Consider the following 72,089-nt stretch of genomic DNA (forward strand, 5'->3'; position numbering starts at 1 on the left):
TTTTCTCTTTAAAAATTATCCACATGTTGATAAAATTAAAATTATAGAAATTTCCTTTATCAACCATGAAGAGATTTTTAAAGAGAAATTTTATTTTTAAAATTTCCGGAAACAAATTAGGAAGTTTTAATTTGTTGATTAAAACTTGTCTAATTTATTTCCTCTAGAAGTGGCCGGCCATTAGAGATTAAATTGGGAAATTTTATTTAATTTTTCTCAATTAAATCATGTCAAGGAAATTAAGGAAATTTTATTGTAATTAAATTTCCTAATTTGCCTAGGCCAAGGAATATAAAAGAAGGGGTGAGGGTGCCTTCATGGGATAACCTCTATTATTATTCTCCCTCCTTTTTTCCTTGGTATGGTGGCCGGCCCTTCTCTTTCTCTCCTCTCCTCTTGATGGCCGAAACCTATCTTCTTGGTGGAGCTTTTGTTGGTGGCCGGATCAAGGAAGGAGAAGAAGGAGAGAAAGCAAGTCTCGTCTCTAGCATCCCTTGGAGCACTGGTGGTGGCCGAAATTCTTCATGCTTGAAGAAAGTTATTTTGGCCGGCCATCTTCTTCTTTTCTTCCTCTTTGTGGTGGCCGAAACTTATATCTTGCTTGGAGCTCTTGTGGTGGCCAGATACTACTTGGAGAAGAAGAAGAAGAAGAAGGAGAGGAAGCTAGCATCTCTTGGAGCTTGGTTGGTGTTTTTGTTTTTCTTCCTTGGTGAAGCTTCCTTGTTGTGGCCGAACCTAGCTAGGAGGAGAAGAAGGTGGTTGGTGGTTTCTCATCTTGGTAGATCGTTGCCCACACAACGTCCGAGGTTAGAAGAGGAATACGGTAGAAGATCAAGAGGTCTTTCTAGAAGGTATAACTAGTAGTTTTTCCTTTTCCGCATCATACTAGTTATTTATGGAAATAATATCAAATACAAGAGGCTTACGTTCTAGAATTTTGAATATGTTTTTCGATGTTGTGTTCTTTTGTTTTTTCTTTTCCTTGTGATTTGATTGTTCTCTTTGGTTAACCTAAAGTTATTTTAGGAAATTAAATATTAGCTTTCTATAAAAGGTTTTGTCTAGTCGGTGGTGGTTGCTCCCATATCCAAGAAGGTCATGTGCCTCGCCACGTCAGTACTGGGAACCAATTATGGAAATTAATATTTAATGGAATTAATAACTTAAGGAGACTTGGGTCGAACGTGTTAAGTTCCGCAGGAGATCCAAGTCAAAAACCTAAAAGAACAAATAGATTAAGTTTTGGATCAAACGTGTTAAGTTCCGCAGGCGATCCAAAATATAATTTAAAAGAACACATGGTAGCTAGGAAAAGGTTCAGACCTTTGTACAAAATTTTTGTACAGTGGAACCTATAGGTTTTCCGAGTAGCAACCAACACAGCCCTCTGGCTCTCCTCCACGGACTCGTCGTCGCTTACGACGGTTGGGCGAAACTTCAACCATAGGGGAGTCCTCGGGCCAGGCGAGTGCGGCTGAAGAAGTACCGGCCGGCCACCCGACCATCAAGACTACCCTTCGATTCCCATCGGAGGAATATTTACTGTCTGCCGATCGGCCATCAAGCCCTGTTCATGAAATAACCTTGACGGGTCCGCTCGCCAAACTTTTCGAGGACGCCCAGATTCGGGTGGCTCTCATGACGCCCAAGCAGCTCGGCGATAATCATATGCAGCAAGCCACTCAGGTAGGTTCGTTTTTCTTCCTGTGTCATGCTACTGTTCAGTTCCTGATTTTGTTATTTCTCTTACAGCATTGGGCGGAGCAAATCGCCACTAGCCATCGGCTGGCCGAGCTGGAGGACCTCATGGAAAAACTCCAAGTCTCGGGGGGTCCATCGGCCGAGCGGGAGAGACAAGCCCGTGAGGCCGAACAGAAGAAGGTCGCCGACCTGGCTACAGAGGTGGCTCGACTTGAAGGCTTGGTGAAGAAGCGCGACGAAGACATGAAGCGTGCCAGTAGCCGGAAGAAGCGGGCAATCGCTGACATGGACAAGATGAAAGTCGAAGTCCGAGCCCTAGATCAGCAATCTAAGGAGCTGGCAGCCCAATTTACTGCCCAAGATACCTTAATTGCCTCCCGGGCGGCGCTCAGAAAATATAAGGAGGGAGAGCTGAGTCGCCTAGTAGCAGCGCGCCAGGAATACCTCCGCTCGGAGCGGTTCGACGCAAAATTTGGTGGCAACGTCTCCTCAACTTTCGCCGAGGCGGTCAAGGTCACCATGGCGTACCTGAAGAAGGGAAGGCACCTTCCTGCTGACCTGAGCATTCCCTCTTCCGATCTGGCAGCTATGATTGACGATATCCCGGACGCCTTTTTTAATTTTGAGGACCCGGAGTGAGGCGAGTTCTTCCATGTACTTTCTGTATTTCATCCGCTCTGCGGATGTAAAATTTTTGTACGCGCCGTTCGACATACTTTCCTTTAATGTAATTATGTCTTTGTTTGCGTCTTCCTGATCATTATCCATCATATTCTTTTGTTTGCTTAACGTTTATGCTTAGAGTTAGTCATGCTCCAAGTGTTCTCCGTCACACGGCCGATCAGCTTAACTCATTAAACAAAGTCCGAGCGAGCCTAAATGTTTTAATACTTTGTGATTTCCGTGGTTTCTTATTCTCTGATACTCGTTCGCCCGCCCGGGGTATTTATAGTCGCCGGACCGACTCTCGATTTTTAACGCTGGAGGCGGATATTTATAGCCGATCGGCGCGGCTCTCGATCTTTAACGACGGAGCTCGCCGGTATTGCCGTACCGACTCGATCTTTAACGACGGAGCTCGATGGTATTCCCGCGCGGCTCTCGATCTTTAACGACGGAGCTCGTCGGCGCGGATATTTATAGCCGGTCGGTGCGGCTCTCGATCTTTAACGACGAAGCTCGTCGACGCGGATATTTATAGACGCCGGACCGTCTCTCGATCTTTAATGACGGAGCTCGTCGGCGCGGATATTTATAGCCGGTCGGCGCGGAGCTCGCCGGCCGGACGGCGCGGCTCCCGATCTTTAGCGATGGAGCTGTCGGCGCGGCTCTCGATCTTTAACGACGGAGCTCGTCGGCGCGGATATTTATAGCTGGTCGGCGCGGCTCTCGATCTTTAACAACAGAGCTCGTCGGCGCGGATATTTATAGACACCGGACCGTCTCCCGGTTTCCCGGCCGGAGGGTTTATAGACGCCGGACCGTCTCCCGATTTCCCGGCCGGAGGGTTTATAGACGCCGGACCGTCTCCCGGTTTCCCGGCCGGAGGGTTTATAGACGCCGGACCGTCTCCTTTAACTAAGCTTGCATATATAAACCTCCTGGCTGAGCGGCTCGGGGGCCTTCAGATGACCAGCCGTTCGGCTATGAACACAGAATGCCTTGGGAATAATTTGTTTCCTGCGACAAAAGGAGTACAACTATTTTGAATTTACACAAAGTAGAGCAACAGCGCACCTCTCACCCAGCTCTATATGGCTGAAGGTGATTTGCACTCCATGGCCGGTCCAGCATCCGACCTTCCGCATCCTTGAGGTAATAAGCACCCGAACGGAGCTTCTCGACCACTTCAAAGGGTCCTGCCCAGGGAGCTTCCAACTTGCCGACATCTCCGACCGGCTTAACTTTCTTCCACACTAGGTCGCCTACTTGAAAGGCTCTGGGGATCACGCGCTGGTTGTAGTTCTGTTTCATACGTTGCCGGTACGCCATCAGCCGTACGGACGCTTTAGCTCTTTCCTCTTCGACCAAGTCTAGCTCCATGCTCCTCCGTTCGGCGTTATCTTCATCATAGTTCTGCACCCGAACGGACTCCACCCCAACTTCAATCGGGATGACTGCTTCGCCTCCATATACCAAGTGAAATGGAGTGACGCCCGTTCCCTCTTTCGATGTCGTGCGGAGAGCCCATAGGACGCCCGGCAGCTCGTCTACCCAGCTGCCTCCTTCATGGTCGAGTCGAGTCCGTAAAATTCTGAGGATCTCTCGGTTGGTTACCTCGGCTTGACCGTTACTCTGGGGGTATGCCACCGATGTGAAGTGCTGCTCGATGCCATAACTTTCGCACCACTCCCCGAGCAACTTCCCCGTGAATTGACGTCCGTTGTCGGAGACGAGTCGTCTTGGGATGCCAAAGCGGCAGATGATATTTTGCCATATGAACTTTTTAACCATCTGCTCGGATATCTTTGCAAGTGGCTCAGCTTCTACCCATTTTGAGAAGTAGTCGACTGCCACCAATAAGAACTTCCGCTGCCCGGTAGCCATGGGGAAGGGTCCCACGATGTCCATCCCCCATTGGTCGAACGGGCAGGCCACGGTTGATGCTTTCATCTCATCTGCCGGTCGGTGGGACATGCTGTGATACTTCTGACAGGATAGACAATTTGCCACGGTCCGGGCAGCATCCTTTTGAAGTGTTGGCCAAAAATATCCGGCTAGCAAAATCTTCCTGGTTAATGACCGTCCGCCTGGATGCCCACCGCACGAACCTTGGTGCACTTCTCGAAGGATGTACTCGGCATCTTCCCAGCTGACGCATTTTAGGAGCGGACGGGAGAAGGCCTTCTTGTAGAGTTGATCCCCTACGAGGGTGAATCGACTAGCCCTTCTTTTCAGTAAATGAGCTTCTTCCCGGTCGGATGGGGTAGCTCCCGAGCGCAACCTCCAGTCGCTCGGGTATGTGATGCCCTCCATCCGATCGACATGTGCTACTAAAGATACTTGCTCGATCGGCTTCTGAGGGCCGACCGGGGATAACGCGCTTGCTAGCTTGGCCAATTCATCCGCGACTTGATTCTCCGCCCGGGGGATCTTCTGAATAATCACCTCCCTAAAGTTGAGCTTAAGTTTTTCAATAGCCTCCACGTAGAGCTTGAGCCTTGTACTATTTATCTCGAAAATCCCTGAGATTTGCTGAGCAGCTAACTAGGAATCTGAATAGAGGATGACCCGGACGGCTTCAACGTGCCGAGCGGCCTGCAATCCAGCAATAAGGGCTTCATATTCTGCTTCATTGTTGGTCGCTCGGTAATCTAGCCGGACGGAGAGCTGCATCCGCTCTCCTTGTGGGGACAGCAAGACTATGCCAATTCCGCTCCCGTGTCTAGTGGACGATCCATCCACGAACACTTTCCACACAGCTTCGGGTTCCGGGTCCTGCACCTCTGTCACGAAATCGGCTAAGGCTTGTGCTTTGATAGCCGAACGGGGTTGATATTGGATATCAAATTCGCTTAGCTCGGTTGTCCATTTAATGAGCCGTCCGGAAGCTTCTGGATTTAAAAGCACTCGTCCCAACGGGCTATTGGTCTTGACGATAATCGTGTGCGCCAGGAAATAAGGACGAAGCCTCCGAGCGGCAAGGATCAAAGCAAAGGCCAACTTCTCGAGTCCGGTGTAGCGGGTTTCAACATCTTTCAAGATATGACTAAGGAAATATACAGGTTGCTCCTCACCTCCCGACCGGACTAACGCCGATCCCACAGCATGCTCGGTTGAGGATAAATAAATGTGCAACGGTTCGCCGACAGTTGGCTTGGCCAGCACAGGTAGGGAATTTAAGTACGTCTTCAGTTCTTCAAAGGCCCGATCGCAGTCTTCATTCCATTGGAACTTTGTAGCTTTGTGGAGGCTCCGGTCGGCAGTCTTGGAGATGAAGCGTGATAACGCTGTAATCCGACCGGTCAGCCTCTGTACTTCCCTCATGTTTCTGGGCGGTGGCATGTCCTGAAGAGCCTTCACCTTGCTAGGATTAGCTTCAATACCCCGTTCGGTCACAATATAGCCCAAGAAACGTCCTCCTTTGGCGCCGAATAGACATTTATGAGGATTTAGCTTGACCCCATATTTTCTGAGTGTACGGAAGGTTTCTTCCATATCTTTGCATAAAGTGGCCGCTCGGAAGGATTTGATGAGGATGTCATCTACATAGACCTCCAGGTTGTGTCCGATTTGCTCGCGGAAGACCCTATTCATCAATCTTTGATATGTTGCTCCAGCATTCTTCAGTCCGAACGGCATCACCGTATAGCAATACGTCCCGTCCGGTGTAACGAATCTAACTTTTCCGAGCGGCACTTGATGATAGCCTTGGTAGGCGTCCAACATACATATAAGCTCGCATCCGACTGAGAATCCACGAGCTGGTCGATTCGGGGCAGAGGGTAGCAGTCCAAGTCGATGCATACCCTCCATTTGTTGCCCGGCTTGGAGACGAGCACCACATTGGCTAACCAGCTTGGGAATTGAATCTCCATATGTGGCCGGCCTCTAAGAGCCTTTCTACTTCCGCTCGAATATGCTCGGCGCTGAAATCTCTCCTCCTTTGTTTTATGGCCTCACGTCCGCCGGACGTGAAGCTTATGTCTAGGGGGAGACACCAGTACTCACGACGAGCGAAGACGCCATGATTCATCCGGAGGCATTTGATCACTTCTTCTTTCTGTTCGTCCTCCAGGTCGGCGACAATAAAGGTTGTAGCCTCCGATCGGCTCGGATGGATCTGAACCTCCTCCTTTTCATCATAAATTAAAGCAGGAGGTTTCTCGGTTATGGCGTGTACCTCGATCCGTGGAGCCTTTCGCGCGGCGCTGGATTCGGCTCGGACCATTTCCACATAGCATTTCCGAGCGGCTAACTGATCTCCTCGTACTTCACCGATTTTGTCCTCGACCGGGAATTTGATCTTCTGGTAGAACGTTGACACAACAGCTCGGAATTCGCTTAACACCGGTCGTCCCAATATCACGTTGTAGGATGAAGGGGAGTCGACCACCACAAAGTTTGTTGTCCTCGTTCTCCGGAGCGGTTCTTCCCCAAGGAGATAGCCAATCTTACCTGTCCGACCGGAAGAACCTCATTGCCCGTAAACCCGTAGAGGGGGGTTATCGATTTGTAGTTGATCAAAGGCCTTTCTGAAGATGATGTTGACCGAGCTGCCAGTGTCAATGAAGATACGGTGGATGGTGTAGTTGGCTATCACCGCTTTGATGATAAGGGCATCATCATGCGGCACTTCAACTCCCTCAAGATCCTTGGGCCCGAAACTGATCTCGGGTCCGCTCGCCTTTTCTCGGCTGCAACCCACCTCATGGATTCTGAGCTGCCGGGCGCTGGCCTTCCTCGCCCTGTGTGAATCTCCTCCGGTCGGCCCACCCGCAATAATATTGATTTCTCCCCGGGAGGTGTTGTTTTTGTTCTCCTCTTCCCGAGCGGACTGCCTAGGTCGCTCATTGGACCTTCGAGAGCGATTTTCATGCCTTGGAGGGAAACGCTGCTCGGGAGATCGTCTATATGCTCGCCGACCGAAATCTTGATGCTGCTGCCGGCGATCGGGTGAAGGCGATCGACAAGAGCCACCCCGTCGTACGGGATGGGTGATTGAAGGCAGGCCCCGACAGTCGCGGGTGTTGTGGGAGTCAGTGTTATGGAAAGAGCAAAACATTGGGGTCTATACCCTCTTTTTCTTCATTTTTGGTCGCTCGGTCGCTACCTCTTGGACCACCGGGGACTTCGCATGATGTGCCCGGGATGCCTCAACTCTCGGTCCTCTTGGTGGCTGATGGGCAGCGGGCTGCTTCCGTTCGGCTTGGGCCGGACGTTCGGTCTGAGTTCCCTTCCGTCGGGTAGCCTCCGCCTCTTCCACATTTATATACTCATTCGCCCGGTGTAGCATGTGGTCGTAGTCTCTGGGCGGTTTGCGAATGAGCGCGCGGAAGAAGTCCCCTTCCACGAGGCCTTGCGTGAATGCGTTCACCATTGTCTCCGATGTGGCTGTGGGGATGTCCATCGCTACCTGATTAAATCGCTGTATATACGCCCGGAGGGATTCTCTTGGTTCCTGTTTGATGGTAAACAGGCTGACGCTTGTCCTTTGATAACGTCGGCTTCTCGCAAAGTGATGAAGAAACGCCGTTTGGAACTCCTGGAAACTAGTGATAGAGCCGTCCGGCAATCTCCGAAACCACCTATGTGCGGATTCCGACAGAGTGGTGAGAAATACCCGGCACTTTACGCCATCGGAGTACTGATGCAAGGTGGCGATGCTGTCGAACTTCCCCAAATGATCGTCTGGGTCGGTCGTCCCATTGTAAGCTCCGATCGGCGGTGGTGTATAGTATTTTGGTAACGGATCCCGATGTATGGCTTCAGAGAATTGTCGGTGAACCTGCTCGGGTGGTACGTCCGCTCGGGGAGCTTTGCCCTTCCTATGATCCCGAATGGGAGGCTCATCGGATGAAGATCCTTGCTCCCCGTGGGCGGGCGCGATTTCTGGGGGAGTACGGAAGAGAGCCCGAGGGAACCCTCCTGTTGAAACATACTCCGGGCGGTCTGCCTGCGCCGCCCGGCCTGCTGAAGCCAAGGTTGTTTGCTGTTGCGCTCGCTCAGCTTGTGCTTTCTCCTTTTGCTGCGCCACTATCTTGGCTGCCCTTGCCTCGACTATAACGTCCAACTCTTCTTGTGAGAGTGCCACGGTATGTAGTCTTCCAGCCTCATCCATTGCTTCTCCTCGGATGCAGGTGCGTTCCCACATACGGCGCCAAATTGATCCTGTCCGAATCAGAAGTCAAAGGACGCTGGGGACGTGGCGCTCCCTGCTGGATCCTCGAGTGCTCCGGCGAACCTGCAACAAAACCGAGCCGGGAGGGGTGTCCCGGCGACGGCCCTCCGACGCTCAAGTCAGGCGAGGAATAACAACGAGGTGGCTTCCGAGATTCAAAACCAGCGTACCTCCGGTGAAGAAATGGAGGCCTTATATAGACCTCTCGAAGGAGCCTGGGCGCGCCAATCAAAGCAATCACCTGCTTTCGACCATGCCCAGGTATGAGTTTGTCAGAAGGACATCCATAAGGCCATACCGCTACAGTATCAACCTCTCCATGATGTGACGGCGAGATCCTCCATCGTGCAATCTTGTGTACGGCATAATCATCAGACATGCATTTGCTGACATCCCCTATCCCGAGCCGAACGAATAGGCCGCTCGGCTAATCTTTGTATCCTCACCCTTATCCTGGCCGAGCGGACCACCCGCTCGGCCCTTCGGTCCCAGCCGGGCAGACACCCGCTCGGCCATTCAGTCTTCCTGCCTTGGCGTCGGAAACCCAAGCTCATGGCTGGGTTATCTCTGGCTCCGCTCGGACCTGCTCAACTGCTCGGCGCGGCCATTACCAGCTTAGTCAGCCCTCCATCTGTCCTCAGGCTGGGACCCTTCAGGAAGTGGATCCCCCATTCTTACCGCCGGATCAATATATATAAACTTAAATGAGTAGGATGTTAATATATATATATATAGAGGAAGCTTCTCCTGCGGTGCGTTTTGTGTGGTTCTCCTGCGGCACAAAGCATCGGCGTCATCCAAGCTGGCAAAACGACCCATTCGACCCATTCGACCCATTCGACTTACACATCAGCAGCGTTGCGAGCAACTTTCTCCTCTCCAAAAACCGAAGCAGAGCCGCCTCTCCTCGTCGCAGCGAGACCCCTAGCTTCCTCTCCTCGTCGCGAAGCAGAGCCGCCTCCCTCTCGCCCACTTTCACTCGCAGCGAGACCCCTCTCTCGCCGAAGCTCGGACGCCAAAGATCTCTCGCAGCGAGACCCCTCCTCTCCTCGTCGCGTCCCTATCCTCCTGTGAAGGAACGCGATCCTCTCCGCAAAACCCTAGACGAAGCAGAGCCTCAGACGCGCATTTCTCTCGCAGCGAGACCCCTCTCTCGCCGAAGCTCGGGTACTGTTTGATTCTCTCGCAGCTGATCTCCCTCGACACTAGGGCATTTCTCTCCGCCGAACCAGGGTAAAATCCGTGTTCCCCTGTAAAATCCTGTTTTTACAAATCCTGTTTATGTTTCTGCCTAGTGATGTTTGATTCTTGACACTAGGTTTTTCGTTGTAAAATCTTGTTTATGTTTTTGCCTGTTATGAAGCAATTATCAAATTTGGAATATCGTATTATCTTTGGGGATGGGTGCAAATTTATGTTGTGAAAGTGGAGTCAAATATAGTAGACATGCAAATTTATGAAGAATGACACATCTATAATGGCATTCGAGTTCCGGTTATTGTTTATTGACAACTGCTTGTGACCATTTTTAGATAGATCTCTCATGACCTTATTTTTTGTTGTGATTTGCATTTTAATATCCTGGCTAATAATGTTTCATATATTGTATCTCAATTCTCTGGTCTGATGCTTTCAGATGGTAAAATAGCAACTTTAAATTCATTAATAAGAAGTTTACAGACTTACACTTAGGTTTTGGGGATGAGTGCAAATTTATGTTGTGATAGTGGAGTAGTTGTTTACCTTAGAAATTGCATGATTTGTTTAATCAAATTTAGAGTTTAGAAATTACATGTCTAGGTAATTAGAACAGTTGTTTACTTTGAAATAAGTTATAGTTTTTATTTATTTATCTATTTATCTTTTGTCAAATATAATACAAGGGCAGTTAGGAATGGAAGAAAATAGAGTTGATGATCAAGAATTCATTCCCCAAGTCGCAGATGATCGAAAGTCAAAAATTGGAATGGAATTCCCTTCTCTAGAGGATGCATATTCGTTCTATAACCAATATGCACGAGAAGCTGGATTTAGCTCAAGGAATAGCACGAGCAGAAAAAATAAGATGACAAATGAAGTGACGTGGAAACAAATTGTATGTTTTAAAGAAGGACATACAGATCGAATGAGGAACAATAAAAATCCAAATCATGATCAACTAGCAAGGGAAAGAACACGTGGCACAGTTAGAACAGGTTGTAAGTCAAACATTGCATTTGTCAAGAAACAAATTGGACTGGATTGGGTTGTCTGTAACTTTATAGAAGCCCATAATCATCCACTTTCGACTCCATCAAAGGTGCATTTGCTACGCTCACATCGTAGTGTTTCTGCAGCCAACAAAGTATTGACAAAACAATTTTCAGAGGCCAATGTACCAACTTGTCAACAAATGCGTTTATTAGAGATAGAGTATGGAGGCCCAGAACAAGTAGGTTGCATAGAATCTGATATTAGAAACTTTGAAAGAAATCTAAGGAATGAACAAAAGGGTATTGATGCTGAAACACTGATTGAGTTTTTTACATCTGAGCAAGAGAAGAATTCAGCTTTTTTCTTTGACTACGAGACTGATTCAGATAACAGATTTAGTAGGTGTTTTTGGGCTGATCATGTGTCAAGAAGGGCATACAGTGTATTTGGTGATGCATTTGTATTTGATACGACATATAACACCAATAAATATGGTTTAATTTTGGCACCATTTGTTGGAGTTAATCATCATCATCAAACAATTCTTTTTGGTTGCGGATTTCTTAGTGATGAGAAAACTGAGTCTTTTGTTTGGTTGCTTACAAAGTTCTTAGAAGCCATGCCTAAAGGTGCACCGAACATTATCATCACTGATCAGGATCCTGCTATGACAAAAGCTATTGCACAGGTTTTCCCTCAAACAGTGCATCGATATTGTTTGTGGCACATATTGAATAAATTTCCAGATAAATTAGACCATTTGACTTTTCGAAACCACTATCACAGTATAAAGGACGTCATTGTAAATTCTACAACACCTGATGATTTTGAGAAGACATGGGAAGAGACTATCAAGGATGCTAAATTAGAGAAAAATGATTGGTTGTCCTTGATGTATGAATTACGACACAGATGAGTCCCAGCATATTTTAGTCATGTATTTTCTGCAGGAATGTCAAGTAGCCAAAGATCTGAAGGTTCTCATGCATTTTTCAAGAAATATATCTCAAATAAGAACTCATTAATGGATTTTATCACACGTTTTAATAGAGCACTGAGACATCAAAGACACAATGAGTTAGTTGCGGACCATATTGATATGAATGAACATCCCAAGGTTAATACAACATGGCCAATGGAAACTCAAATGGTTAAGTTGTATACAAAAAAGAAATGGCTGGAGTTTCAAAGTGAAATGACTGAGAGTCATAGTTATTATGTGCAACAGACATTTACAGGAGATGTCTCAGCGGTTTACCACGTGATGAAATTTCAGAGTTCTTCTTCCTCAAAATCAAGAGTGCTCACGCATGACAAACAAAGAGATTACATATCGTGTAGCTGCATGAAATTTGAGTTTGAGGGCATTCCATGCAGACATATGTTAGCTTTTTTTCGTATCAACCAAGTATTCCATTTGCCTGATACGTATATACTAAAACGATGGACACAAGATGCAAAAGTTGGAGCAATATATGCTTTAGGGGAGCAAAATGTAATTGATGATCCAGATTCAGAAAAGTATTTGATATCGAGGCACTCAAGGTTATCATATAAAGCATCAGTATTAGTTGATGATGCATCTGTGAGTAATGAGAAGACAACCTTCTTGGATGAACAATTTGATTGTATCTACAACAAAATGAAAGAAATATCCATCAGTACAACATGCAATGATAGAAGTAAAAAAAAGAAATCCATTGATGAGGGCCTTGGTATTATTGATCCTTCTGTAGTAAGAACTAAGGGCTGTGGAAAGAGATTGAAATCATCAAAGGAAAAATCAACCTCAAATTCCAGGCTATGTCGTGGATGCGGACATCGAGGAGTGTTACATGACAAACGTAACTGTCCCAATTTGCAGCAAGGGTATATGTCAATTCTATTTTTGCATTTTTATTATATTTTTTCTTGCAAACACAAATTAATTTTATTATATTATATATATGACAACGTGTCAATTATCAGATCAATTGAAGATAATAATTATATCAGTCTTGATGATACATATGAACCTGATTTGGGATCTATAGCGGGTATGATCAAAGTTTTATTTTGTTAAATTATAGTTGTTTATTTTTTATTGCGAAAATGAAATTAATAAATTGTCTTTATTTTGCAGGTTCAAATAATATGAGATAGGATGTTCACTGAATTATCTATGGTTGGTATTCATCTATTTCCTTTCTAATAAATAGTCTTGTTCACTGAATTTCTAATCTTGTTTCTTGATGTACATATTTGTTGGAACTATTGTGCCAACAAGAGGGGCCCAATAGGAAATTGCAATTGCTGCCAATTTCTGCTCGTGTACTGTTTACTCTTCTTTTTCTTCTACCTTCATGAACTTCATTCGAACATTTGATGCAACATGCAACATTTGATTTTCATTATCAACTGATAGCCTAAAGCATCCACTGGCACTTGTAGTTTAGTCCTTAAACAATGATTGATTCGTTGCAGATTGTTTGGTGGCGTGGTTTTCTCATGATAATAGGAATATCCCTACAGAAATTAGTTGTTCTTCACATTTCAAGCGTCTTTGTGCAATCAAATCCTTGTTGTTGAGGTTGATAGGCTAAGCTCAACAGAATTCATTTTCTTGATAGGCTACAGAAATTAGTTGTTCTTCACAGTCAAAATTTCAGGAAAAGAAAAATCTAGAATAACTTGATAATTCGTTTTCTTATTTAACAGAAAGTTTTCTTATTCAACAGATTGTTTGGTAGTAAATTTTTCTTCATATTTGTTGTATAATATTAAGCTAAGCTCATGGTTTTTCTTGGTTGTCCCAGCATATGACCATGTTTCCTGATCTAGTCTTCAAACCTCCTGCATTATTTTTGCAGTAGGAAACAATGTTGTTTATTTTTTCACTTTCCAGTGTAGCTAGAGACAGCGTGCCAGTTTCAGATCCAATTTGCATATCAACGAATAACGATATAGTTAGAATTAAATTTCGCTGCACGTATAAATATAGCAATTAACGAAATTAGTTATGTTCTTATTTTTCATATGGTTGTCACTGTGGATCTGAGTTTTGAGTTTTGCCTGAATCAATGTGTTTGTAGGTTGGTGCAAAGCGACTGGACGCTGCTACAAACAAGAAAAGTGCTTACAGTTGGAATCTATTATTTGGTCAAAAGAAATCGATCTGATGCTCTCTTTAATCTAGGAGTTCATTCCTCCAAGAATCAGCTTTATCACATTACATTCCTGTTAGCTCTTCCAATTTTAATTTCCCTCATTTGCTACAAAATTCTGTATAAACAACCTTTACGATACAATATCTTTAGTTTTGTATCAACTGGATATATAAGCTTGCTTAATTCTTGCAAAATGTGAATATGAAACTTTCTAGAAGAAGTTTTGTATCTTCTTGAGCTTGAAAGAAGATGATGATTCTTCTGGCTCGGTAGGTGGGTATCTGGATCGGTCTGCAGACCGAGCCAGGTTGTCTGGATCGGTCAACAGATCGATCCAGTGACGCCAAGGTTATCTGATCGGTCTGGTGACCGATCAGTAACCACACAAAATGTTTTTGTGAGATATCTGATCGGTCTGGTGACCGATCAGTAATGAAACAGAAGGAAGCAAGGCGATCTGGGAGTTGGGGATCGGTCTGGGGACCAATCAGCCTAGGGCCTGATCGGTCCACAGACCGATCCGGAAGCAAGGCGATCTGGGAGTTGGGGATCGGTCTGGGGACCGATCAGCCTAGGGCCTGATCGGTCCACAGACCGATCCGGAAACGATCAGAAGTTCACTGATCGTAGCCTGATCGGTCCACAGACCGATCAGGAGATCCCCGGACCGATCAGGATGGAGCCTGATCGGTCCAGCCGTTGCGACACAACGCTCTTCGCAGGTTGGAGGGAGATACCAAAGGATATAAGGCACTCTACAGTGAGGACGAAAAAAATTTTCTTCGGCTAATTCTTCTTCTTCCTCTTGAGCTTTGCTGAGCTCTCGGTTTGCTGAAGCTGGAGCCGTGAAGCTGCTGCTTCATCAACGGACTCCGACGAGAAGGCATCATTGTTAGAAAAGAATTTATTCATGAGGATTTCAATTCTTATGTTGCTTCACAAACATTGTACTGCATCATTGTTAGAAAAGAATTTATTCATGAGGATTTCAATTCTTATCCTGAAATACAACTATCATTGTACTTCATCATGTGATTCAAATTGAAATTTAATAAAAAATTTGATTTTTTTAACACCTTCTGAAAACAAGTTTATTAATCGCTATCTGATAAACTAAATGATAACATCAGTGTCTTACAAAGCATGCAAAACACAAACATTGTACTGCATCATTGTTAGAAAAGAATTTATTCATGAGGATTTCAATTCTTATCCTGAAATACAACTATCATTGTACTGCATCATGTGATTCAAATTGAAATTCAACAATGTTTAACAATATAAACTAACAAATCAAATTTGCATTGAGAATTACAAACATTTAGCCCGTTACATTACAACACCAACATTACTTAACACTAACTGACCAAATGAACTAACAACCAAATCAGGATTATCGCTAAGAGAATCAAGTTCACCATCACTAATATCCAAATAAATTTTGGTACTTTGATTACTCCTGGATTATGTCCATGAGAAGCATTGTGTTCACTTTCAATTGTGAATGATGAACCAATATAAGTAGTGACCCACTTTTGCCATCCGTGTTGCCCACATCTATAATACTGTCTTCCAGGATTCTTGGTTGATCTAGAAATACATACAAATGTTCTTTGTCCGCAATCCCTACATGTTACAGGTTGAAATCTAGTATTGTCGATGCTGCTATAACTTGATGATGCCATGAAATAACAACCTAATAATCAAATTTTCATTAATTAGATAATATCTCAATAGCTAACATTTTGAAATGAAAGAGGAGCAAAGAAGGCACAAAACTTTGAAATCATATATTGCAACCATTCAAATTCAATGATCTAGGTTGCTATACAAATGATGACACGCTCATTAAATTTGCAAGAGAGAATAAGTAATATTCATCAAACAACTAGTTGATTAGAAGAAGCTAAGTTTCATGAAGATCTATTATATCTCAATAGCAAGGGTGAATCCCTTAGCTCAATCTCGATTATCATGGTACAAAACTGTAAATTTGTTGAGCTATCATTGCAAACTCAAATGATTATCAGTAAATTTGCTCCACTATCTTGGTACACAACTATAATTGACACTAATATAATTATAGCAGCTCAATCTCTAAATATTACTTAATATTACTTTGAGAAAATCTCCACGGTATTTCAACAATATATTAACTTTATAGCTAGCAAGGTGGTAACTTTGCCAAAAAAAAATTAAAATCTCAGACTAGCACTAGAGGATTCATCTTTTCTTCCCCCTTTCTACAATCAAATGATGTATATCGGAAGAACTTGGTGCACGACCATGAATCTGGCATCATATCCATGGGACCATTTTTCTCAAAAAAAAAATAAAATAAAATCATTCACTTTCCCAACAATGTATGTCTTCATTCATTTGTTAATGTGTAACAATGATTCAAGACAAACACATATCTTATTTCAAATTCAAAACTTGTGTGGTTACACTTGATCAAACGGTTGTAAATCGCACCACACCCTCAATCAGAATGAGCAAATAATTACACATAAAAGACATTGAAACATGCCTAAATCAGAAGCCACCTCAAATCAAGGAAACACGGATGGAACATAGGAACAAATCAAGGACGGTAGTCGAGCAAAAATCGATCAATCACCTGGAACGCCGCCGGAGGATTTTACAAGAGGCAACACGAGCTTCGGCGGAGAGAAATGCCCTAGTGTCGAGGGAGATCAGCTGCGAAAGAATCCCACGAACAGTTGCTTCGGCGAAAGAGGGGTGTCGCTGCGAGAGGATCGCGTTCTGAGCTTCGTCTAGGATTTTGTAGAGAGGATCGTGTTCCGAGCTTCGACGAGAGAGGGGTCTCGCTGCGAGAGAGGGGAGGAAGCTAGGGGTCTCGCTGTGAGAGAAAGTGGCCGAGAGGGAGGCAGCTCGGCTTCGGAGAGGGACGCGATGAGGAGAGGAGAGGAGTCGGCGCTGCTTCCGTTAGGGTTTTTGGAGAGGAGAAAGTTGCTCGCAACGCTGCTGATGTGTAAGTCGAATGGGTCGAATGGGTCGTTTTGCCAGCTTGGATGATGCCGATGCTTTGTGCCGCAGGAGAATCGCACAAAACGCACCGCAGGAGAAGCTTCCTCTATATATATATATATATATATATTTTTTTTTTGAACTTGTAATTCACATTATCATCCTTAGTTAGTAGGTCCTGTATTTTTAGTTTTATAGTTTTACTTATAAAATAGCTTATTGTTGTTGTAGTGAATGTATTCCAAGTTAATTGAGTCAATTTCTCAATCAAACCTCAAAGATAAGCCAGATAAGAAAATTAAAAGTTCCATTAGCTCGAAGATAAATTATAAATAGAAAAAACCAACATTTCAAAAGAAAATGAAATAATATCATTGATTGAATAGGAGAACACAAAAATGGTATAATGTCAGCGCATCTGGTGTAGTGGTATCATAGTACCCTCCCACGGTACTGACCGGGGTACGATTCCCCGGATGCGCATTTGATTATGTTTTTTGTTGTTAAATTTAAAGCGCACCAAAAACGGCCATGGCCATGGCCATATCGAGTCCAAGTGCGGTGCTAACAACCACCACTCTCTCGGCCGAGCTGGCTTTTTTCTCCCCGGCAGGGCCCGGCGCCGCTGCAGCGTCACTAGAAGCAGAGGTGGCAGTGTCGACACCGGCCTTGGGAGCCAAGGAGGTGGCGTTGCCGCCGGCGGATGTGGAGGCGTCGCTTCCACCGGCGACCGCCGGCGGGATGATGGCCTTGCTGACCTGGATGACCGACAGGTCATACGGCCGCGCGCCGATGACCTTAATGAGCTCGGAGTCAGGGGAGGCATCGGCCGCTGCGGAGCCGAAGTACATGCTCTCGTCGGCCTTCTCGACGTAGTTCAACAGGCCGTTGTCGTCGGCGCCGTGGCCGGAGTTCTGGAAGAGCGTGGCGATGACGGCGGACTTGTTCTTGAAGAGACGATGGAGGGTGTCGGGGTCATAGTAGTCGAGCAGGACGTGGACGGTGAGCACGTCCTTGAGCTGCGCTGCGGAGAGCCCGGCGAGGGGCGCGACGGCGGAGTTGTCGAGCGCGAGGACGGTGGCTGTCTTGCGGCCGTTGATGTCGTCGGCGACCTTGCTGTCGGTGAGGTACTTGGTGAAGGACGAGAAGTCAGGCTCGGGGGCGAGGATCTCCTTGACGTCGAAGGCGAGGACGGCGATGGCAGCGGAGGAGAGGAGGAGGCAGACCAGGACGGCGGCGGCAGAGGAGGAGGCCATTTCCAATTTGATCGCCTGGTAATTTATCTGACTTTAGATTTTTATTTTATAAAAAATATTAAAATGGAAAAAAAAAAAAAATTTGATTGCTGTGGATGATAAACGGAGGTGGAATTTATAGGTGAAGTGTGTGCTAAATTTCGAAGTTTTTGCTAATTTTGGGCTAAATTATTGGGAAGACGTGGGTTATTGGATGGTAAGAAAACGCTTCGTTGACCAGTTTATGGTGGTTTAAAAGAGTTTGCTAACTTTAATAATATTTTTTAAATTATTTTTAATATATATATATATATTTAAAAATTAATCAAGCGAACGATTTAATTTTTCTTATACGTGGGCTGAGGCTGAGCTTGACGCTGACTTAGCACAATCACGAGGTGATAAAAGCTTAGCCCCCGCGGGCTGGATCAACCGGTTAAGGCGTGACATCCTTGCACAATGAGTTGTAGGGTCGAAGGTCCATGGACGTGCACTGGATGAATAATCTGGGCCGACTGTGTTAAATTCCGGAGACACCACGCTTTACCCGGACCAGCATTCACCGCTGATTTACCTCCTCTTAGGATCCCTGTGAGACCAGGCCTAGGGAGCCGCTGGGCGGGGGGACCCGCCTTTTGCACAATGAGATGATAAAAGCTTAGCGAGCTGAGATGGTATGTCCGTATATGTTAGAAAAATATGAATGAAACATGACTTATAGATTATTAGTTTTACATTAGTTAAATCATATTATGACTAATTGATTGTGTAAAAGGATGTAAATCTAAGATTCAGATCGTACCAATCCAAGACTTTTTATGTAAATATTATTGTACAAAGTAGGCCGCGGTCAAGGCACAATGAATCTCCATCAACCCGTAATTCATATACCTCTCTTGAATTCTTAATGTCACATGCATATCATGTTGCGTGTCACACTGCATGCAAAGCAAACTTTGTTGTTGCTTTGCATGAACATAATGTGCACTTGGTGTGCATGACTGGTGGTTGCTCATTTGTTGAGCACTACTTCTTTATATCTTTATAAGAAGGCCTTGATCTCAAGATGAAGATAGCAAAAGAGAAGTATAGAGCAAGCAAGTGTGTCGAAAGAGAGAGAGGAAAGAGAATTAATCTTTCATTGTGAGAATCCCCTTAGTTCTTCCTTAATTTTTTCTGTCAAGTAATTTTTTATTTTTGTAGATATTCGTAATAGTATTCAAGTATACACTCAGTTTGACACATCAACTTGTGCCTAGTTATGTCGTGATCTTGTCATTTTATCCTGGTAAATAGATGTCCAAGCATAACCTCTTAACACCATCAAAGGGGACGAATTTATTTTAAGGAGACTATCTCACTGTAGAACTTGACGTCTTTATTCCTCGGCCAATGCTCCTCATGCAACTCAGACATAGGCTCCATGTTTGTTCCTCGACTTAGCATCCTGAGCACTCGATAACACAACAACTTAGCGATCGGCCTACTCAACCAGGCCGACAACTTAAGATTATCAGCTCAAGCCATTATAACAGATAAGTAAGTAATGTCCCTCTAGCAGATTGTAGATAAAGATCAAACATTCTTAAAACAGATTCGTTCTGTTGAGATGCAGCATACTCAACATGTGCCAACCTCCTCTGTCCCGATTGGAAACATACTAATCACACATGAAGAAAAGCTAAAAAAAGTTCATTGAGTTAAACTTCAAGCGGTGTCAGCAGAAAATACTCTTCTACCTGACCACTCTGAATCTGACTCGGATCTTGACCAAAAAATCTCCCAAATTTACTGAGGGTGTAAATGATGTAAAAATCATCACTGCAGTCGGCAAATGAAACAAGTCTGAGTTCTTATGTCGAAATTGCATCCTCAACAGTCTTGCCAACTCGTTGTACATTGTGTACTATAAGAAGAAAACAACAAATGAACTATGCGAGTCCCTGGATAAGAAATACAAATCAGAGGATGTTGGGGTCAAAAAGTTCATTATTGGCCGCTTCCTAGACTATAAAATGGTTGACTTCAAGTCAGTGATCAACCAAGTCCAGGAGCTTCAAGTGATCTTGCAAAAAATTCATTTAGAAGGCATGACACTGAGTGAAACCTTTTAGGTGATAGCGATCATTGAAAAATTGTTTTTGACTGGAAGGACTTTAAGAATTACCTAAAGCATAAATGGAATGAGATGAATATAGAAGAAACTCATTGTAAGTGATACGGTGATAAAGGGGGCCCCACCCGGTATGGGTCTACTACCTAGGTGGAGGTCAAAGTCAAAGTGGTCAACGCTAAGATGTCAACGGACTCGCCTATGGAGGCCAAGCGGAGGTCGACCACAAGGGTCGGTCGGGCAGATAATGTTCGATCGGCAACGGGCTTGGCCAAGCTGACCACCCGCCTAGCTCGAAATAGTATGGTAAGATCTCCATACGCTCAGTACGAAGTGGAAGAACAGTAGGAGATCGGAGCATTTATTTGATTAGGAGGCGGTAGTCTACTATACCCAATCGCCGTAAAGAAGAACAGCCGAGGCCGACCAAGCGAAGGAGTACTGGGCTGAGCGACTGTCTCGCTCAACCGATCAGCAGGATCGCCGACCTATCTCGGGATACCCTTTTGGGAGATAGGGTTGCCGACATGGGGCATGGTCAACAGGTGGATCGTACGACGACAAATCAGAGGGCGTGCCCATGACCAATTAGAGAACGTGTCCATGAACACGTGTCCGCGACCAATGGGAGAATGTGTCCAGAACCAATTCAGGAACGTGCCCGCAACCGATGGGAGAACACACCCATGCCTTGAAAGTGTTCACGTCGCCCACCAAGGTATTATATAAGAGGGTACGTACGATTTACTGTTTACGTTTATGCTACTATTGTCCCGTCTTCTTCTTCTTGCTGGTGATTGACTTAAGCGTCAGAGGGTCAACGCCGGGGACCCTTTCCTTGGCCCGACACTAACGTTTCTTGTGTTGCAGAGTGGAGCAGGGTCCACATCTAATCAATGCAGTAGCCACATCTTCAGTTTGTCATCTCCACGATTTTTGAACAGGATCATATTGGCGTCGTCTGTGGGAACGTAGCCTGAATCTGAAACGCCTGGACCACTCACCACGGTTACTTTAACAAAGGAGGAGCTGGATATGCTTATACAAACCTGAGTGGCAAAAATAGTGGAGCAACAACAGCAACGGGCGCTGACCGATCGCCATGTACAGGAGCCCGCGGCCTCAGCAGTGGGCCATCTAGCTGGATATGAAGACCGAGTGATCATGTATCCATTCGGGGGCAGAGTAAGAAGCTGACCGCCGTATATAGAGACACACCCCACACGTTGATCCCCTTCCATCGATCACTTTCCACACTCCAACAAAGGAGCTAGGCCGAGCGGATAAGGAACGAGGATCCTCCTCGGACGACATGCCCATTCTAGACACACATAAAAGGAAAGCACCAAGGAATGATGATTCACTCGAGTGGATCAATCAACAGTTTTCTCAGGAAATCTTGGATGGTCCTCAGCCAAAGCACTATACCCCCGTTGACGATCAGTGAATATAACGGAACGACCGATCTGGATGACCACCTGGCCCAATTTGATAACGCGGTCATACTTCATCAATACACCAACGGGGTGAAGTGTCAAGTCTTCCTCACTACACTTTCTGGGTCAGCAGGGCGCTGGTTCAGACAAATGCCGATCGACTCAATTCATAGCTTCAAAGACTTCCGAGTGACATTCTTACACTATTTCGCCAGCAGCCACCACTACCAAAAGATGAGTGTTAACCTATTTTCCTTAAAACAAGGGTCCAAGGAGGCACTGAGAGCCTACATTAAGCATTTCAACTAGGTGGCTATGGATATTCCATCGGTCTCCTCGAAAATATTGGTGAACACCTTCGACTAGAGGCTCACGGAAGGAGAGTTCTTCTGCTCACTCATTCGGAGGCCACCAAAGGACTTCGGCCACCTGGTCAGGATGGCCACAAAGTACATAAACGTGGAAGAGACCCAAGCAACAAGAAGAAAGGAGGTGCCGGCCGAGTCCGCAGGAGCGCCTGAGCGGCGACCACCAAGCAGCCATCAACCACCCAAGGGACCTAGAGCGGGAGGAGCACAACAACACCAGGAGCCTAGAATGCAGGCCGTACAACATGTGATAGCCAGTCGCCCAAAGGCAGCAAAGGGAAAGGTATGGACACTAATATTTTGCTCGTTCCATCAATCGACAACGCACAACACGCGTGATTGCTACGATTTGACACCAATTATGAGCCGATCAGCTCCTCGAGGATATCGCCGTCGATCACCATCACTCGATCGAAATAAGAGTCTCTGATTAGCAGGGTGGCGAGATAATGATCGAGTGTTATCTAAGCGACGTCATCATCAGCCTCAAAGGAGAAACAACACAAGTCCCGCCCCAAGCTTCTGCTGAGCAGACTAAGACCTCGGCTAGGGAGGAGGAGAACCAAAATAATGCCTCTCAGGGAGAGATTGGGATGATCGCTGGTGGGCCTACTGGCGGTGACTCAAACAGAGTGAGGAAGTCGCACGCCCAGCGCCTAGAAATACATGCTGTCGGATGCAGCAAGGAAAAAGTAGAGGGGGTCTGAGATTAGTTTCGGCCCCCAAGACCTAGAGGGAGTGGAGATCTCTCACGACGACGCCCTGATCATCCGAGTGGTAATAGCTAATTATACTATTCACCGAACCTTTGTTGATATAGGAAGCTCGGTGAATATTATATTCAAGAAGGCGTTCAACCAACTAAAAATTGACCGAAACGATTTGCAGCCAATGACGACTCCACTCTACGAGTTCACAGGCAATGAAGTATTGCTGATCGGCCAGATTCGGCTGTCCATTTCACTCGGAGAGGAGTCGCTCAAGAGGATAAGGACCATAAACTTCATTGTGATGGACGCATCGTCTGCTTGTAGTATTATATTGGGCCGACCTGCTCTTAACAAGTTCCAAGTGATGATGTTCACTTTCTGCTAAAAGATCAAGTTTTCTGTGGATAACAAGGTGGGCGAAGTAAAAGGTGATAAGCTGGCTTCTCGGTGATGCTACATCGAGATTGTCAAGTCTGAACCAAGAGTTGCGCGGAAGGTCCCTCGCTTGGAAGTGAATGCCATCAAGGAAGAACCTCTCATTTTGGTCTACGAGGAAAAGGAGGAAGCCCATGATCATCCCAGCCGATCAGAGCCCACCACCTTCATCGCTGCCAACCTAACAGAGGAGAAGAAGGCAGACCTGGTCACCTGCCTTAGGCCAAATCACGACGTGTTCGCTTGGTCGACCCACGAGCTCCCAGGCATCTCGTTAAGTGTAGCTCAGCACGAGCTTCACGTCTAACCAGATGCTCGGCCTGTGAAACAAAAGAAGAGGGACTTCAGTGCAAAGCAGAATTAGATCATCGGGTGGAGATAGAAAAACTGCTTGAAGCTGGTCACATCCGTGAGGTTCAGTTTCTAAGCTGGCTCGCCAACGTCGTGCTGGTCTCCAAGTCGGGCAAAAAATGGCGAGTCTGCATCAACTTTTGTGATCTGAACAAGGCTTGCCCGAAGGACTTCTATCCCCTGCCCAGGATAGACCAGATGGTGGACTCCATGGAAAATTGCAAACTGATCTACATACTCGATGTATATTAAGGTTACCACCAAGTGTCGCTCGCCTAGGAGGATCAAGAAAAGGTTAGCTTCATCACTACCGACAAAACTTATTGCTACAATGTCATGTCGTTCGGATTGAAGAATACCAATGCCAGCTACCAGAGACTGATGAACAAGGTGTTTCGGCGACAGGTCGGTCATAACACGGAGGTATATATCGATGACATATTAATAAAATCCTTTTAAGCTGCTAACCTTTGTGCAGACATCGAAGAAACTTGCCAAACCCTGAGAACGTATGGAATAAAGTTGAACCCAAACAAGTATCTGTTCGGAGTGAAGAGCGGCCGCTTCCTTGGATACATCGTCACCGAACGGGGGATCAAGACGAATTCGAGCAAGGTGAAGGTGCTACAGGACATGCCCTCACCCCGTAACTTTAAGGAGGTCCAATGGCTAACCGAACGGATCATCGCGCTATCAAGGTTCATATCCAAGTCATCTAACTAGAGTCACACATTCTTCAAGATACTACATCGAGCGACTAAGTTCCAGTGGGATGCAAAATGTGACAAGGTACTAGAAGAGCTCAAGGAGTACCTTACCTCCTTACATGTATTGGCCAAGCCCATCGCTGGCAAGCCACTAATGATTTACTTGTCACCCACCGAGTATGCAGTTGGCTCGACGTTGGTGCTCTAGAACGGCTCTGAGCAACATCTTCTATATTTTCTGAGTCATATATTAAAAGATGCAGAGTCCCGCTACACCTGTCTCAAAAAATTAGCTTACGCACTAGTACTCACCGTTCGGAGACTCTGTCCATATTTCCTAGCACATCCGATCGTTGTGATAACCAACAATGCCTTGGGAAGAGTACTTCTTAACCCAAAGGTATCCGGACGGCTGATCAAATGTGTAACCAAGCAGAGTGACTTCGACATACAATATTAGCCTAGGACCGCGATCAAGGCCCAGGCCTTAGCAGATTTTGTCACTGAAGTCCAGAACACTGAGCCAGACGTGACTTGGAAAATATACGTAGATGGATCATCCACTCGGTAAAGTAGCGGGATTGACATTCTCTTGATTTCACCTCGGGAGGACAGGATGCAATTGTCCATGTAGCTAGACTATCGGGCTACAAATAATGAAGTCGAGTATGAGACCTTAATAGCCGACTTGCAAGCGGCTCGGCATGTCGGAGCAGCAAAAGTCATCATCCACTCGGGTTCTCAGCTGACCACTCGGCAACTATTGGGGGCGTTTGAAATAAGCAGTTTCTGACTCAGGCTATATGCAGAAGCTTTCGAGAAGTTGAAGGCAAACTTCCAAAAGTTGTTATACAGAAGATCGCCCGCTCGAACAACCAGATCACGGATGAGTTGGCTAAGTTAGCCAGTTCTTTGTCACCGATCGCGATAGAGCAGCGGATCGAGCAAGTCTCACTGGCGGCGAACATTGATAGGATAAATGGAATAAATTTCTCGAGTGACTGGAGGAGCCTATTGATAGAGTTCCTTCGATCAGATAGCATTCCAGTCGATCAGGAAAAAGTTCATCTGTTGCAAAAGAGGGTCGAATGGTTCACTCTGATCGGAGATTAGATGTATAAAAGAGCTTTCTCAAGGTCATTGCTTAAGTGTGTTGGACCAGAGGACGTCGAGTACATCCTTCAAAAACTACATCAGGGCTCCTGTAGAAGTCACCCTAGCAGCAGATCGCTCGCCTGAAAGATCTTGTTGGCGAGATATTTTTGGCTCACACTACAAGATGATGCCACTCGAACAATAGTCATCTGCCTGTCATGTCAAAAATATCATAACATCCAACATCGACCGACCGAGAAGATGAAGGCATCTACGATGTCTTGTCCATTGGACCAATAGGGCATGGATATCATGAGACCATTTCCAATGACGATTGGTTAGCGCAGATTTCTACTTGTCGCAGTAGATTATTTCTCAAAGTGGGTGGAGGCCGAGCCGCTAGCCAAGATAACTGAACACATGGGCATCAAGTTTGTATGACAGAATATCCTATGTCGGTTCGGCATCCCTCGTCGGTTCATCTTGGATAACGGGAGCCAGTTCGCTGGACGGAGATTCAAGGAATGGTACGAGGGCTATGACATCATGCAGGCTTTCATCTTAGTGGCCTATCCTCATAGCAACGGCCAAGCGGAAATCACCAACCGAAAAATCCTTAGGGATTTATGAGCTCAGCTCGACCATGCTAGAGGTAGCTGGGTCGATAAGCTCCCAAGCGTCTTGTGGGCTCATCGTATCACACCAAGAGAGGCAACCGACATCACACCATTTCACCTGATGTATGGCAGTGAGGCGGTGGTGCCAGTGGAAGTCGGAGTAGAGTCTGATCGGGTGTAGCTCTACGATGATGGAAATGCCGAGCGAACGCTTATGGAGGTTGACCTGGTGAACGAAGCGCGGGACAAGGACGTCGTCCGAATGATGGTGTACAGACAACCCATAAATTAGAACTACAACAGAAGGGTGATTCCAAGGTCATTTCAGGTCGGCGACCTGGTTTGGAAAGGAGTGAAGCCGGTCGGTAACGTTACCAAATTGGAGGCTCCATGGAGAGGACCTTTTAAAGTCATTCAGAAGCTCCTCTCGGGAGTATACTACTTGCAGGACGGGGATGGGAGAAAGCTTAAGCAGCCTTAGAGCGTGAACCATCTCCAGCTATATAGGGTCGGGTGAGAGGTGCGTGGTTAAATCTGAATGTACTAGTGTAAGTGTATGTCTTGTGGATGCAAGAAGACAATGAATAAAAATCCTAAGTGTTCCAGACTCTTATGACATTCGGCCAAGTTAAAAGTAGAGCGACAACTATAAACCTTGGTCTTCGTTAACAGTCGAGCGGTGATTATAAACTCTGATCTTCGTCAACAGTCGAGCGACGACTATAAACCCTGGTTTTCGTCAACAGTCGAGCGGCGACTATAAACCCTAGTCTTCACCAATAGTTGAGCGACAACCATAAACCCTAGTCTTCACCAACAGTCAAGCGGTGACTATAAACCCCTGTCTACTCTTTCAACAGTCGAACGATGACTATAAACTCATGTCTACACCTTCAACAGTCGAGCGGCGACTATAAACTCCTATCTACGTCAAAAGTCGAGCGGCGACTATAAACCCTAGTCTTTGTCAATAGTCAAGCGGCGGCTATAAACCTGAGTCTACAATGAATACCAGCTAAGCGACGGCTATAACCTGAGTCTACAACGAATACCAGCTGAGCGACAGCTATAAACCCGAGTCTACGCCTTTAATAGCTGAGCAGTAGTTCTAAAACCGAGTTTATGATAAATGAAATCGATTGACAAATATATAAGTCAAGAATAAAGCTGGCAAGGAAACATGTTGCTCCTAGAAGCAACAATTTTCTGCTAAAATAAGGTCATTCGGTTGATATGAAATAATTACTCTGACAGTGTATCGGCTAGTTACATTGACGATCGGGAGTACATGGAACCATACTTAGAGATTTTTCTCAAAGTGATAAGTGGTTCATAGTCCAACTCAAACCGAGTGGTGATGCATCCATTAACAAATATAAAAGCCAACAAAGAGACGCCGAATGACGATGCATGATTGAACGCTGTGAAAACCAACTAAACAAAGATTCACCGAACGGGTGATCATGCATTAACACTTGGAAAATTTTTACAAAGTAGCCAGAGGCAGTATAAAAGGAGGCGAGCTTCCAAGTGGGCAGGGGTCACTCAAGATAATCCAACACGTCATCAAGTGGTGATTCGGTCAACTTGTCCCAACTGATGACCTTATTGGTCAATGCGGTTGGGATATAGCCACCACCCTTCAGCTAGTTGAGCATCCCATCAATGGCGAGGTTGAAGAGGCGGAACACCTAGTTGGTGACTCGATCATTGAAGGAGTCCGATCGGAGGTAATCCCGCTTTAGAATCTCAAATCGGCTAGACTTTATGCCTTGATAAACTTCCAAAGATGTTCGGGAGGCCTCCAGTTTAATCTTCATAGAAGCCAGCTCGGCATCCTTAGTGGCCAGTTGTTCTTGAGCTGCTACTGGCTCAGCTAATCGACTCTCCTGCTCGACATTCAGAACTACTTCTGCCTCCTTCAAGTTTTGAGTCAGGATCTGAGCCTCTTTTTTCTTGATCTCCAAGTCATCAATGGCTCGGAGCTTCCTAGCATTGGCCAAATTAGCCTTCGCCTCAAAGGAGATGGCCTACTTATTAAGCCTCGCTAGTTGCGAAGTCTGCTTGACGCTCTTGCTCCTCTCCGCTTGTAGCAACTCAAAGCACTTATTCAGATTGACCTTCAATTGGGCCGCCTCAGTAGTCAGCTGCTCAATGCGTGCCTGAGCGGCTTCTAATTGGCTACTTGGGGGATGCAGCTATTAGACTTCATTCTCCAAAAAGTCCAACCTTTGACGCATAACCAAACTCTCAACCCAATACTATAGCAACAATAATATTGTAAGTACCGAATGGATGAAATTAAGTAAATATGAAGACAACATACGTACCCCAATGGCCATTTGGGTATGACTTTTTGCGAGCTCCCCCGGTGAGATGACCACCGTGTGGGCCCAAGCATCGACCCATACTTGTGCTAACGACCCTTGAATCTTAATATGGTGCTCGGGGTGTTGGACGTAATGTTGCCCGAACTGCGCCACTCATCGGTAGGCAGGTGGATGATGACTGTTATTTGTCTCTGGTCGCTTGGGCCAGAGGGCTTCGAAGTCGTCTTGCCTATGGACTTGGGCGTTGGGGATGGTCGGATGATGGACACTTGTGCGGCCGATGAGGATGGAGATGGCATGTAGGTGATTGGTGGCGCACAGATTGTTCCTAGTGGCAGCCCAGATAATGACAACGTCCGGTCGGATGACAGGGAAGTATGGAGCACTACGACTCCTTACTCGGGAAGAACATGTGTTGATGTCTCACCCCGCTAGGAGGCAGGGCGTGAGCCAGCTCGAGCAGGTGTTTGTAGAGCAGATGTGGCAGAGTGGGAGGAAGCTCCCCCACGGGGCCTCTTACGCTGTTGCAAGGGTTCGCCGGAAGTGGCCAACTCCGAAGCCACTGCGATCGACAGCATCGAAGGACGTTCTAGAGGAAGGTCAGCTGTAGCGACCGCTACCCCACTAGCTGCCGTCTGACTTACTCTACCCTCGCTGACCAACGCAGGAGTCTCACTCACCTCGTTGAGCGGATCTTCATGGTCGCCGACCAGCTGTAGGCCTCGACTCTCCAGTTTGGCCACCCCTACGGTGTTGATCTCGACGTAAGCAAGTCTGCTCTTGCCGGCTAGACATGCCCTCAACATGATGCAGGTTGCAAAAAAGAAAGCAAAATCAGTTAGATTCAAAGATGAAGAGAAGAAAAAGCATACCTAGGTTGGATGAAAGCCGCGTTCAGATCGGGCTCAAGTCGAACACGTAAAGGACGCCCTCCAATAGCAGCCGGTGAACGTGATACTTCTGACCGGCCAAGCTAGAGGCTGCTTGGAGATAATCTGATCGGTTTCGGTATCTCCTGAGCGACGGTTGCTTCATCACCTCCAACTGGCAGCAAGTCAAGAAGTTGGGTTGCTCAGGAAAACTAACAAAGAAATAGTGTTTCCTCCAATGCTTATTGGAGTATGACATTTTATTAAAGAAGACCGAGCCCACTCGAGTTTGGAACAGGAAGGTTCCTAGATCGAATAATTTAGGGTAATAAAAATAATGAAAGACCCGAGGCGTCAAGGGAATATCATGCAGGCGGAAGAGGACTACTGCACCGCACAACAACCGAAAGAAGTTCGACACTAATTGATGAAGGGAGATGTGAAAATATTTACAACTGACAAAAAAGAATGGATGAACAGGAAACCAGAGGCCTGCACTAAACTAGTCCTTGAAGAAGGTCAAAAAGCTGACTGGCGGTTTGTGTGGCTGGTTGTAAGTGTAGGGGATAACTGTAGGAGGATCGGTGGCCGGCTTGAAGGGGGGTTGGATAGCTAGGCCACCCCCAAATCGATTTCTTCTCTACAAGAAGGTTAGTACACAGTGGAATACACTAAACAAAACAATGAAAGCAATCAAGGAAAAATACAAACGCTAACAAGCTCGATGTTACGTGGTTCGGAGATTGCTTGCTCCTACTCACTACAACAAAAATGTTAAAAGACAACACCCCTCCGACAACGGTTTTAAGAGAAAGCGTTGTGTATTTGCTCAAAGACAACGGTTTTTGGCAAAACCGTTGTCTTTGAACTCCCCATTAAATATAAAAGACAACGGTTTTGGGAAAACTGTTGTCATTGAGCGATTTTTTTTTTTGAATCAACAACACTTTTTACAACGATTTTCTAAATCCGTTGTCTTTAAGCGCTTTTTTAGCGGCTACGACAACAGTTTTGAAAAAACTATTGTAATCGACTTTGGTCATTTTCCCCCTCGTTATTTTGCATTCCCTCGTTGTTTTCTTTTCGGCGCCGTGTTTTCCCCTTTGTGTTCCCGAACCTAAGCCATTTTCTTTCCCTCTCCTCATACAATCTCTTCACGCCTTCGCTGGATCTTCCTCCACGACAGTGTGCTCCTCTCGTTTCCTGGTGAGTAGGTTTCTGAGTTCGACGAGGCTCTTTGACCTTCCACTGCTGCTTCTTTTGCTCGTAGAACCTTTTGATCGGACGAGGTGTATTTCTTCGCCAAAGGTGGCACTCCTACTCCGTCGATTCATAACCTAGGTCTTGTCGTCTTTGGATTCGTGCTAGAGCCATAGTCAAGGTAGATTCATAACCTAGGTCTTGTCTTCGTTCATAAATTTTGTCTCAAAAAACGAAACCTACTTTTGATTCCACTATGCTTGTATTTGCAAGCGCAACATTCTCTTTTCTTCTTCTTTTTAGCTTTTGATTTGTTTCATCATGCCCTTTGCCTGCTCATATGTCAAAGTTTGTGGTGTTTGATCTCTAAAGGTGTCGGTTTTAAGCATCGATTTCTGTTTGTTATTCCAGATCCAGATATATCTATCAGCATTGATGCTACTCCATATGAGTATACAACATATCCCTCCCCTTGATATATATAAGAAGTTTCCTAGGAGCCTTGTGGTAATATTGCTCTGTTTCAGGCCAAAGCTTTCCGCTGCAGGAACAAAACCAAGAATTGGTTCTGATGATAGAGGCAATGCTATATTAGGTTTAATGCAAAACTTGTCTGTTGAAGGATTGGGTCCACAATGGATAAGGCCTGCACCACCGATGCTCCCAGTGTTAGATGGAGAAGTAAAAAATTTCACCTGAGACCTTGTGTGTTCAATTGTTTTCTCTAGTGTTATTAATCTGCAAATTCTTGTATAGCTTATATGGCTCATTCCTGACAGCAATCATGAGCTTTTGTGGGATTATGGCATGTGTGCTGACACCAGTCGAGGGGCTGCAGTGAGAGATTTGATTGCTAAAGCATTAAAAGGGCCACTTGCACCTGCCCAACAAGAGGTCATGTTCTTTTTCACGCTAACTAGGTAGCATCTGTTGGTCATAGTGGCCAATATTTCAGCTGTGCTCTATGAACATTACTAGTTGTTTTCCCTTCACCTATGCCAACATTTTCTGTATTAATGAAACAATATGGCCTTTCTTTTTGTTTCTTCTTGCAACAATTTGTGTTAGAACTTGCAAAGGATGCGAAACTCGTCTATCATTGTGGACTTACTCCTTCAAAGCTACCGGTTTTCATTATTTTCATTATTATGTGATTTCTCATTTCAAATTTTGTGATGAGATTATATATGTTTTCTAGGATCTTGTTGAGCACAACCCACTTATAGCTGTTGAAGTTCTTTCAAAGTTGATGAATTCTCCTGAAATTTCATAGTAAGATCTTTTGATATTTGTGCCAGTGATAAATATGTGGGTGCTATGCCGGTTTTTCTTATCACAATTTGGGTGACAGGTATTTCACTGTTTTTGTGAATATGGAAATGAGTCTACACTCAATGGAAGTAGTCAACAGACTGACAACTGCAGTTAATCTACCAACTGAGTTTGTACACATGTAAATCACTAACTGTATAGCATCATGTGAAAACATAAAGGTTCTTCTTCTTTCATTCTCAATGTTGTCACTTTTTGAAGGCATTGGTTTTGAATTACTAACTTATTACATCTGAAAAAAATCTGTTTGTCTCTGAGCTGCATAGTATGATCATTTTCCTATAAAAACATTTTTAATTGCAAAATTGTATTTTTCTTAGTAGCTCTAAATGATTTGGTATAGTTGTCTTAGTGATGATAAGCTTGATTATTAAAAAAAAATTGAGATGAATTTATGGATTAGTCAGTCCAACATCCTGCACATTCAATTGTGCTAGTGATGATCAATTTTGATGATCGTTAGGGAAGTTCTTGACTTTTGTGCTTACATCCCTTTAGAAGGGAAACCTCGTTTCTTTTTTACCTTTAATTTTTGACAGTTTGAATTGTTTGTCTTTTTTTTCCACTGTGATTGTTTATTGTCAATCTCATCTTCTTTAGACTACATCCTTTCGTTAAAATATCCATCTAAGAGACAGCAACAGTTAAAATTTGTTCCATTGTGCAAGTGATGATCAATTTTGATAATTGTTAGGAAAGTTCTTGACTTGTGTGCACCTACATCCCTTTAGAGGTGAAACTTCGTTTCTTTTTTACCTTTAATTTTTGGCAGTTTGAATTGTTTGCTTTTATTGCCACTGTGTTAGTTTATTGTTAGTCTCATCTTCTTTAGACTACTCCTTTCATTTAAACATTGTTCCATGCTTCATAGTTGCTTTTGCTTACTATACCTCTATAAATTTCAGTTTTTCTAATCCAAAGTAAAGGTTGTCAGCAGTTATATTAGTTCTAGAATTTCTGAGTTTCCGCAGTTCTATGAATAAAGAAAAAAAATCTTTGTTACATTTCACGATTCTTTCACAGTTCACTTGTCCATTGCACTTATTTGTTTCAGCTAAAAATTTCTTAATTTTTAGGTGTATCTCTCATTTAGAATTTAATTTGTTGGGTAGCACCGAGACAACTATTGATATGTGAATCTAAGGGGACGGATACATTAAGCTTAATGCTCAGTTTTGGTTTTTCAGTGAAAGTTCTTATTTATGTTCATCTTATTCAATCATGTTTGTGATGCTATCTAATATTTGCCACTTTGAACTACTGACATCTTAGCATGTATCCTCACCATCTTCATCAAACATGATGTATTTGTACTAACCATTTGGGTTCAACTACACAGATCCCAATGAGACTAATGCCTGGTTTATTATTTCCATGTTTGCCTTATCCAGTCATCGCTGCCATTATCGTCAACATTGTCGTCACTAAGCCAATATTTGTTTAAACTGTTTGGAGTTGGGTTGTGTTTGTCTGAATGATACAGCCCTTGATTATTAATAATATTAAAATCAATTAAATTATTTTTATACTAATTTAATGTTTTCTTTGGCCTTGTACTCTATACACCTACTCTAATTGATAAAACTCTTAATTATAGATTGCTCACTTTTGAACATGCACTTCACTTACATCTTAATATGCATGTTAGTAGAGCATACAGAATTTTTTACTGCTACAATTTAGCTTGTTTTCCATTGTATTTTGCTATTTCAGTGTATGTTTTCATTTTAAGGGGATATACCTTTTATAATGTTGGCAATTTGGTTCCTGAAGTTGTTGTCTATTTCTAATGGCTGATAAATTCTAGCATTTTATGTTCTTTTCCATGGGCAGGACAAGTACATGCAAAACAGGCTGGTGAGGTTGGTTTGTGTTTTTCTGCAAAGTCTTATCAGAAACAAGATAATCAACGGCAAGTTTACTTTTGTTTTTTTTTTTATCATGCTTACATGCATTTCCAACTATTAATTTGTTTGGAGTAATCAAATGTGCTACTAATTTTTTATAATTATATGAAACTCTTTCCTTGAAGGGGGGCTTGGTGCAATATTAAAGTTGAATTGCCATGTGATCTAGATGTTCGAGTCGTGGAAATAACCACTTGTAATGTAAGATAAAACTGCATACAATAGGCTTAGTGTTCCCTAGCTCTAGTTCTTTGTCTGGTGCCACATTGACTTGGCTTGGTGATTCAGGATGAAACTCATGAATCCAGTTGGAAAATAGATATATATCAGCATATTAATTATATTGCTCACGTTGTCGCAAGTTTATTTCAAGATGAGGCTACCTAATGACTCTGATTACTAAATTCTAATTCTGTGAATTAAGATTCTATTCTATTCTGGGTGGATTATTTATTTTTGTTGACACGTTTGTCTGTTTGTTGTGATATGCAGTTCGTGATCTCTTCATAGAAGTCCAGGCCTTCTGCATTTAGTTCTCGCGCATCAGGGAGGTTGCTGGCCTGTTTAGACTTCTCAAGACTTTGGAGTGATCATACAAATTCAAATGTTGCTTTCTCCCCATTTTGTACATCCTGCCCAACACATTCTTGCCAAGTGTTTTGTGTTTTCTTCTTTTGTTCATGTACATATAAATTTGTTTTGGATTTAATATAGTAAATATTTAGTTTTGTATTGGTGGTTTGTTTATATTAAAATAAGATTGGTTGTTTGGTATTAATGAACATTAAAGACAACAGTTAAAAATGTTGTAAAAACTATGTAAACCACAACGGAATTTTTTTTTATAAAAAGTGATAAAAGATAACGGTTTTATCTGTTGTAAAATATATTAAAATTATATACCACAACAGTTTATGACTATTGTAAAAAAAAAAGCAAAATGAGTAAATATTATCTACCACAACGGTTTATATCTGTTGTAAAAAGAGTCTACCACAACGGTTTTAAAACGTTGTCGTATCCTTCGTAAACAAATTTTTGAGCATATAAACAACAACGGATAAAAACCGTTGTCAAATGTCTACAAAGACAACGGATTCAAAACCATTGTCGTAGGGCAATACATTCTACAACGCCCTCAGTTACAATGGTTTTTTGACCCTACAACAACGGATAATATCTGTTGTCGTTTGCAGTTTTTGTTGTAGTGACTCCACGATGTGTCCTTGAGGTGGACGAGCCATTGATCCTTCGGTGGATCAATCCTCGGCAATCTCCGGCTAGAGCTTCTCCTGTTGGGTTTTTCGGGCCGCGAAAACCGCTTTTTCGCGTCGCGGAAACCCCGAAACTCCCTAGCCAACGGATCTGTGCGAAGATTATAGAACAAAATTTTACATGTACGAGTTTACTAACTAGATCTACACTTAGATCTACATGTTTAGAAGGTTACCCTTGTTGTGTGCCTTTTTGCGAATCCCGCTCGTCCAAGGTGCGCCAGATCTCGAGTGTGTTCAAACGTACACACCTCTAGTAGTATCCACACGAACAAGAAGTGTTCTCTAACACTCAAGGATGGAGAAGAGAACACCACAAGTGTGCTAGCACTTCTTAATGCTCTCGGATAGGATTGGAAGATGAAGAAAGGAAAAGAAGAGAACACACTCCTCTAAAAACTCTATGTGACTTTCACTAACCTTTCTTCTTGGATTAGATTCACTCACCTTTCTTCTTCCTTGCTTGAAACCCACGACAACAGTAGCAAAGGAGGAGCAAGAACCCAAGGAAGAAGATGCAACAATAAACACACATCAATGCCACAAAACAAAACCTCTCCACAAGCATTAGTGTGGTCGGCCACATCTTGTAACCCCCTCATTTAATGTGGTCGGCCACATTAAGTGAATGGGATGTGTAACCTCCATGAGGTGGCACACCATAATAAGGTGGAGATGATGTGGCAAGATTAGTCATGTCATGTAGGATGAGTCAACCTTCATGATGTGGCAATACATCAAGTCAAACTTGATGTTTTAACTTCCATTTGGTCAAGTCAAAATTGACCAATTTTCTTTCTTGTTGAGTTAAATCCAACCTTTGATTCAAGTCAATTTTTAATTTAATGAATCTCAATTCATTAATATAAATTGACTCAATGAATCAAATTTAAATTAGACTCATTCAACAATTGAATCTAATTGAGTCTAACTCAATAAGTCTAATTTGAATTAATCCGAATCCAATCTTTGGTGTATCATATGAACCTAATCCAATTAGTTCATCATATGAACCTAATCTCCATCCACTTGTTCTTTGTGTGTGACCCAATAGGTTCTTGTAACGTTGGCAATATTTCAAAACTCCTTTAGAAACATAAGCAATGAGCGGCATCTAGCAATACATCATTGCAACCCAAGTTACAAGAATGTTGAGATCCAACATCACCTTGTGACTACTAATTGTGACTCCTCACAATATATGACAAGTGTCCTTCTATCCTAGACATCTAGATTGATCAATGTGAGGCATAGACCGTGTCATCCTCTGATCAATCTAAATCTTGAACTCCAAGTAGACTCACTAAAACAAATGAACTCAATATCTCATATTGACTCATTTGGGCATGGCCATGCACTTCGTGGTCTCACTCTATCAAGAATACCGATGTCTCTCCCGTCATATAGGAGGAATAGATCCCATCTACATCACTCACATCCCTCTGCATAATTCGTTACACACCCAGTAATCGCCTTTATAGTCCACCCAGTTACGGGTGACGTTTGACGAAACCAAAGTACATAACTCCTTATGTAGGGATCCATGGTGACTTCAGGTCCAAGGACTAATAGTCATACTAATAGCCACATGAGAAAGTATATGACACTCATATAACAATCCATGATACTTTCTCATGGCGGGTCATTCAGTATACATTCTCTAATGCATACCCATGTGTCAACTTGATATCTCTATATCCATGACTTGTGAGATCAAGTCATCGAGTTGACCTACATGCTAGTCTTATTGCATTAACATTGTCCCTGAATGTTAATACTCGACTAGGAATGATTAAGAGTAGTTTTCCCTATATCATCTCACTATCGGTTCAGCTAACCGATTGATATAGGTAAGAACCTTCTACTCAAGGACATTATTATACTTAGTTTATTTGACACCAATACAAGTAAGTATAATAACCAAAAACCAAATGCCTTTATTTATATAGAATATGATACAACAAGTCCATAATACAATCATCAAATGATTGACTCTAGGGCTCTAGCTAACATCTCCTTCTCGGTGGAGCAAACCTCTCACAAAGAATCTCTCCCTCTTTACAAGATGAAGTTTAGGTTTAGGAGGAAGAGAGTGAACTTTGGAAGCTTTGGGCAGAGACTAGAAGTTATTCAATGTGCATGAGTAACCTTCTTCATGCCCCAAAGCTCCTCTTAAATAAGAGGAGAGAGTTGATCAACAATCAACTCAAACCCCAACACCAGTCGACTGGTCCAAGCACCAGTCGACTGGTGTGCTGTTAGACCCAGCCAACGGCTCTTTGCAGAAATCCAATTTCTGCCAACGACTATGTACCAGTCGACTGATCCCATGACCAATCGACTGGTCCCCGTAGTTGACAAGCGTATAATCATTCTGTGCATTCTGTGAAATAGGTGTTGGATCGAGAAGCGCTAGAGGGGGTTGAATAGCGCTCGTAGCTTTCACGCTTTTCGAATTCATAAAACTATCGAGTTATAAAGCAGCGGAAATAAAAATGCACAAACACACAAGAGACACGAGAGGTTACTTCGTTCGGGGCCTATTTCGACTCCTACTCGAAGGCCTGCGGTCATTGACCGCTTTCGGTGGGCAACAACTATATTCACGATAAGTATTACAAATTAAGTACAATTATAAACTGAATTAAACTTTATACCGACAACAATAAAGTCAAAACTGAAGCTCCCGATCATCGGGATGTCGTTGCAGCACTTCGGGATCGTTTCGTTAGTAGCACGTTGAAGAAGAGAAGCTTTTAATTCGTTGATCCAAGGTGCTACTCAAAACCCCCTTTTAAACAGTGCTCAAGGCGCCTTAAAGCCCATCCAAGGCGCCTTAAACTAGCCGAGTCAGCCGCATGGATCACATCGAGCCAGGTCGCACCTTATCTGCTCCAAGGCGCCTTCATTGCTCTCCAAGGCGCCTTCAGCCACCATTCCAAGGCACCTTGAGCTTCCTCCAAGGCGCCTCCAAGCTTGCTTCACAGCCATCTTCAGCTTTGCACCCGAGGAGCCTCCAAGCTCCACGGAGGCGCCTCGGACACTGTTCATCCGAGGCTAAGTTGTGCTCCTTTGGTCCTGCAAAAAGTGTTAGTCTCAAACACATAACCTGCAAAACAAAGTTAGCACAAAACAACAATGATAATAGAATATGATGACAGTCTCCGGGCTGTTTGGGTTTGACTTCAGATTTTCGACCGAAAACCCTAGGTCGACTCGACGCCTACTGTTCCCTCTATGGGGAACGCGTTCTTACCTACTCCACTCAGGAGATTTACTTGTTGCCAGTGCGATCCTCCAGATCGACTGGACTTTTGCTCGGTGCTCGATGCTTCCGGACTTTCTGCTGGACTTCCGCTTCCCGGCTGGTCTAGTCTTTCACCTGGTTCGCGACACCATGACTTTCCACCTAGGGTTACCCCCCTAGGACCTTTGCCTGAAGCACTCGACCCACCAAGACTTTCCGTATAGGGTTACCACCCCCTATGACCTAGGGTTACCACCCCCTAGGGTTTTCACTTGCCTAACCACAGCTAGGACTTTTCCTGAAACACTTAAATAGACTTGTTAGATCACAACATAACCTTAACTTTGAATTATTTTCCATTATCAAAACTTAGGTTCGATCGTCGGATGCTTCCCGCACCAACAATCTCCCCCTTTTTTATTATGGCAACCCAACTTCAAAGTTATGTAAAACAAATGCATAAATATATTTAAAAGGTTTAAGTGAGCAAGCTTAAGTATATAAATTCAAATACAAGCATAACTTAAGTTAACACTTAAACTTTGTGAAGCTCCCCCTTAATCCAGGGCTTTCTTTTTGAATCAGACTTTTACTTTTGAATTTCCCTACTCTCCCCCTTTGCCATTTATCAAAAAATAAGCCAGTTGAAAGCAAGTTTAAGTTTTTAGAAAAAATAGATTAGGCTTTGAAAGAAGGTAAAAATGCTTGTGTAATACTTAGCTTATAATTAAATTTTACTGAACAAACTATTAGCTAAGTGAGATAAAGGGCTTAGAGGAATATTTTTCACCTAAGTTTAAAAGGTTAATATATGGTTGACTTCGAAGGATGACTTTAGCCACTTTTGAAACTTAGTTGGTTTTGAAAAAATACTTAGATAAATTTTGAAAATCTTAGCTAGATTTTAAAGAATTTTTGCAGCCAAATTATTTTTTAAAAAAATTTGAAGTCTCTTTTTACTTAGCAGAAATCTTTTGAAAGCAATGAGTTAAATTTTGCAAGTAAAGAAATATGCTTTTTAATACTTTTAGCTAAGTAAAGAATGAATCTGAGAGGTAACTTAGAAAAGCAAAAAAATTTATAAAGGTGGCTAAGTTTGAGAAAGTTTGAAAGTTGCTATATGAATCACTTAGCTAAGCCTTTTGCAAATATTGAATTTTGAAAATGTAGTTTCAGTTTAAAAAGGTACTTAGCTTAATTTAAAAAAAACTTAATTTTGAAAAAATAGGAGTAAGAACTTATTAAATTTTAGGACGAAGAGGGAGTAACTAAATATTTAATTTAGGTTATTTAATCAAATTTAGTTGGTCCTTAAGTCCAAGCATGAGTCAAGTTAAATAGTCCAAATTGTTTTGATCAGGTATCAGCGCCCTAAAGTACAAGCATGCTCAATCTTAAAATCTCCATTTCCTTCACCAACTGTCTAACCTTTAGCTACTTGCTGATTGCCTAGAGGGTAACAGCTTTCACTCGGTTAGTCAAGTTAAGTTATTTGGTCCAATTAGATTTGACTGAGGCTAGATGACTTTAACTAATTACTGTTAATAACGTATTTAACGCCCAGACTCAAAATGATGCACAGATATAAGCATACTGGAGTCCAGGCTGTACCTTATGCATCTCATGCCGTTCTATGTTTTTCAAACACAAGCAATGTATACATAGGTGTTTGTGAGATGCTCTGGCTGAATTCTAGGGAAGCATGATTTTTAAAGTAGAGCCTAGGCTAAATCAATATTTTGAAAATTCTAAGAAAATGGGATTTTAAAATCATTATTTTTCCTAGTATTTTTGAAAAGAACAGGATGATTAAGTAAGACAATGAGTTTGAAAATCAACATCTATTCTACCCAGCACATTTCTATTTGTCTTCTAAGTGCACTGAACTCAAGTTCAGGTAAGGGTTTTGTGAAAATGCCAGCTAGGTTTGATTTGGACTCAACATGATTGAGTGCAAGTTCACCTTTAGCTACGTGATCCCTTACAAAGTGGTGTTTTACCTCTATGTGTTTAGTCCTAGAGTGGTGACTTGGATTTTTTGTTAAATTAATTGAGCTTATATTATCAATTAAAATTTTTATATTTTTGTATTCTAATTGATAGTCTTTTAAGGTATGCATCATCCACAAATGTTGAGAGGCACACTCTCCTAGGGCTATGTATTCAGCTTCAGTAGTGGATAGAGCAACACAATGTTGCTTTCTGCTTGACCAACTTACTAGGCACTGGCCTAGGATTTGGCAGTTACCACTTGTACTTTTTCTGTCTAATTTGCACCCGGCATAGTCTGAGTCAGAATAGCCAAAAAGGTCAAAGGTGCTAGTTCTAGGGTACCAAAGTCCTATATTGAGGGTGCCCTTAATATACCTAAGTATTCTTTTAACATATGTTAGATGTGATTCTTTTACACAAGATTGGTATCTTGCGCACATACCAACTGCAAATATTATATTTGGTCGACTTGCAGTTAGGTAGAGTAAGCTTCCTATTATACTTCTATAGTACTTTGGGTCTACTGGTTTTCCTTCTGGGTCAGAGTCAATGTTGATGTTAATGGCCATTGGGGTATTTATGATTTTTGAATTTTCCTTGCCAAACTTTTTAATTAGTTCTTTAGCATATTTAGTTTGGTAAATATAGATTTCATCTTTCGTTTGTTTAATTTGTAAACCTAAAAAAAAAATTAATTCCCCAACCATACTCATTTCAAATTCATTTTCCATTAATTTAACGAATTCTTTTAGAAGCTTAGAGTTAGTTGAGCCAAAAATTATATCATCAATATAGATTTGGGCTATGAAGATGTCTTTTTCTATAGTTTTTACAAATAGGGTCGGATCTATGTGACCTTGGTTAAACCCTTTGGATGTTAAGTAATTGGATAACCGTTTATACCATGCTCTAGGAGCTTGTTTAAGTCCATATAAGGCCTTTTTCAATTTAAATACATGATTAGGGTAGTCTAAGTCCTCAAATCCTGGGGGTTGGTTTACATAGACCTCTTCCTTAATGAACCCATTTAGGAACGCGGATTTTACATCCATTTGGTATAACCTAAATCCTTTATGTGCTGCATAGGCTAATAACAGGCATAGGTTTCGTCATAGTCTAAACCCTCAACTTGACTAAATCCTTTGGCTACTAGTCTAGCCTTATTTCTAATTATTTCACCCTGATCATCCAACTTGTTTCTAAATACCCATTTGGTATCTATTATTGATTTATCTAAGAGTTTAGGTACAAGTTACCAGACTTGGTTTCTATCAAATTGGGCTAACTCTTCTTGCATAGCAATGATCCAGTCTAGGTCAGGTAGGACTTCTTCTATAGTCTTAGGTTCAATTTTAGAAATAAGGGCAATCTGACTAACGTTTCTATAAGAGGATCTAGTTCTGACTCCTAGGTTTGGATCACCCAAAATTTGGTCAGGTGGGTGAGAGGTACTTGCTCTAGTTGGTCTTATGTTTGGGTCAGAAATTGGTTCCTCTGGTTTATTAGTGTTGGGATGAATTTCATCGTCTTCAATAATTCTTGGATTAATGTCAACATTTTCATTCAAGTTAGGTAGATTATTTTCTTCATCAAATATTATATTAGTTGTTTCTTCAACTTTTAGGGTGTTTTGGTTATAGACTCTATAGGCCCTACTGGTTGTGGAGTACCCTAAAAAGATTCCTTGGTTTGATTTGGGTGTAAATTTTCCTAAGTAATCTTTAGTATTTAAAATATGAACTTTACATCCAAAAACTTTTATATAGTTTAGGTTGAGAATTTTATTATAATACATTTCATAAGGAGTTTTATTGTGAAGTTTGTTAATTAGAATTCTATTTTGAATATAATTTGTTGTATTTATGGCCCCGGCCCAAAATTGATAATTTAAGTTATATTCATTTAGCATGGTTCTAGCGGCTTCTTGTAGGGTTCTATTTTTACGTTCCACTAGACCGTTTTGTTGGGGGGGTTCTAGGACATGAAAATTCATATTGGTATCCATTGATTTTACAAAATTGAGTAAACCTATGATTTTCAAATTTCCCCCATGATCACTTCTTATTCTTTTAATTTTAGTATCTTTTTCATTTTCTGTTAACTTGCAAAAATTACTAAATTCTTCAAAAGTTTCATCTTTTGTTTTTAGAAATTTTACCCAGGTGAACCTAGAGTAGTCATCAATTATAACTAAGCAATACTAGTTCTTACTTAGTGACTTAGCTCCATGTGAATCAAATAGGTCAAGGTGAAGGAGCTCAAGTAAAGAGTTAGTTCTTTCTAGATTAGTTGATTTGTGGGTTGACTTGGTTTGTTTTCCTTGTTGACAAGCATTACAGATTGAGTTTCCAATAAAATTTAATTTGGGCAAACCTTTAACTAGACCATTTTGACTCATTTTTGAAAAGAGTCTGGTGTGGGTGTGACCCAATCTTCTGTGCCACAACTCAGTTTCCTCTTCTTGTGTTAGAAAACACTTTATTGAGGAAGTGGGTAGATCAATTGAGTACATATTATTTTTCCTAAGCCCCTTAAGCATGATTTCAGAGTTTTCAATATTTTTAACTAAACAACTAGATTTGTCAAAGGTGACTAAGTATCCACTATCACACAATTGGCTTATACTTAGAAGATTAAAATTGAAGTTTTCAACTAATAGAACTTTTCGAATAATAAAATCGGAACTAAGTTCGATGTTACCTCTTTCGATTACCTTAAGTTTGTCATCGTTGCCGAATGCAACAGACCCTAAATTCTTTAGTTTAAGCTTTGTGAACTTTAGTTTATCTCCAGTCATGTGTCTGGAGCATCCATTATCTAACATCTACTGATCCAATTCTTTATGTTCCTACACATAAATTGTTTGAATTGGACTCTATTTGATGAAAAGAAAGTGAAGTGATTAAGTTTGAGTTTGTATTCGATGAAACAAAGGTTTAACTATTTAGGTTAATTTATTTTGAAAATTTATTTTAAGTTAATTAATTTCGAAAAATAATTTTAAGTTAATTAATTTTGGAAAATAATTTTAATTTAATTAATTTTTGAAAAAATGATTTTAAGTTAATTAATTTTGAAAAAAAATTTTAAGTTAATTAATTTTAAAAAATAATTTAAGTTAATTAATTTTGAAAAATAATTTTAAGTTAATTAATTTCAAAAATAATTTTAAGTTAATTAATTTTTGAAAAAATAATTTAAGTTAATTAATTTTGAAAAATAATTTAAGTTAATTAATTTTCAAAAATAATTTTAAGTAAATTAATTTTTGAAAAAAATAATTTTAAGTTAATTAATTTTGAAAAAATATTTTAAGTTAATTAATTTTGAAAAAATAATTTTAAGTTAATTAATTTTGAAAAAAAAAAATTAAGTTAATTAATTTTGAAAAAATAATTTAAGTTAATTAATTTTGAAAAATAATTTAAGTTAATTAATTTTGAAAAATAATTTTAAGTTAATTAATTTTTGAAAAAATGATTTTAAGTTAATTAATTTTGAAAAATTAATTTTAAGTTAATTAATTTTGAAAATTAATTTTAAGTTAATTAATTTCAAAAATAATTTTAAGTTAATTAATTTTGAAAAATAATTTAAAGTTAATTAATTTCAAAAATAATTTTAAGTTAATTAATTTTGAAAAATAATTTAAGTTAATTAATTTTGAAAAATAATTTTAAGTTAATTAATTTCAAAAATAATTTTAAGTTAATTAATTTGAAAAATAATTTTAAGTTAATTAATTTGAAAAATAATTTAAGTTAATTAATTTTGAGAAATAATTTTAAGTTAATTAATTTGAAAAATAATTTAAGTTAATTAATTTTTGAATTAAATTAATTAATTTTTTATAATCCTTAGTCATCTCACCCGATCTAAATTTTCAATCAGGGGATCCTAAAATTTTGTGAGATGAATTAGTTTCAATTTAAAGGTTTAGTTTAACTTTGTGTTAAATTCAGGTTTAGCTTTGGGTTCAACAAGTTTGCGTTCTTTGGATAAACTTCTGGGCTATGGTGAGTCACAAGGACGTCATTAAAGTAACCATGCCTTCGAGGTTTTCCAAATAGTCATACCCATTGAACTTAGTACAAAACCTTGGTCTAACTGGTTAGGATCCATAAAGGGTATCTTCGGTCAGTTTCACTTAGCCAAATGCACTAGGTCGAAGTCATATCTTCCTAGACACGCAATGACTAAGTTTTCCTAACGTACTATCATCCAATATTTCACCAGTACCGTGGGTCAAGTTAAACCTAGCCCATTTTAATCTAACCCTATTTACCTTACCGGGTAGGTAAAGTTCGATTACCCTGTCGGGTAGATTAGTTGGGGGTGCCAGCTATTCTGGATCCTCCTTCTATTTTTATTTGATTTAAGTTTACTTTTAATTTTGAATTAATTTCAAATTGAGTTTCATATTTTGAGTTTTTTAATTTAATTTCGAATTTTGAATTTTGAATTTTGAATTTTAATTGAATTTTTATTTTTTAATTTTAATTGAATTTTTAATTTTTAATTGAATTTTTAATTTAATTTCGAATTTCGAATTTTTAATTTAATTTCAAATTTTTAATTTTTAATTTAATTTCAAAATTTTTAATTTAATTTTGAATTTTGAATTTTTAATTTTTAATTTAATTTTGAATTTTAAATTTAATTTTGAATTTTTAATTATGTTCGTTTTATTAATATCGTCTTTCTTTTTGCTCCCCCTGGATCATAGTCTCGATATGGTCTATCGAGGTAGTGTATTTGATGCTTCGGGATCCAATATTGACCAAGTTCAACTTGATTAATCAATTTGGACTTAGAGACCCATGCTTGGACTGTTTTTCTATTTGCTCTTTGTACAAGAGATAAATAAGATTTATATTTTTTCTTTGGTTTAAATCCTAGACCAGTTCTATTGTAAACGGCTCTTTGTGTCCCAAGAATTAGGTCAAGATTCTTGGAACCTAAAGAAAATCGTTCTAGTGTTTTCTCCAGATCCTTGACTTGAATTCTCAGGCTGGAATTCTCTTCTTCAAGTTTTTGGACTTGAGTTAAATTTCCAGTCTGAACTGGTTCAGTCAAAGATTCGGAGTTAGTCACTTCTTTAAAGACTTCTACTTCCTTTAGAAGTGACTTGACTCTAAGGTTTGATTTAGCTAATTTTCGTAACAAATAATTAACTAAATTATTAAGTCGAGAGATACTTATAGAGGGATCGGGCCCTTCGGAAACGGATACGGATCCGTGGCTTCGTTCGGACTCGGCCTCCGACTCGCTTTCACTCTCGGACAGGTTGATTTGGTCCTGGGCCATCAGCGCCAGTAAACTTGTTTGATCGAGTTCGTCGTCGTCGTCTTCTGAGGAAGATTCATCCCATGTCGCCTTCAGGGCCTTCTTCCTTCTCTGCTTCTTTGCTTCCTTTTGGTTAGGGCAGTTGGCCTTGATGTGCCCCTTCTGGTTGCATCCGTAGCAGATCACCTCAAATTTTACCTTAGAATTCAGTTGGGTCTCCTTGGATTGGACTGCCTTCTTTAGGTCCCGCTTGTTGAAACCTTTCTTCTTCTTGTAGAGTCTTTTCACAAGGTTCATGAGTTCAATGGTTAGTTCATTGTCTTCTTCATCTGAGTCAGTTTCTACTTCCAGCTCCTGTTCGGTTCTTCGTCATGATCTTGATTCGCGAGCTCCACCGGTACCTGCAAGCAAAGCAATTCCTTTCTCGGAAGGCTGTGTATTAGTCTGCTCATGAAGTTCGAATTATGAAAATAGCTCGTCTAATCTAATTGAAGATAAATCTTTGGAGACTTTGTAGGCATCTACCATTGATGCCCACAATGTACTCCTAGGAAAAGAGTTGAGTGCATACCTTATGATGTCCCTATTCTCGACCTTTTGACCGATTGCGTGGAGGGAGTTGAGGATGTCTTGTATCCGTGCATGGAGTTGACAGGCCGTCTCATTTTCCTGCATTTTTAGGTTATACAATTTATTAAGCAACAAGTCACGTTTACTTACTTTTGTGTCGGAGGTTCCCTCATGGAGTTCGATCAGCTTCTCCCAAAGCTCCTTTGTGCTGGAGAATGGTCCAACTCTGTTGAGTTCCTCCTTGGTCATTCCGCATTGGAGGGTGCAGGTTGCTCTAGCATCAGCTTCCACCTTTTTTATTAGGGTCGGTTCCCATTTTTCACAAGGTGTTGGCTTGCCGTCTTCGTCGGATGACAGTTGTAGTCCGGTCTTGATTATCATCCACGTATCGAACTGAGTCTTGAGGAAGGTTTCCATTCGTCCCTTCCAATATCCGAAGTCTTCTCCGGAGAAGAGTGGGGGGCGAACGGTGCTGAAACCTTCTTGTTGGACCATTTAAAATCCTGAACGACAAAAACAATAAAACCGGTTCCAAGACTGGGTCTTGGATTAGCAGTGTGGGAGAAATAAGGGAAAACGAGCTCGAGTGGTATTGTACCAACCTTGAGCAAAAACCGATTCGATAAAACAATTAGAATGTAGCTATTAAGTTAATTCTAATTTGACTCCGAAAAATCTGAAAATACCACGAAAAAAATATTTTGAATAGTAGTTGCACTGATTCAAAACGACCCCGCTCTGATATCAATTGTTGGATCGAGAAGCGCTAGAGGGGGGGGGGGGTGAATAGCACTCGTGGCTTTCACACTTTTCGAATTCGTAAAACTATCGAGTTATAAAGCAGCGGAAATAAAAATGCACAAACACACAAGAGACACGAGAGGTTACTTCGTTCGGAGCCTATCTCGACTCCTACTCGAAGGCCCGCGGTCGTTGACCACTTTCAGTGGGCAACAACTATATTCACGATAAGTATTACAAATTAAGTACAATTATAAACTGAATTAAACTTTATACCGACAACAATAAAGTCGAAACCGAAGCTCCGGGTCGTCGGGATGTCATTGCAGCACTTCAGGATCGTTTCGTTGGCAGCACATTGAAGAAGAGAAGCTTTTAATTCGTTGATCCAAGGTGCTGCTCGAAACCCCCTTTTAAACAGTGCTCAAGGCGCCTTAAAGCCCATCTAAGGTGCCTTAAACTAGCCGAGTCAGCCGCATGGATCACATCGAGTCAGGTCGCACCTTATCTGCTTCAAGGCGCCTTCATTGCTCTCCAAGGCGCCTTCAGCCACCAGTCCAAGGCGCCTTGAGCTTCCTCCAAGGCGCCTCCAAGCTTGCTTCGTAGCCAGCTTCAGCTTTGCACCCGAGGCGCCTCCAAGCTCTATGGAGGCACCTCAGACACTGTTCATCCGAGGCTAAGTTGTGCTCCTTTGGTCCTGCAAAAAGTGTTAGTCCCAAACACATAACCTGCAAAACAAAGTTAGCACAAAACAATAATGATAATAGAATATGATGACAGTCTCCGGATTGTCCGGGTCTGACTTCATATTTCCAACCGGAAACCCTAGGTCGACCCGACGCCTATTGTTCCCTCTACGGGGAACGCGTCCTCACCTACTCCACTCAGGAGATTTACCTGTTGCCAGTGCGATCCTCCAGATCGACTGGACTTTTGCTCGGTGCTCGATGCTTCTGGACTTTCTGCTGGACTTCCGCTTCCTGGCTGGTCCAGTCTTTCACCTGGTTCGCGACACAAGGACTTTTCACCTAGGGTTACCCCCCCTAGGACCTTTGCCTGAAGCACTCGACCCACCAAGACTTTCCGTATAGGGTTACCACCCCCTATGACCTAGGGTTACCACCCCCTAGGGTTTTCACTTGCCTAACCACAGCTAGGACTTTTCCTGAAACACTTAAACAGACTTGTTAGATCACAACATAACCTTAACTTTGAATCATTTTCCATTATCAAAACTTAGGTTCGATCGTCGGATGCTTCCGCACCAATAATAGGATTAATCGACTGGTCCAATGATCAGTCGACTGGTCCCAGTACATTCTCACACACTCATCCTCGGAGTCGTCTTTGAAGTCCTCTTCCTCGGCCTTTGTCCCTCAGATGCACCCGAGCCCGCGGCTCCTCTCCGTGTCATCCTTCACGTTGCCTTGAAGTCCACTTCCCTCGGCTCCACTCCATTGCTCCTCGTCTGGCGGTCCCTCGGATGTCTTCCGCACCATCCTTCACCGACTCAAGGATCCGAGCCCTTGGATGAGTTTCCCACACTTGGCCGCACCAAGTTCTCATGTGTTTCACCAAGTCTTGCAAGACTCGAACACATATCAAATACATATGAAAGCCTAACTTAAACTCTTTGACACACACATCAAAACCTAGGTTGATTGCATCAACAATCTCCCCCTTTTTGATGTGTGACAATATGTTTAAGTTAAGCACAAATAATAACTTTGAAAATTACAAGCAATATGTAAACATGAAGCATAAAACCCAAACTCTCCCTTAACATATTTTCTCAAACTTAATTTTCAAGTTTTGCACACAAGTAGTTTTCTAACTTAAACTTACCCATTTCTATCCCTTTGACACCATAAAAAAAAAAAATTGTATCAAACAATCACACACTATATGGCATCAAATATATTCAACATTGTGATAAAAAAATTTGATTTTAGAAACCAATAGAATGCTGGAAGGCTGGTACCAGTCGACTGGTACCTGACACAGTCGATTGGTACACTCTGAAATCGAATTTCAGCCTTTTGAGGCTAACTTCAGAAATACGTAAAAAATTCCAAAAAATTCAAAAAATCATGAAATTTTGAACACATATTTCTTATAAGGTCCTATAACTAGGAAAAATATGTGTACATGAAAATTCATCATGTTTTTGAAAACATGACCAAATCTCAAAAAACCTTGAAAACATGAAAGTTTGTATCAAGTTTAGACCTTGATTTGAATTCATATGTTTTAAAATTACCATACCACAGCAAGTAGAACATAGAATTGTTTTCAAAACATTCAAAATATCCAACTATGATCTATGGGCAAGATGTCCATTAATTAAACATTTGCTTTCCCCATAGTTGGCCTATGATCACTAAAAATTTGATACATTTCATAACTCATCAAAATGCCATAAGCATAAGTGAATTACTTGTATCATCCTAATATCTCACATTTATGGTTATAAAATAATATAAATCATTGTGAGATAAAGGTAACCTCTACTTAGCCCTTTTGATCATGAATTTCTTATCAAGGCTAAGTGCTCCCCTTTAAGGTCTCAAGTCAACCATTTTTTTTCAAGGATTTGAATTATGATTTCCATGGTTGACTTGACCTAAAATCCTCTAACCCTTGAGAATTGACTTTGGCACCCAATAGAAATTCTTTCTAATTGGGTTAACCAAATATTCCTTGGGGATCCATTTTCTATCTATGGTCTTGATTTTTGATTGCCCCCTAGCAAGTAAACAATGGTAGGTCTTTTCATTATTTGGTTCATTGTATCCTAACCCATTTTTCTTAAAACTTTCCCTTTGACTCCCAATGATCATATTTAGGATTTTAGAGCCAATTTCAAATTTCCTAAGGGAATTGGAAGGTATTCTACATTTTCCCTTAATTTCCTATTTTCTTCTTCTAAACATGAATCATTTGAAGAGTTAGAAGAAGCATGCATATTGTTGTCCTTAGAGCACATGGATTCTAATCTTGCTTCAAGCATGCAAATATCATTTTTCAAGGATTTATTTTTCATTTTAGCTTTAAACAAATCATCATTTGTACTTGAAATAATTTTGATTAAAATATGGGGAGGAAGATTATGTACCTCACTTACCGAGAAACCCGAATCTGAAGTTTAACCTCCCCCTTCACTTGAGCTCTTTCCTTCTTCATTTTCGGATGAGGTGGAGGCTATATCATCAATTCCCATTAGAACAAAATTGACTACATGATGCTCTTCTTCCTCCGATGATGATGAAGGATCATCCCATGTTGCTTTTAGGTTTTGAGCCTTCTTCCCCTCTCCTTTTTTCTTCTTCTCCTCCCTCTTCTTCCCTTCCTTCTTCTTCAAGAGAGGACAATCATCTCTTATGTGTCCCTCTCCTTGGCAATTATAGCAAATTATCCTCCTTGTTCTACTTTTGCTTCTTGAGCTTTTCCTAGCATGAGATTTGTTAGTAGAAAACTTTTTAAATGCCCTTCTCATTTTTCTTACCATATACGCCTCTTGATCACTATCCATTGAGGCGCTTGATTCTTCGGAGTCGGAGGATGGTGGGGATGAAGACTTCTTCTTCTTACCCTTTCCCTTGTTTGCCACAAGGGCTACTCCTCTTGATTTATGAGCTTCTCCATCTAATCCTTCAACTCTTGTTTCGTGGAGCTCCATCGTTGAGAAGAGTTCATCTAGAGAGGATTTCTCTAGGTCCTTTGATATGTAGTATGAATCTACAATGGAGCTCCAAGTTGTGGTTCTTGGGAAAGCATTTAGGGCTTTCATCATCATGTCTCGATTTGAAAGTGTCTCACCTACACTTATTAGTCCATTAATAATTTCCTTAATTCTAGAATGTAAAATTGATACCTTTTCTCCTTTCTCAAGCTTGATATTGTTGAGTTGAGTTCGAAGGAGGTCTCTTCTTACCAATTTTACTTCCGATGTCCCTTCATGAAGCTCCACTAGCTTTTCCCATAACTCCTTGGCGCCTGAGTAGGTTCCAACCCTTGTTACTTCTTGTTGGGGAAGAACATTTAGTAGATGATGGATTGCCTTGGAATTTGCTAGATGCACTTCTTTTTGCCTTTTGGTCCATCTTGTTATGTTGATTGTCTCATTGTGTTCATCCTTGGGCTCTTTAAAACCACTTCTCATGATTAGCATAATGTCAAAATCGGTATTGAAAAATACCTCCATTCTCTTCTTCCACCAAGAGAAGTCGCCTTCGAATTTGGGTGGATGAATGTTTGATCCAGCCATTTTGATGAATGCTCTTCTCGAAGATTAGTCCGTTGAAGGGCAACCTTGCTCTGATACCAATTGTAGGAGGATCAGTGGCCGACTTGAAGGGGGGTTGGATAGCTAAGCCACCCCCAAATCGATTTCTTCTCTACAAGAAGGTTAGTACGTAGCGGAATACACTAAACAAAACAATGAAAGCAATCAAAGAAAAATACAAACGCTAACAAGCTCGATGTTACGTGGTTCGGAGATTGCTTGCTCCTACTCCACGATGTGTCCTTGAGGTAGACGAGCCCTTGATCCTTCGGTGGATCAGTCCCCGGCAATCTCCGGCTAGAGCTTCTCCTTCTCGGTAGAGCAAACCTCTTACAAAGAATCTCTCCCTCTTTACAAGATGAAGTTTAGGTTTAGGAGGAAGAGAGTGAACTTTGGAAGCTTTGGGCAAAGACTAGAAGTTATTCAATGTGCATGAGTAACCTTCTTCATGGCCCAAAGCTCCCCTTAAATAAGAGGAGAGAGTTGATCAACAATCAACTCAAACCCTGACACTAGTCGACTGGTCCAAGCACCAGTCAACTGGTGTGTCGTTAGACCCAGCCAACTGCTCTCTGCAGAAACTCAATTTTTGCCAACGGCTATGTACCAATCGACTGGTCCCATGACCAGTCGACTGGTCCCCGTAGTCGACAAACACATAATCATTCTGTGCATTCTGTGAAATAGGATCAATCGACTGGTCTAATGATCAGTCGACTGGTTTCGGTACATTCTCACACACTCATCCTCGGAGTCGCCTTTGAAGTCCTCTTCCTCGGGCTTTGTCCCTCAGAAGCACCCGAGCCCGCGACTCCTCTCCATGCCATCCTTCACATTGCCTTGAAGTCCACTTCCCTCGGCTCCACTCCATTACTCCTCGTCCGGTGGTCCCTCGGATGTCTTCCACACCATCCTTCACCGACTCAAGGATCCGAGCCCTTGGATGAGTTTCCCACACTTGGCCGCACCAAGTTCTCATGTGTTTCACTAAGTCCTGCAAGACTCAAATACATATCAAATATATATGAAAGTCTAACTTAAACTCTTTGACACACATATCAAAACCTAGGTTGATTGCACCAACAATAACAACTTGATAAGTAGAGGGAAAATGGTACGTGGACTTTATCTTTTCTATGTCGTCCCTGTTAAACTTGAACTCGGTGGAAGTATACTAGAGCCCAGGGACAGGCACAAGGGGTTGCGAAGAACTAGTCATGGAAAATAAAGAAATCAAGAAGAAACAACGCATGAATTCGACAAAGGAAGGAAAGAAGAATCTTACTGAGAAAGGTCGTCGGAGAAGAAGGGGAGAAGAAGCGCCGTAGAGAATATTCAAAGAGGAAGGCATAATGCACGGTGAAGACAACGGCGAGCAAAGGGAGGTTTATAAACCTCGTGGTCAATCACCCATAGCCATTCGATCAAGGGTTGCACAAAATTAGGATGAAATCTGGTCGTAGAATTCGAAAAGACGTCTGTCACATCACGAGTGGATATCTGCCTGTCACGTCAAACGTGTAGCGGTAGAAAATGGGACATGTGACAGTCGGCTATCAGAAGATATTAATGAGGCTTAATTAAAAGGTATGGCCACGTGCTCGTCCATAATTATCAAGGATTTACACGGTTTCCCAGAAATTAGAAGAAAGTCAGCCACTATCACAGGGCGCTCATCCAAGAGAGCACAGGGAAAAGAGAAAATTCCTTAAGTGTAATCGTCAACCATCCTGAGCTGCACAAATATTTGATTATCACACAACCGAATGGCTAATTCACCATCAGCCTTATGAGGTATGACCTGAGTGGCAGCTACCAACCTAGGGCAACGAAATGAAGCCGAACGACAACTATATGTAAATCGATTAGAAACTCGAGGGCACAGATGGTCCGATCGGACGTGGAGGTCATCGAAGACCCTACTTGTCTAGTTAATTGGACTTGTAGCCTCCTTCAAGTAGACTTGAGAGGAAAACTTGTGATGCGATGATAAAGGGGGCCCTTCCTGGTATGGGTCTATTACCTAGGTGGAGGTCAAAGTCAAGGTGGTCAACCCCAGGGTGTCAAAGGGCTCGCCTACGGAGATCGACTGTTAGTGAGAGCCCTAGAGCCAATCATAGGATGATTGTTGTATGGACTTGATGTATCATATTCCTATATATATATAAAGGCATTTCGTAATGGTTATTATACTTACTTGTATTTGTGCCAAATAACTAAGTATAATAGCGTCTTTGAGTAGAAGGCTCTTATCTATATCAATCAATTGGTTGAATCGATAGTGAGATGATATAGAGAACACTACTCTTAATCATTCCTAGTCAAGTATTAACATTCAGGGACAATGTTAATGCGATGAGACTAGCATGTAGGTCAACTCGATGACTTGATCTCACAAGTCATGGATATTAGATATCAAGTTGACACATGGGTATGCATTGGAGAATGTATACTGAATGACCCGCTATGAGAAAGTATCATGGATCGTTATATGAGTGTCATATATTTTCTCATGTGACTATTAGTATGACTATCAGTCCTTGGACCTGAAGTCACCATAGTTCCCTACATAAGGAATTGCATACTTTGGCTTCATCAAACGTCACCCGTAAATGGGTGGACTATAAAGGTGATTACTGGGTATGTAATAAATTATGCGGAGGGATGTGAGTGATGTAGATGGGATCTATTCCTCCTATATGATGGGAGTGACATCATGATTCTTTATAGAGTGAGACCACTAAGTGCATGACCATGCCCAAATGAGTCAATATGAGATATTGAGCTCATTTGATTAGAGTGAGTATACTTGGAGTTCAAGACATAAATTGATTAGAGGATGACACGGTCTATGCCTCAATTGATCAATTTAGATATCAAGGATAGAATGACATTATCATATATTGTGAGAGTCACAATTAGTAGTCACAAAGGTGATGTTGGATCTCAACATTCTTGTAACTTGGGTAGTAATGATGTGTTTCTATATACCGCTCATTACTTATGCTTCTAAATGAGTTTAGGAGCATTTCCAACGTTACAAGAACCTATAGGGCCACACACAAAGGGCAATTAGATGGGGATTAGGTTCATATGATGGACCAAGAGGATTAGGTTCATATGATGAACCAAATTGGATTAAGAATAATCCAAATTAGACTAATTGAGTTGGACTCAATTTGATTCATGTGTAGAATGAGTCTAATTTAGATTATGATTCATTGAGTCAATTTAAACCAATGAATAGAGATTCATTAAATTAAATTGACTTAAATCAATGGTTAGATTTGATCAACCATGGGGATAAAAAGGTCAAGTTTGACTTGACTTGAGAGGGAAGATGAAGAGTCAAGTTTGACTTGACCAAATGCCACCTCATTGTGACTTGGCATGGGGCCGACCAATGATGGTGTTCCACATCATCAAGGCTACATCATAGTGTGTCACCTCATGAGGAAGACCAAGAGCCATGACTCTTGATATTACATGGAGGTTTAAAACTCTCCTTTATGTGGCTGGCCACATGAGTGCAAGCATTTGTGCTTGTTGTAACTTCTTCTTCTTCCTCTTCTCTTCTCTTGTTCTCTCCCTCTCCTCCATTGCCGAAACCATTCAAGGGTGCTAGCACACTCTAAGTGGTTTTTCTCCACCTTTTGTCCGTGTGGATACGTGTAGAGGAGTGTACACTTGACACTCTACGAGATCCGCAACCATTTGGATGAGCGAGATAAGCGAAGGGCATCGCGACAAGGGTAACACTCTTATCATGTAGATCTAGGATAAACAAACATGTACATGAATTTTATTTATCTTCGCACGGATCCATGGCAAGACTTCAAGGTTTTCGCAACGCAAAAAGTGGTTTTTGCGGCTCGAAAGTCCCAACATCGACCACAAGGGCCAGTCGGGCAGACAATGTTTGATTGGCAACGGGCTTAGCCAAGCTGACTACCCGCCTAGCTTGGAATAGTATGGTAAGATCACCAGACACTCAATATGGTGCGACAGAACACCAAGAGACCTGAGCGCTTATCCGATTGGGTGGCAGTAGTCTACTATACCCAATCACTCCAAAGAAGAATAACTGAGGCCGATCAAGCGGAGGAGTACTAGGCCGAGCGGCTATCTCGCTCGGCCAATCAATTGGATTGCTGACTTATCTTAGGATATCCTTTTAGGAGATAGGGTTGTCGACATGAGGCATGGTCAATAGGCCGATCGTACGGTGATAAATCAGAGGACATGCCCATCACCAATTGGAGAACGTGTCCATGACCATGTGTCGTGACCAATGGGAGAACGTGTCCATGACCACATGTCCGCGACCAATAGGAGATCGTGTCCATGACCATTTGTCCAGGATTAATTGGGGAACATGTCTGCAACCAATAATAGAACGTGCCCATGCCTCGAAAGCGTGCACGTCACCCACTAGGGCATTATATAATGGGGGTCCGTATACCGACGCAAGTACGCATGATTTACTATTTACGCTTGTGCTACTATTGTTCCGTCTTCTTCTTCTTGCCGGTGACTGACTTGAGCGTCGGAGGACCAACGCCAGGGACCCTTCCCTGGCCTAGCATTGATGTTTCTTGTATTGCAGAGAGGAGCAGAGTCCACATTCAGTCAACGTAGCAGCCACATTCCCAGCTTGCCATCTCCATGATTTTTGGAAAGGATCAATAACAATTCAAATTAAGGAAGACAAATTCTCTCAGGCTATTATAAAAGCTAATGTGGTCGAGCAAGATTAAAGCTCGAAACGAAAGAACTCCAAATCATCCAAGATGACACCCAGAGGAGACAACTTCAAGAAAAAATTCTCTGAAAAATGTTACAACTATAATTGAGTTGGTCACAAAGCTTCAAAATGTAGAAAACCAAAGAAGAAGCAGAAGGTCAACTTAAATGAGGAACTAGACATGGACTTTTGTGCCATGATCTCTGAATTGAACCTAATAGGTTCCAATCCTCGACATTGGTGGATCGATACCAGTGTCACCAGACATGTGTGCTACAACAAAAAGCTACTCTACAACTTTGAAGAAGTCAAAGATGGGGACATGTTGTTCATGATCAATTTAGCAACCTCAAACATAAAGGGCCAAGGGAAAGTAGTGCTCAAGATGACCTCTGGCAAGGAGCTCACTCTGAATAAGGTGTTATATGTCCAGAGATTCGAAAGAATCTAGTATCCGGATCACTTCTCTACAAGCATGGGTTTTAGATTATGTTTGAGTCAGATAAGGTTGTGTTGTCCAAACATGAAATGTTTATAGAAAGAGACTATGTAAATGATGGGCTCTTTAGGCTCAATGTAATGGTCATTCAACTTAAGAAAAATAAAGTCGAAAGTTCTTCTATGTATATGCTTGAGTCTTCCAGTTTGTGACATGGTAGACTAGGACATGTAAACTACGATATATTATGTAGATTAAGTAACATGCAAAGCATACCTATATTCCACCCTGACTTGGAACATAAGTGTGAGACTTGTGTTGAAGTAAAATTGATAAGGTCATCCTTTCAACACATTGAAAGAAGTGTTGAACCACTTGACCTAATTCATACCGACCTATGCGACTTGAAAGGGACACCGACATGTGGTGGGAATAAGTACTTCATCATTTTTGTAGATGATCACACAAAATGCGGTTATGTGTATCTTCTCCAACGTAAGGATGAAGCTATAGCAAAATTTATTCTCTATAAGAGTGAAGTTGAAAATTAACTTAATAGGAAAATTAAGGCAGTTAGGAGTGACCGGGGCGATGAATATGTCTCACCGTTCGCTGAGTTATGTGTTGAACACGGGATCAGGTACGAAATAATAGCTCCCTATTCTCCTCAACAAACTAGTGTTGTTGAGCCAAAGAATCATACTCTAAAAGAGATAATGAATGCTTTTTGATTGAGTTCTAGACTACTAGAGCAAATGTGGGGGAAGTTGTGCTCACGGCTAATTATCTTTTAAATAAGGTGTCTTAAAAGAAAATAGAAAAGAGCCCAAATGAGTTGTGGACTTATAGACAACCATCATACAAATACTTACGCATATGGAGGTGTCTTACCAAAGCGTTGGTTCCTGATCCGAAGAGAATTAAGATAAGGTCAAAGACTATTAATTGTATATTTCTTAGATATGCACATAACAGTAGTACTTATAGGTTCCTTGTGTTTGAATCATAAATATTAGTGATACATGGGAACTCGATTATTGAATCGAGAAATGCCTCATTCTTTGAACATGTGTTTCCATATAAAATCCAAGAGAAAGCTAGCTCCTTAAAATAAACATATGAAACACAAAGAAAATAAGAAGTTGATGAACCTATTGAGGTTGAGCTCAGACAAAGCAAAAGAGATCAGGTGGAAAAATAATTCAGAATGGATTTTATCACTTTTATGTTAGAAAGTGATTTCTAAAGTTATTCAGAAGCAATATGCTATTCTGAGGGACCTTAATGGAAAGAGACAATTGCATTTAAAATTGACACTATATTGCAAAACACACCTAGAAACTTGTAGCTCTTCCTCCAAGAAATAAATCACTCGATTGCAAGTGGATTTTTTATGAAGAAAAAGAAATTAGATGATACGATTGATAAATACAAGGTTAGATTAGTAAGTAAAGGTTACCGACAATAAGAAAGTCTCGATTACTTTGATGGGTATTTTTTTCAGTATCAAGAATAACTTCCATCAAAGTATTGTTAGTTATGGTCGCTCTATGAAATTTAGAAAAACATCAAATGGATGTAAAGACCGCTTTTTAAAATGGAGATTTAGAAGAAGAAATCTACATAAAGCAACCTGAAGGGTTTTCTACGTTAGGATAGAAAAATAAGGTTTGTAGATTAATCAAGTCGTTATATGTTTGAAATAAACTCCGTAGCAATGACATAAAAAGTTTGAACTACCATAAAAGAAAGTGGATTTAAGATCAATAAATGTGATAAATGCATATATATGAAAACTACAGGGCATGACTATATCATGTTATACCTATATGTAAATAACATTCTTATCATTAGGAGTAATGATAAGATAATTAAATTCACTAAAGTTATGTTGAACTCAAGATTTGATATGAAAGATATGGATCTAGTTGATGTGATTCTATGAATTAAAATTCTTAGAATAGCAAAAAGACTTATTTTCAATCAGTCCCATTATGTGGATAAAATTCTTGAGAAATTCAACAAGAGTAGTACTACGTTAGCTTGGACTCCAGAAGATATGAGTCAACATCTATTAAAAAATCAAGATGAAAATATCTCTCAGATAGAATACTCTAGGATGATTGGAAGTCTGATGTATTTAATAAGTTATACATGATTAGACTTAGCCTACGCAGTAAATAAGCTGAGTAGATACATGAGTAATTCCAATGTTGAACACTATAAAAGGATAACAAGAGTACTAAGGTATTTACGGTATACTCATGATTATAAACTACACTATAAGAGATCCTATTGTGATCAAAGGATACAATGATATAAATTGGATATCAGACATGAAAGACTCTAAATCTACAAGTGGATATGCATTCACTTTGGGAAGTATAGTCATTTCATAGAAATCTTCTAAGCAAACTATAATAACTAGATCTACAATGGAATATGAGTATATAGCTCTTGACAAATATGGTAAAAAGGCTGAATGGTTATGATAATTCTTAGAAGATATTCCTGGATAGTCAAAACCTATGACGACAATTTAATTATATACATTATGATAGTCAATCTGTAATTGGTCGAGCACAGAGCCATTTGTATAATGATAAGTCTTGACATATGTCGTAAACACAATACCATTAGGCAATTACTTTCAACAAGAGTTATCACTCTGGACTATATACAATCAAAGAATAACCTAATGGATCCGCTAATCAAAGGGTTAAATGAGAGGTAGTTGCTCTCTCATCGCGAGGATTGGGCTTGTTGTAAGTGATGAAGCCACCTATAGATGCAAAGGAAACCTAACATATATTGACTGAAGAACCCAAGAGCTAGGTTCATAGGGACAACCTAACTACACTGAAAGGCGCTCATTGTGGGTAACGACTTGATGAATCAATGAGTAGATGAAGGGTAAGCATTCTTGCTTTTAATGATCGCAGTGGAGTAATGGAAAATACTCTCAAGAGATCACCTATGTAAGAAAAAAGTAGGACCGCTTCGAAAAGAATTTGAGACACAATTCTTAGCGCTTCTCATAGAACTATGCGTGTTCATGGCAAAGAACGAACACACTCATGAGACCTAAGCTATATCAGGAAGAGGCTTAGGTGATATCTATCCATGCTTACATAGATGACAGAACAGTTCAAAGACATCATGTCTACTGATCAGCAGTGACCAAACATATTTTGACAAGGGAAGGTTCAAAGGGTAACACCTACCTATCCTATACACGACTCAACTACTGAAGCCTATCATATACCTTGTTTCCATTCATGTGGGAGATTATTGGAAAAATGTGAATGGAAACATGACCTATGAGTTATTAGTCCCACATTGGTTGAGTGACATTACGACTGATTGATTATGCAAAAGGCTCGGATTACACCAACCAAAAGGTTTTAGTGTGAACACTATTATACGAGGTAGACTGTGGTCAGTGCACAATGAACCCACTACATACATCAACCCGTAATTCTCATACCTCTCTTGAATTCTTAATGTCATGTGTCACTTGCATATCATGTTATTGCTTTTTATGCGTGTCACATTGCATACAAAGCAAACCTTGTTGCTTTGCATGAATGTCATGTGCACTTAGTGTGCATGAAAGCCACTTGACATGCTCAGAAGGTGCCACCTACCTTAACTGGTGGTTGCTTATGCTGTTGAGCACTTCTTTTATAAGAAGACCTTGATCTCAACGTCAAGAGAGCAAAAGAGAAGCAAAGAGCAAGCAGGCATGAATAGAGAGAGAGCCAGAGGAAAGAGAGTCTTCCATTGTGAGAATCCTCTCAGTTCTTCCTCGTCTTTCTACCGAGTAATTTTTTAGTTGGTAGATATGTGTGATAGCATTCAGGTATACGTTCAATTCACCACATCAACCTGTGCTAGGTTGTATTGTGGTCTCGCTATTTTATTCTGAAAAATAAATGTCCAAGTGTGACCTCTTAGCACCACAGAAGGGGACGAATCTATTTTAAGGAGACTGCCTCACTGTAGGACTTGATGTCTTTGTTCCTCGAGTGACACTCCTCAAGCAACTCGGACATAGGCTCAGTGTTTGTTCGGCTTCCATCTCGAGCCACTAGCATCAACATCTTCGATTTGGCACTCGGAGCACTCACCCACGTAACAACTTGGCGATCGACCAATTCAGCCAAGCCTATAGCTTGAGATTGTCAGCTTAAGCTATCATAATAGATAAGTAAGTATTGTTCCTTCAACAGATTGGGAATAAAGATCCAACAATATATTTGATGCCGTGATGATGAAGGGCCTCGTCCCGCTGCCACGGTGGAGGTCAATGGAGGTCGTAGTCAAGACGGTCAACGGACGGATGGTCTTGGCCGGTCGGGCGAGGCATATTCCGACCGTGGGTTAAGCACCAACCCACCATCTCCGACAAGGAGTAATCAAACTGACACTCAAGGGACGCACAGAAGCCGAGCCGAGCGGCTCTCCCGCTCAGTGCGACAGTGGATTTCCGACCAAGCGGTCATCCCGCTCGGCCCAGCAACGGACGACATTTGGACAGGGGACTTTCAGCCGAGCGGCTATCCCGCTTGGTGCAGCAGGGATATCAGAGTCCTGGTTGAGTGACCATTCCGCTCGGCCAAATAACAAACACAGCAAAATGTCCTTCAACATCCTTTTGGGAGCTAGTGCCACTGACAGGCGGCATGGTCAGATAGAGGATTGTACGACGAAAGCTTCCATTGTCACTTCAGAGATATGCTCGGCTCGTTAAGGTACTGTGTCAAGGACACTTTACTGGCATGTCTCTTCAGGGAAAGCTTAGGATAGCGTGCTTGCCTTAAGAAGCGTGCACACATGCTACAGGAGCCCTATATAAAGGGGGTCCAGACATCGGCGGAGGTATGCTTTTCTCGCGATTTTTACTGTTGCACTACAGTTCTCTTTGCTTCTTCTTCTTGCTTCGCCGGAGATTGACTTGAGCGTCAGAGGGCCATCGCCAGGGACCCCTTCCCTGGCTCAGCACTGATGGTGCTTGTGTTGCAGGCAGGAGTGAGGTCCACCAGAGGTCAACAAGAGCGCCTCGTCCCCAACATCCGTCTCTTCGACTTTCGAACAGGATTATATTTGGCGCCATCTGTGGGAATGTCACCTGAATCCGAGCCGAAAAGATGGAAGACACTGGACGACTTACCACCGTGACGTACACTCGAGATGAGCTGGAGATGCTCGTGCAAGCACAGGCAGCAAAGATAATAGAGCAGCAACAACAACAAGCGATAGCCAATCGACCAGCATCGCAACCCGCAACATCGGCGGTTGATAGGTGAGCAGGGCAAGAAGATCGAGCGGAGCAACTCTCCGTATGAGAGCAGAACCGAAGGCCGACTGGCACCCAAGGGAGGCGTCACCCGCGTCGATCCCCTTCCATCGGGCTCTGTTCCAAATGTTAGGACCAAAAGTAGCTAGAGGGGGGGTGAATAGCTCGTCGCGTGCTCGTTGCTCGGTGTTGCTTGTTTCTTCAAGAATGCGCAGCGGAAAATACATAAACAAACACAAACACGCTAACACTAGGAGTTTACTTGGTATCCACCTCCAACGGAGATGACTAATCCAAGGATCCACACCACGCACGCACCCTCCACTATGAAAACACTCCTTTTCGGTAACTACCGAGGGCGGAGAAGCCCTACAAGACTCTCAGTACAAGAAGAAGAAAGGGTAGTAAAGAATAAGCAAAAGCTTACAAGAAATGCAGTAAAAACCCTAGCTTCTTCTTCTTCTCGTTGCAACTCGCCTCTTGACTTGGATGAACCTCCAAGAACCTTCAAGAACTGGCGGTGAGGAGCTTAGAGAGTGCCGGGGAGGAGCCGTGTTGAACTGGAATGAATCGGTGAAGTTCTCGAAGAAATCGCACGCCAACAGCTATAAACGACGCTAACGGTCGAATCCCAATCGATTGGATTGCTCCCAATCGATTGGGAGGCTGGATCGATCCACGGATCGATCCGGAGCGCCTCTGCTCAAAACTTCCGATCGATCCACGGATCGATCCGGACTGCTACAAGCAGCGGCGTCCCAATCGATCCACCGATCGATTGGGACCTCTGATTGATCCACGGATCGATCCGGCGTGTTCGTGAGGACTCACCGGATCGATCCACGGATCGATCCAGATCTTCGGATCGATCCACCGATCGATCCAAACCTGCTGGATCAATCCACGGATCAATCCAACCTTTGGATCAATCCACGGATCAATCCAAACCTTGGTTTTGCCCAAAACCAAGCCCAAAGCCCCTAAACCAACATCTAGTCAACCATGACTTGTTGGTACATAAGACCTAGCATCCGGTCACCCTTGGCCAGCTAGGACTCTCTCACCAAGTGTCTGGTCAATCCCTTTGACCCACTTGGACTTTTCTCTTCTTGCCAAGTATCCGGTCACTCCCTAAGACCTACTTGGACTTTTCTTCCTCGTGCCAAGTATCCGGTCAATCCCTTTGACCTACTTGGACTCTCACCAGATGTCCGGTTCACCTGACCCATCTGGATTTCTCTCTGCCCAGCTTCACTCACTGGGACTTTCCCAATTGCCTAGATTCACTCACTAGGTCTTTCACCTGGCTTCACTCACCAGGATTTTTCTCCTGCCTAGCTTCACTCACTAGGACTTCCCAATTGCCTAGCTTCACTCACTAGGTCTTTCACCTGGCTTCACTCACCAGGATTTTCCTCCTGCCTAACATCCCAGTTAGGACTTCCCAGTCAAGTATCCGGTCATCCTTGACCTACTTGACTCTTCTTCAATCAATATCTTATTGTCAAACATCTAAACCCAAACCAAGACTCAGCTTGGTCAACCAGGTCAACCTTGACCTGAGGGATGTTGCACCAACAATCTCCCCTTTTTGATGTTTGACAATACCACAATAACACTTACAATGCCACATGTAAGTTAGGCTAATCCCATAGCCTCATTCTTCATGCCACTAGGTAATGAAAGCATAAGTTAAGCTTTTCATTCTCCCCCTAAGAGGGAAAACTCCTTCTTAGATAATGAAAGCCTAACTTACTCCCTTTCACACGTCCTTTCATTCTCCCCCTATTGGCACACATCAACCTATGCCCCCTCTTTGGGCACACTTCAACAAATCCATTTGTTGAAAACTCTCCCCCTGAAGAGTTGCTCATCATTGGTTACAACTTCACTCGTTGAACCAACACGATAATGAAGGTCCCATACCCTTCATTTATCCTTAACTTCTTCCTCAATGTAGACAAATACCCAACCTTGAGCATTTTCTAACATCTTGAGTTCCCACTTGATATAATGAGGATATCCACTCCCCATTTCAAGTTCAAAAGCTCATCCATGAGCATTTTCTTTAAAGAAGGTTAACCACCTTCCAAGGTTCATGAAAAATAATTTTCATGCCTTTAAAGAGTCCCTCCCCCTAAAGACATGGTGGTAACTTCTGTCATTGCACCAACAATGACTTGGAATCCCTAAACCTTTAGGAAACCCAAATTTAGAAGTTTTGAGGTTCAAATGTTCAAAATTTGAAACAAACCTCAACCTAAACTTCAATGAAGTCTTCCTTAACCATTCCATCCTTGTTTTCAACACGAAAACACCCTTGTATTGTATACAAATGTATTTTAGGGGTTTGGAATGGTTGCATAGACTAACCATGGTTCAAAGATGCTGAAATCAGGCCTTCCCAGCCAAAATCAGCAACTTGGATCGATTGGAGTTGGGTTCCAATCGATTGAACCTTTCTGAATCGATCCACTGATCGATTCAGACTACCTGGATCGATCGGCTGATCGATCCAGCGAGCTTCTGCTCGCGGGAGACTTGCCTTCTGAATCGATCCACGGATCGATTCAGGAACTCCAATCGATCCATGGATCGATCGGAGTTCTGATAGTTGCTGAAATTCCATTTCAGTCAACTTCAGAAACCCCTAGAAAATTCTACAAAAATCCAAAAATCATGAAATTTCGTGTAGACATTATTTAGGGCATACTTAATCATGGAAAAATAGCTTTCTATGAAAATACTTTATATTTTCAAAGATTGACACAAACTTGAAAACTTGCAAAAACTTTAGCGTTTTCTTCAAGTTTGTGTCTAACTATTCAATGGTGATTACTATCAAAAGATAGCCTTCACCAAAGTTTTCCAAAAACATTTTAAAAACATTTTCAAAACCAATATCCCATCATGTTCCTTGGGCATAATGCACATGACTTGTACATTAGCTTTCCCAATGATGGGAAAACACATAACTATGTGTTTTGATGAACTTAAAACTCAAAAGAATGCACTAAATCAACATCTTGAGTTTTGTTCATCATCCTAACATCTCACTTGTATCTAATGTGTACTGAAACACATACAAGTCATCTTATAGGTCTTTGTGAGATGTAAGATTTTGGTTTTGCCCTATTCTAGGGATCATGCATATCTATCTAGGCATTTTGAGAGGTAGACATCCACAAAGGATGTTACTTGTTGATTTACTTGTTAAACAAATGTCACTTGTTTATTCCACTTGTTGTAAACAAATGCCACTTGTTTAACTAATGCCATATGTCCTTAATTTTAAGGAAATAAACATAATGCATGATAATGTTATGGCATACATCAAAATAAAATAGCTTTCAAAAGAAAGATTCCTATAACTACATGATGTATGTATGGCATGACATGGTATTTTTGTATTTTTCATGATAAGTCATGAATGCAAAATACAAATAAGATAAAATATGATGTCATGGCATATTATGAGCAAACAATCATGGCAAGGTTTAGCATAAATAAAATATACCTAGATTACCTATCTAAGTATCGTTAATCTTAGCTAATCCTAAAACTTAAACCCTAGATTGCCCAAAGTGCTTCAAGAGAGTGCCAAAACCTAAATGGGCATTTCTAATTCTCTTGATTAATTTATGCCAATTGAAATTAAGCTTATCCTCAAATGTTGGCATATTCCATTTTTCCTCAAGAGTAATCACATAAATCAAGGCCCGGAGTGCCTTAAAATTTATAAGAGAATACCAAAATCCCAACTTGGGATTTCTCTAGGTTTTCCCAATTTATGCCTTTTTAAGATAAAATTAATTTTCCACCATTAGGCACATTTTACTCTTTCAAGGAGTAAATAATAATTCCATTTCATTTTCAAAGGTTAACAAAAACCTTGAAAATGCTCCTTGAGTGTCAATTTCCTCAAAGTTGGGTTAACTACCCTTCTAATCAGAGTTGACACTCTCTAACCCATCTATGGGGTAGAGAAGATGCTCCTAGGAACCCAACACCTATTGGTGCTCCTTGGATGCTCTAGGTACTCACTAGGGATAACTTCCCTAGATACCTTCCTAGTAACCTTGTTGAGCTTCTTAGAAGTCTTGGTCACATTTTCTAGGTCAACTCTAGGGATAGCCTCTCTTGTGACCTTGTTAGTGACTTTCTTAGACTTCTTAGAAGTCTTAGTCACTTTGGTTGCAAAGATACTTCTAGGGATATCTTCCCTTGTATCTTGGACTTGACCTCTAGACTTAGGGTTTGTTCCATAGCTATATGGAACCCTATGATAACTAGGCACATCCTTTTTAGCTTTGGGTTTGTATCCCAAACCTCTATGACCATTGGATGACCTTTGTGCTCCTAGACCTAGGCTATGCTCATTTTGGCCTAATAAGATATTTTCCATCCTTCTTAGGGTCTTTTCCATTTTATCAAGTCTTGACCTCAAGACTTGATTTTCCATCACTAAGTCCTTAGTTTTTGGTTTTCCATTAAGTCCATGAGCATTTTTGTTTCTAGGCTTGTAGCTACAATCCTTAGAGTTCTTGCCTAGACTTTTACCTACATTCCTAGCCTTAGGTGTAGTAGTTTTGGCATGTAGGGCCACATGCTTTTCCTTGAAGCCCTCATGCTTCCTATTCTTATGGTAAATCGCATTAAAATGATAAAATTAGAACTATCATGCTTTTTACCATAATGTAAAGGAGTAGGCTCAATAAATGTTACCTTCTTCTTTACCTTGGAGGCTCCCCCTTGACTAATGCCTCCTTGAGCCTTGACAATCTTCTCCACCTTAAGGCATTGACTACCATAACGCCCATTTTGATTGCAAGAGAAGCATATGATATGCTCCTTGCTCTTCTTTGTTCCGGGAATGGTCTCCTCGGGCTTCTCCTTGCCCTTTTGCGTCACTTGACCCTTCTTCTTGGCCAAGTTGGGACACTTGCTCTTGTAGTGCCCACTTTCCCTACACTCAAAACATATTATATGATTTTTATTTTTAATTGAAACATTTATACCTTCTTGTGTAGGGATGACACTTGCTCCTCCATTTGCTATTTCTTGAATTTGGAGGTGGCACCATCTTCTTCTTCTTCACTTGACCCGGATGTAGAAGCTTCTCCTTCTTCTTGATCCGGCGTCACCAAGGATTGCTCCCCCTCAATCCTAGAGGTGGAGGCTTCATCATCTTGAACATGAAACAAGGAGTATGCTCCCTCCTTGTTCCCTTCGTTGCATTCCCTTGAGGATGAAGCTTCTTGGATTTCCTCTTCTTCGGAGGTTGAGCATCTCTCAACCTCGGAGTCCTCCTCTTGGTCTTGCTCCAAAGAGTCACCCTCTCTGGATTCTTCATGATCTTGTACAGTGGAGGGGATCTCTTCATGAAGCTTGGCCAATTTGCTCCATAGCTCCTTTGCATCTTCAAACTCTCCAATTTTGCAAAGGATGGTGCTTGACAATAAATTGACCAAAAGCTTGGTCACTTTGTCATTTGCCTCGCACCTTTGGACTTGCTCCGGGCTCCATTTGCTTTTCTTTAGAACTTTGCCCTTTGAATTTCTTGGAGCCTTGAAGCCTTCCATTAGAGCAAACCATTGCTCTATCTCCATCATAAGAAAATTTTCGATTCTTGATTTCCAAGAATCGAAACTCGTAGAAGTGTATGGTGGAGCCACCCTTGTGTCAAATCCAAGCCCATCTTGGAATTGCATCTTGAAGTTGAGCTTGATAAAGTCTTGAACTTGAAGAATTTGCTCCAACTTCTTCACCCTCTAGCTTTTCTTGATATGCTTGACCCTTCCGGCGATGATTCCGGTGAAGAGCGGCCTCGCTCTGATACCACTTGTTAGGACCAAAAGTAGCTAGAGGGGGGGTGAATAGCTCGTCGCGTGCTCGTTGCTCAGTGTTGCTTGTTTCTTCAAGAATGCGCAGCGGAAAATACATAAACAAACACAAACACGCTAACACTAGGAGTTTACTTGGTATCCACCTCCAACGGAGATGACTAATCCAAGGATCCACACCACGCACGCACCCTCCACTATGAAAACACTCCTTTTCGGTAACTACCGAGGGCGGAGAAGCCCTACAAGACTCTCAGTACAAGAAGAAGAAAGGGTAGTAAAGAATAAGCAAAAGCTTACAAGAAATGCAGTAAAAACCCTAGCTTCTTCTTCTTCTCGTTGCAACTCGCCTCTTGACTTGGATGAACCTCCAAGAACCTTCAAGAACCGGCGGTGGGAGCTTAGAGAGTGCCGGGGAGGAGCCGTGTTGAATCTGGAATGAATCGGTGAAGTTCTGATGAAGAAATCGCACGCCAACACCTATAGACGGTCGGATCCCAATCGATTGATTGCTCCCAATCGATTGGGAGGCTTGGATCGATCCACGGATCGATCCAGCGCCTATCGCTCGGGAAACTTGGATCGATTAACGGATCGATCCAGGGCTTATCGCGACAGCCTCCCAATCGATCCAGCGATCGATTGGGACCTCGATTGATCCACGGATCGATCCGGCGCTCAGACCTCCGATCGATCCACGGATCGATCCAGATCTTCTGGATCGATCCACCGATCGATCCAAACCTGCTGGATCAATCCACGGATCAATCCAAACCCGGATCAATCCACGGATCAATCCAAACCGGATCGATCAACGGATCAATCCAAACCTTGGTTTTGCCCAAAACCAAGCCCAAAGCCCCTAAACCAACATCTAGTCAACCATGACTTGTTGGTACATAAGACCTAGCATCCGGTCACCCTTGGCCAGCTAGGACTCTCTCACCAAGTGTCCGGTCAATCCCTTTGACCCACTTGGACTTTCTCTTCTTGCCAAGTATCCGGTCACTCCCTAAGACCTACTTGGACTTTTCTTCCTCGTGCCAAGTATCCGGTCAATCCCTTTGACCTACTTGGACTCTCACCAGATGTCTGGTCAACCTTGACCCATCTGGATTTCTCTTGCCTGGCTTCACTCACCAGGACTTTCCCAATTGCCTAGATTCACTCACTAGGTCTTTCACCTGGCTTCACTCACCAGGATTTTTCTCCTGCCTAGCTTCACTCACTAGGACTTTCCAATTGCCTAGCTTCACTCACTAGGTCTTTCACCTGGCTTCACTCACCAGGATTTTCCTCCTGCCTAACATCCCAGTTAGGACTTCCCAGTCAAGTATCCGGTCATCCTTGACCTACTTGACTCTTCTTCAATCAATATCTTATTGTCAAACATCTAAACCCAAACCAAGACTCAGCTTGGTCAACCAGGTCAACCTTGACCTGAGGGATGTTGCACCAACACCAAACCCCCTCGGAGATAGCCCAAGCGCATCAGGAGCGGGGATCATCTTCTGATGAGGCGCTTGTTCGGGACGTGCGGAAAGGAAAGACGGCTCGAAGTGCCGCGCCCCCCGAGTGGATCAACAGGCAGTTCTCAGAGGAGGTCTTACAAAACCCTCTACCTCGGCACTACACCCCGTTGGCGATCGGGACGTACAACGGGATGACCAACGCAGATGATCATCTAGATCGATTTAACAATGAGGCTACGTTGCACCAGTACACGGACGGAGTGAAGTGCAGATTCTTTCTCACGACTTTCTCCAGATTGGCGCAGCGCTGGTTTAGAAGATCGTCGGACGGCTCAATACAAAGTTTCAAAGACTTTCGAGCCGCCTTCCAGCACCACTTCGCTAGCATCCGACACTACCAGAAGACAAACGTCAGCCTCTTCGCCCTAAAACAAGGGCCCAAGGAAGCGCTCCGAGCATACATGCAGCGCTTTAACCAAGTGGCCATAGACATCCCCTCGGTCTCGTCTGAGACTATGATGAATGCCTTCACCCAGGGGCTCACCGAAGGGGACTTCTTTCGGTCGCTCATCAAGAAGCTGCCCTGGGACTTTGACCACATGCTGAAAAAGGCAAACGAATACATCAACGTGGAAGAAACCCAGGCGGCCAGAAGAAAGGAAGCGTCGACCGAGCATTCGGTGTCAACTGAGCGTCGACCGGCTAGCAGGCATCTGCCGCCCAAGGGGCCAAGGGCTGAAGGAGCACGTTCGCACCAAGAGACCAGGACGAACGTCATACAACATGTGGCGTCTAGTCGGCCCAAGGCGTCAAAGTGCAAGGTATGGATGCCCATGTTTTGTTTATTCCATCAGTCGATGATGCATAACACATGGGACTGCCGAGGACTGATGCCAATCGTCAATCGACCGACCCCCACGGGATATCGCCATCGCTCCCCATCTCTTGATCGATGAGGTCATCGCAGCTCGACCGAGCGGCGAGAAGAAAGAAGGGAGCCTGAGCGCCATCACCATCAATGAAGGGAGGAAGTTGATCCCTCTAAGATCTCGACCGAGCGAAATAGGTCGTCTGCCCGGGAAGAAGAAAATAGGAACAACGCTTCCCGGGGAGAGATAGGCATGATCGCAGGAGGGCCGATCGGCGATGACTCCAACTGGGTCAAAAAGTCGTGCGCTCAGCGGTTGGAGATCCATACCGTAGGGTGCAGCAAGGAGAGGGTCGAAGGGCCTCAGGTCAGCTTCGACCCCAGCGTTCTAGAAGGGGTCGAAATCACTCATGATGATGCTTTGATCATCCGAGCTGTGATTGCCAACTACACCATTCATTGGACCTTCGTTGACACAGGGAGTTCGGTAAACATCATTTTTAAGATGGCATTTGATCAGCTACAGATCGATTGCAGCGAACTACTGCCCATGGTGACCCCTCTCTATGGGTTCACGGGCAATGAAGTCTTGCCGATCGGCCAGGCAAGATTAGCTATCTCGCTAGGAGAGGAGCCGTTAAGGAGGACTCGGACCACCGACTTCATAGTTGTGGACACACCATCGGCCTACAATGTTATTTTGGGCCGACCGACACTCAACGAATTCCGGGCTGTAGTATCCACTTACTGCCAGAAGAAAAAGTTCCCGATGGACGACCAGGTGGGTGAGGTCAAGGGCGACCAACTGGCCGCTTGATGCTGTTACGTGGAGATGGTCAAAGTTGAGGCCGAAGTAGCTCGGAAGACTCTATGGCTAGAGGTAAATGCTATTACCGAGAAACCCCCCACCTTTGTATATGAAGAAAAGGAGGAGGTGCAGATCCACCCGGCCCGGTCGGAAGCCACGACCTTCATTATCGCCGACCTAAAAGAAGAAAAGAAGGCAGAGTTGATCGTCTGCTTAAAATAAAATTACGATGTGTTCGCTTGGTCGACGCATGAGCTGTCCGACATCTCCCTAAGCGTGGTTCAACACGAGCTTCACGAACGACCGGACGCTTAGCCGGTCAAACAAAGAAAAAGGGATTTTATCGTAGAACATAACGTAATCTTTTGGGCGGAGATAGAAAAACTGTTGGAGGCCAGCCATATCAGGGAAGCCAATTCCCGAGCTGGCTGGTAAATGTTGTACTAGTCTCCAAGCCGGGCAACAAATAACGGGTTTGCATTGACTTCCGTGACTTAAACAAGGCATGCCCAAAAGACTTCTATCTGTTGCCCAGGATAGATCAACTGGTGGACTCGACGACAAGCTGTGAGCTGATCTTCATGCTCGATGCATATTAAGGATACCATTAGGTACCACTCACCCGCGAGGATCAAGAGAAGGTCAGTTTCATCATGATTGACGGAACATACTGCTACAATGTAATGTCGTTCGGACTGAAGAACTCGGAGCCACCTACCAGAGGCTAATGGATAAAGTGTTCCGACGACAAATCGGCCGTAATATGGAGGTATACGTCGATGACATACTCATCAAATCCCTCCGAGTTGCAAACCTATGCATAGATATCAATGAAACCTACCAGACATTACGGGTATACGAGATCAAACTGAACCTGAGCAAGTGCCTATTCGGCACAAAGAGTGGTCGTTTCCTGGGCTACATCGTCACTGAACGGGGCATCGAAGTCAATCCCAGCAAAGTCTACGCTTTACAGAACATGCCTCCGCCTCGAAATTTGAAGGAAGCTCAAAGGTTGACCGATCAGATCACGGTGTTGTCCTGGTTCATATCCAATCCATCCGATCAGAGTCTATCATTTTTCAAGATACTGCACTGAGCCACCAAATTCCAATGGGACACTGAGTGTGACCGGGCGCTGGAGAAGCTGAAGGAGTATCTGAGCTCACTACCTGTGTTAGACAAGCCAGTAGTGGGTGAACCGCTCTGGATATATTTGTCATTCAATGAACATGTCGTTGATCGTATCTGGTCAGGCAGAACGGCCAAGATCAGCAACCTGTATATTTTCTGAGCCACATATTGAAGGATGCTGAATCTCGCTACACCGGTCTCGAAAAGTTGGCCTATGCACTAGTACTTGACGCACGGAGGCTTCGCTCGTACTTCTTAGCACACTCAATAATAATGATGACTAATAGCACTCTGGAAAGAGTCCTCCTCAATCCAAAGGCATCCGGACGGCTAATCAAGTGGATGATCGAACTTAGCGAGTTCGACATCCAATATCAACCCTGAGCGACGATCAAAGCTCAAGCCTTTGCAGCTTGCATCATAGAAGTCCAGAGTGATGAGCCAGCAGCAACATGGAAGATATAACGACTCATCCACTTTGCAAGACAGCGGGATCGGTATATTGCTTAT

General features: G+C 42.4%; 1 protein-coding gene, 1 non-coding gene and 1 pseudogene across 2 annotated transcripts; 2 read left to right on the forward strand and 1 right to left on the reverse strand.

Moving 5' to 3' along the window:
- Positions 1 to 17,284: 17,284 nt before the first annotated feature.
- On the forward strand, positions 17,285 to 17,355 carry TRNAG-CCC. The gene has a single exon. It is a non-coding gene; the product is annotated as a tRNA-Gly (tRNA).
- Positions 17,356 to 17,381: 26 nt separating this feature from the next.
- LOC122054786 (fasciclin-like arabinogalactan protein 3) lies at positions 17,382 to 18,128 on the reverse strand. Its single transcript, XM_042616219.1, has one exon. It carries the CDS (start codon positions 18,126 to 18,128, stop codon positions 17,382 to 17,384), a length of 747 nt encoding a protein of 248 aa, XP_042472153.1.
- Positions 18,129 to 29,565: 11,437 nt separating this feature from the next.
- On the forward strand, positions 29,566 to 34,167 carry LOC122054787 (annotated as a pseudogene).
- Positions 34,168 to 72,089: the final 37,922 nt, after the last annotated feature.

This window comes from Zingiber officinale, chromosome 3B (genome assembly GCF_018446385.1).
Source record: "Zingiber officinale cultivar Zhangliang chromosome 3B, Zo_v1.1, whole genome shotgun sequence".
In the NCBI taxonomy this organism is placed as follows: Eukaryota; Viridiplantae; Streptophyta; class Magnoliopsida; order Zingiberales; family Zingiberaceae; genus Zingiber; species Zingiber officinale.

Bases quoted from the DNA above. Each gene is read 5' to 3' on its own strand.
- LOC122054786 (XM_042616219.1), bottom strand. From the start codon at position 18,128: ATGGCCTCCTCCTCTGCCGCCGCCGTCCTGGTCTGCCTCCTCCTCTCC.